Source organism: Borostomias antarcticus (genome assembly GCF_949987555.1).
Source record: "Borostomias antarcticus genome assembly, contig: scaffold_107, whole genome shotgun sequence".
Classification (NCBI taxonomy): Eukaryota; Metazoa; Chordata; class Actinopteri; order Stomiiformes; family Stomiidae; genus Borostomias; species Borostomias antarcticus.
The window spans coordinates 17,096-89,184 of NW_028175663.1; the positions used below are offsets into that span (position 1 = coordinate 17,096).

A 72,089-nucleotide genomic window follows, 5' to 3' on the forward strand; every position below is an offset into this window, starting at 1 on the left:
CAATCGGCTAGCCATCATCCAGCGCCTTGCCATAGCAGAGCCTTGGACGGTTTTTTTGAAGATAGTCTGCACACTTATCAATGGCCTCCAGTTTTTGAGGACCTCTCTTGCTCGCACTTTGCCGTATTCCCTAGGCCACCTTGTCAGACTCTCCCCAGAGTATCTTCAAGTACTGTTATGCCACCCAGATTTCAATAACCTCAACGTTTTGTGTGTAATCAGTGACCTGATTTCCACAGATATTCAAGTGTCAAGGTACTTAATGATAGCATCCAGAAGTAATCCTTCTACAGTTTTGGCGTTTTGATTAGCCATGTGTTCATTATGATTACTGATGACCATCTGACCTAAGCCTCCTTTGGTCTAAACTTACGACACCGTTTTCCCTCGAAGTAGAAGGTGCATCGTGGTTTAGAACAAAATTCAGTTTCAGAAAGGTATGAACCTTGTGGAATCATTTCAGCAATATAGCCAAAAACAACAATACAGTGCCCAGTTTTTCAAATGCCGGTGGCCGAATGAGTTTGAATGTCCTCTGGGTTGTTGTCGGAGTATTGCACCCTCAAAATCAGTAAGCTCTACCTGTGCAATCATTGCCGTCACCAGACATCATTGGCCAGTGACACCATTCTGGAAGCTAACACACTGCCATTTACCACTTGGTGTCTAGGTATGTTTTTAATGACTCAGACCAAGAATGGCATATCGGTCCTAGAGCTCTCTAGACAGCTGGGAATCTTTTATAATGCTACTTGGCGCTTAAAGCCAAGCTTATGCAGGTAATGAAAGAACGTGATGATAGCCATCCTCTGCAGAGACATGTTCAAATGGATGATTCCTACTTGGGGAGTGAAAAAAATAGAGACAAACGTGGAAGAAGTTCTGAAAACAAACACCCATTTGTTGCCGCCGTGCAAATCAACGAGGAAAACTACCCGCTGTATATGCGTTTCAGCATGGTCACCAGTTTCAGGAAAAAAGAACTGTAACTATGAGCGCAAAAGCATCTAGGTGATCATACCTACTGTGTTGTCAATGATGGCCTAGGTGCATTCACAGGAATAGCCGACGCCGGACACCAACAGACAACAGTGGTGACAGGAGGTGGTACGAATAGATGCCTAATGAGTCGTTTACGTGGATCAACACTATGATCTGGAACGTCAACATCCTATGAAAAGCAGTTACAACAATATTAACCAAAAGCATCTGCCAAAATACCTTACTAAATATTGCTATCGATTCAACCGGCGCTTTGATTTGAAAACAATGGTACCAAGGCTTGGTTATATGGCTTCACGAACTTGCCTCATGCCAGCAAGGCTCCTTAAGCTGACTGATGAACAGTGGTAATCAGATTATGATTTGGGGGTGGTCCCCTTGCTACCACGACCCCTTCATTAGTTCACCATGATTACTAAGGCGAGAGCATTCCTTATGAAAGTTCCAATACACCTGCCAATCTCCACTTGAATCAAGTAAGCGTAGCTTCAACACAGCCTCTACCCCTTACAAACTCCACTTTGCCACAGTTAGATCTATACGGTTATTGGTCAAATGGCGGCAAGCTCTATCAATGACTACACTGGATATATGATTGCCAGCATCCAGCTCCTTGTCGTAGCAGAGCCTTAGACGGTTGTTTTGAAGATAGTCTGCACACTTATCAATGGCCTCCAATTTTGTCAGACCTCTCTTGCTCGCACTTTGCCTGATTTCCCTAGCCACCTTGTCAGACTCTCCCATGAGTATCTTCATGGACCGTTCTACCACCAAGCTGTTAATAGCCTCATCCAACTTGTAGTGTAAGCAGTAACTGGCTTTCCCCAGATAACCAAGTATATGGATAAAGTCCATGATGGTTGTTCCCATCAATAACAATTACTCACTGCCGTTTCTGCTCCGGATCTCTCCTGAGCGCTTCCTCGAAAGCTTCTTCTATCACGGTTTCCTACTCTCTTTCTACACTGGGCCACACTCTATTATTCTTAGCTGGAGGACGTAATTTCACAACGTTATCGCTCTTCCGATCCATATCCATGACCGATTCTGCCGTTCGAGAATTGGGTTTTACCGTATAACCGGTGGCTACCTGTGCCATGCGTGTGCGATCTTTCTTCTCTCTTGGACTGAGCTTGGTTTGCAGCTTCTGCTGACTCTTTTGCGAGTTCTTCCGTGTCGCTTCCCACAACCTGTCCTAGCACATCACCAAGCACTTACCGTCAAACTGAGGATATGCAGGTCTTCTGTTTGCTCAATCACAACTTTGCGTTGTCCGTAAACAGTCTCAAAGGCTTGAACCGTATACGCTACAATTGCATAGCCTGTTGTTTTCCAACCACCCTGAGTAACTCTAGCCATGTCGTTTAATCGTACGATCATAAGAGCGACCCATCACATTGCTGACAAGTTTTTCCCTCATACCATCAGAGTACTGGTCAATATTGAAGTTTAACTGAGCATCCAGCGGAAGCACGCTGGATTGCTTCCACTGGCTGTAACTACGACAAAACCAAACAAGCTGGTCAGTTGTCGGGAGGTATTTCCCCTGACGTGATTTCTCTGCTCGCCGTCGCTACCTATTATTGACGATTGCTGCGGCTCATCATCGGCCTGCTTATCTAGATATCCATGGAGGAGAAGACCAACACTTCGTTGCCTTCAGTCTGGATATAACTCTCTATAATGTCATTCTCTTGGTGGAGAGTAGGTTCAAGGTACTAAATGATATCGTCCAAATGATCACGAGCTGATGAGAAGAAAGAATACTCGATGGTATGGGCATAGAATGCGTTCACAAGAGACGTGGTTATGTAATTCTTGGTTTGACGACGTTATATCGCTATAAAACTGTCTCTTTTTCGTTACCTGATATATCGAAAACCATGATGTTTTAACGGCTACATTGTCGTATCAAAAGAACCGCACCATTATGATTTCCATCCAATAATAATGTACGAAAGATCAAAAATTACAGGCTCATCCCATATTGGGAGAGACTATAGGTTGACAACCTATCGGCGGATCTCTACTATGCACCTCTTCGGTGGGTTGTAGCCGACGATGATAAGGCCCAGGTGGCGGAATTGGTAGACGCGCTAGCTTCAGGGGCTAGTGTCCGGAAGGGCGTGGAAGTTCGAGTCTTCTCTTGGGCACCAAATCAAATGAATTCAGTCTTAGCATTTAGGTAAGAAATATCTTCAACTAAACCTAGGTGACGGAATTGGTAGACGCGCTAGCTTCAGGGGCTGTGGTCCGGAAGAACGAGTAAGTTACAATCTTCTCTTGGACACCAATGCCCACAAAAAAGCCATACTATGTAGGCTGACTTGTGTGAGCGTGTAATTTTCTCCTCAACTTCCAATGCTTAATGATTTTAAGCTTTTATCAAGCAGTTATTAAAAATACTCTGTCATCTATGGCAAAATGTATCGCACGAACCATGATTTCCACCAGACTGCAAAGAGTACATAAAACACGAAAGTTCGATGGTAAAAGACAATGTAGCCCCAGCCACTTAGCTATCTTTCTGATACTTATCCAGAGATAACGCACTGGATGCTCCCGTGTCTGTGGTCAGTATATTCTGTGATATGGATAGTTTCTGCATAACATATGAATCACAATGACGTAGACAACTCTCGTGGCATTCAAAAAAGCCTTCGGTGATATCATGACCATCAGCGTCTATTCCCGTCAAAGTGCCTTTCGCAATTCCAAGCACTATTACCAGCGAATAGTCACACAACATAAATCAGACTATTTCCCTAACCTAGTATCCTACAATAACGTTGGTTCGACGCTCGGAAAGCCATTTGGTGCAACTCTTTTGATACGACAATGCAACCGCTAAAACATCATGGTTTTCGATATACCAAGTAACGAAAAAGAGACGGTTTTATGGTTATATAACCTCGTCAAACCATAACTACATAACACTGTCTCTTGTTAACGCATCCTACGCCAATACCATTGATTATTCATTCTTCTCACCAGCTAGTGATCATTTGTACGCCATCATTCAGCACCTTGAATACACTATCAAACAAGAGCATGGCACCATAGATAGCTATATCCGAACTGAAGGCAACTAAGTGTTATCCTTCTCTCCAATGGTATCTTGATAAACAGGCCAATGATGAGCCACAACAATCGTCAGTAGCAGGTAGCAACGGTGAGCAGATGAATCACGTTAGAAAAAGTACCTCCAGACAACTGACCAGCTTGTTTGGCTCTATCGTAATCAGGCGTCGCAGTTACAGCCAGCGGAAGCAATCCAGCGTGTTTACGCTGGATTTTCAGTTAAACCTAAATACTGACAAGTACTCTAATGGCATGAGAAAAAACCTTGTCACCGATGTGATGGATCACTCTTATGATCAAACGACATCGTGAGATGTGGCCAAAGTATGGTTGGAAACCTACAGACTATACAACTGGTAGCTTATACGGCTCAAGACTTTTAGGCTTTTTACAAACAGCGCAAGATTGTGATCAAGCTAACAGAAAACCTGCAGATCCTCAGTTTTGACGGTAATGGCTTGGTGATACGCTAAGAAAGGTTGAAGGAAGCAACCAAGAAGAACACACAAAAGAGTCAGCAGAAGCTGCAAACCCAGCTCAGTCCTAGAGGGAATAAAGATCGCAAACGCATGGCACAAGTAGCCACCGGTTATACCGTAAAACCAAATCCTCGAACGGCAGAATCGGTCGTGGATATGGATCGAAAGAGAAACAACGTTGTTAAATTCCGTCCTCCAGCCAAAAATAAAAGAGTGTGGGCAAGTGTAGAAAGAGAGGCAAAAGCCGTGAGAAAAGGAGCTTTCGAGGAAACTCTCAGGCTAGATACGGAGCCGAAACGGCAGTTGGCCATTGTTATTGATGGGCACCATCATCAGCGAAAACTGATTACCATGATTATGAAAAAGAAAGAAGTTAAGGAAACCATCATCATGGACTTTATCCGTGTACTTGAATGACGTTAGTTCTACGAAATAATCCCTTGCGCAACATAAGCTTCAGCCTTTTTGTACATATTCATGTTACAGAAAAGTAGTGCTTTGAGTACTTTATTGGCTGGCAAAGGCTCAGAAGGAGCCATTTGGCACTTTTCAAAAAACATCCTATGCCTCAAACCCTTAAAATCCAAGGGCTGTAGTCAAAATTGAAACGTCGAACTAACATTGAATATCTGTGGAAAGCTGGTCACTTCTTACACGACAATGGGTATGAGGCGATTGAAAGTTTGGTGGCAGAACGGTCCATTAATATACTCAAGGGAAAGTCTGATAAGGTGGCCTAGGGAATCAGCAAAGTGCGAGCAAGAGAAGTCTGAAAAAATTTAAGCCCATTGATAAGTGTCAGACTATCTTCAAAAAAACCGTCCTAGCCTCTGCTATGACAAGGCTTGTATGCTGGCTATCCGATTGCCAGTGGAGTCATTCAGTGAGCTTACCGCCATTTAATCAATGACCGTATGGATCTAACCGGAGCAAAGAGGAGTGTGCCATGGGCAGAGGTCGTGTTGAAGCTGCGCTCACTGGGTTCAAGTAAAGATTGGCAGGCGTATTGTAACTCCCATAAGAAATGCTCTCGCCTTCGTAATCATGGAGGACTAATGAATAGAGTGTCGTAGCAAGGGAACCGCATCCAATCAGTTCCTGCTGATGATGGAGTCCATCAATAATAATGACCCACGGCCCTTTCTGCTCCACATCTCGCCTGAGCGCTTCCTAGAAAGCTTTTCTATCACAGTTTCCACTTATCTTTCTACACTGTCCCACACTATCTTATTCTTACCGGGAGGACGGAATTTAACAACGTTTTCGCTCTTCCAATCTATATCAATGACAGATTCTGCCATCCTAGGATTTGGTTTGACCGTATAAACGGTGGCTACCTGTGCCATTCGTTTGAGATCTTTTCCCTCTCCTAGACTGAGCCGTGTTTGCAGCTTCTGCTGACCATTTTGCGCGTTCTTCCGTGTTGTTTCCTTCAACCTTTCCTGCGCGCCACCAAGCCCTTACCGTCAAAACTGAGGATCTGCAGGTATTCTGCTTGCTCAATCACAACCTTGCGCCGTTCGCAAAAAACGGTAGTTTAGACGCTTCAATTTTGGCTACAGCCACTGTATTTTACTGGATTGAGTCATAGTGATGTTTTTTAAAAAGTGCCAAATGGCTCATTCGTAGCCTTTGCAAGACAATAAAGTACTCAAATCACTATTTCCCCGTAGCATGACTATGTACAAAAAGGCTTAAGGCTATGTAGCACAAGGGATTAGCTCGTCAAACTCACGTTAAAAAGCCACAAAGTCTTGAGCCATATCCGCTACCAGTTGCATAGCCTGTAGTTGTCCAACCATACTTTGGCAACTCTCACGATGTTGTTTAGTCGTCCCATCATAAGAGCCATCAATCACATCGCTGACAATTTTTCCCCTTATGACATCAGAGTACTTGTCAGTATTGAGGTTTAACTGAGCAGCCAGCGGAAACACGCTGGATTGTTTCCGCTGGCTGTCACTGTGATGCCTGATTACGACAGAACCAAACAAGCTGATCAGTTGTCTGGAGGTATTTTACCTGACGTGATCTCTCTGCTAACCGTCGCTACCCGTTAACAACAATTCTGCGGCTCATCCTTTGCCTGCTTATCCAGATACCCTAGGAAGAAAAGGAGCAACACTTCGTTGCCTTCAACCTAGATATCACTTTCCATGGTACCATGCTCTTGTTGAAGAGTGGATTCAAGGTCATGAATGATAGCGTCCAAATGATCACTAGCTGATGATAAGAATAAATAATAGATGATATTAGTGCAGGATGCGTTCACAAAAGACGGTGTTATGTAATTATTGGTTTGACTACGTTATATCGCCATAAAAACGTCTCTTTTCCGTTATTGAATACATCAAAACCCCAAATGTTTTAGCGGCTACATTACCGTATCAAAAGAGCCGCACCCTTTGGAGATTCATACCAACCACCTACGCTTGGCAACTTCAGGCAGAGTCACAGGTACTACGCGGCCCGTACATATTGGCCGAAGTACGCAAGTCTGGGAGATCATTATCTAGGATGGGCAAGGTAGGCCTACCTGCATTTTCAGCATAACCATGACAACGGGAAAATTTTAACTACAAGCTCCTGAAGAACTGGAAAGCTCACTTGGGAATCCCAACTAGATCCAGCTCAAGTGATCTGGTGGGACGCTCAACAATACAACCAACCTACAAACCATTTTGCATCACAATAAACGTTGGGATTCGGCTAAATGCATATTGCACAGCCAAACCTTCCCCAGCCTTTTTATTTTTGTCAACAGCAATGTAGGTTACATTGATGTTCGGATTACCAATCTCTTCAATAATTCGAATAGAGCGAGGCGTTTCCAAGTGACAGTCATGGCACCATATAGCAATGATAGCAACGATGTCAGTTGGTATAGATAACTATCTAAGTGGTGCAACAATATCAGTATCTACCTGATAACTCTGATAGTACATGCGAAATTCTTTCTGCTCAGCAATCAGCTGATCTGGGTTTATTTTTCCTGTTGGAACCCCGGATTAATGCTCATTGTGGCAGGTGGAAGCTTCTTCCAGTACACCATGATGGGAATAGCAACATTCAGCCGAAACCTGCAGGCTTAACGAGGCTGCAACCAAAGAAAGAAATAGCTTCACCTTATTAAACATAAGCGTCAGACCATCAAGTCAGATTTGCCGATACGCCTGACTTGACAGTATATGTAACTCTTCCTCTATTAGCAGGATTCTTTTCAGTAGCAGCTTTAGCCCATAAGATGCTGTAAGGCATCAAACAATAGCTTCTCAAGCTTGATCTGGTCAGCAGTAAAGTTCCTGATACCCTCAGCCAGTTTTTCGGTAGCCATGGCATCTTCATTCATAGCCCAGCGAAACGAGGCTTCATCCAGTATCACTTTTTCATCACTGCAACTTGGGTAGCCAGCAAACAGCCTTTGAGCAAGGGGCTTCTGAGATAATGCCAGTTGATCCAGCAAATCCGGACCGATGGTCAGGCAGTCACAGCCAGCAAGCTCAATAATCTCACCGGTATTTCTGAAACTGGCTCCCATAACCACTGTTTTATAACCATGCTGCTTGTAATAGTTGTAGATACGAGTGACTGAGAGAACGCCGGGGTCTTCTGATGCGGAAAAATCCCGACCTTCTGCCTTTTTGTACCAGTCAAGAATCCGGCCAACAAATGGAGATATCAAATAAGCGCCTGCATCTGCACAGGCCTGAGCTTGGGCAAAACTGAACAGCAGCGTCAGATTACAACTAATACCTTCTTTTTCCAGAACCTCTGCAGCTCTAATTCCCTCCCAAGTAGAAGCAATTTTGATCAGCACCAGATCACTATCAGCCCCCTGTGCCTCATAAAGATCAATAAGCTGCCTCGCCTTACGAATAGTTGCGTCAGTATCAAAAGAGAGCCGTGCATCAACCTCGGTGGAAACGAATCCAGGCACAACCTGCTGAAGTTTTTTACCAATACCAACTGTTAGCCAATCACAGGCATTACGGATACTTTTTGTCTTTTCTTTTGAGCTTCCAGTTGAAGAACTCTGACCATAGGCAATAGCTTCATCAAACAACGCCTTATAAGCCGGCAATCCGGCTGCTTTCAAAATCAGCGACGGGTTCGTCGTTGCATCCACCGGCTGATATCTACGAATGGCTTCAATATCACCAGTATCGGCCACAACCTTGGTCATATTTTTTAATTGGTCGAGCTGATTTTGCATGATACACCTTTCCACAGCCAAATAAATAAGCTGGATTCATTTTGATGAGTTAACAATTAGTAGTCATAATTCCTAGAAACTCAGGAATTCCATTGTATCTACATTAGCTTTCCTGATTACCACTGTGCACCAGTCAGATTGAGTAGCCTTGCTGCCATTGGGCAAGTTTGCACAGTCATGTAACCCAGCCTTGATACCATTGCTTTCAAATCAAAGCGCCGGTTGAATCAATAACAATATTCAGCAAGATATCTTTGCAGATGCTTTGGGTTAGTATTGTGGTAACTGCCTTTCAGAGAATTTTTGACATCCCCGATCATGCTGTTGACCCAGATAAACAACTCATTAGCCATCGTTTCGTGATCACCCCCTGTGTCACCTCTGCTATATGTGTGGATACGGTGTCAGCTATTCCTGTGCATGCACCGAGGCCATCACTGACAACATCACAGGTATGATCCCCGAAATACTTTTGCGCCCAGAGTTCCAACTCCTTTTCCCGGACACTGGTGACCATGCTGAACCGCATATGAGTACGGCTCTTTTGATACTATAATACAGCAGTTAAAACATCATGGTTTTCGATATATCAGGTAACGAAAAAGAGACGGTTTTATGGTGATATAAAGTGTCAAACCAATAACTACATAACACCGTATCTTGTGAACGCATCCTACGCTAATACCATCGACTATTCATTATTCTCACCAACTAGTGATCATTTGGATGCTACCATGCAACACCTTGAATCCACTCTCCAACAAGAGTTTAGTACCATAGAAAGTGATATCTAGACTCAAGGCAACGAAGTGTTGCTCCTTCTCTTCCAAGGGTATCTGGATATACAGGCCAATGATGAGCCGCCGCAATCGTCGGTAACGAGTAGCGACGGTGAACAGGTAAATCACGTTAAAAAATACCTCCCAACAACTGACCAGTTTGTTTGGTTCTGCCGTAGTCAGGCGTCGCAGTTACAACAGCTGAAGCAATCAAGCATGTTCCCGCTGGATGCTCAGTTAAACCTCAATACTAACAAGTACTCTGATAGCATGAGGAACAAAATTGTCAGTGATGTGATGGATCACTCTTATGATCGAACGATTAAACGACATAGTGAGGTTGTCTAGGGATGGTTGGAAAACGACAGGCTATGTAACTGGTAGCGGATACGGCTCAAGACTTTGAAGATTTTTACGAACAACGCAAGGTTGGTATTGAACAACCAGAATACCTGCAGATCCTCAGTTTTCACGGTAAGGGCCTAGTGATGCGTCCGAAAAGGTTGAGGGGATCAACCAAGAAGAACGCGCAAAATAGTCCGCAGAAGTTGCAAACCAAACTAGGCTAGGGAGAAAAGAAAGATCGCAAACTCATGGCACAGGTAGTCACCGTTGATACGGTAAAATCCAATCCTCGAACAACAGAATCGGTCATGGATATGGATCGTAAGAGCTACAACATTATCAAATTACGTCCTCCAGCTAGGAATAAGAGAGTGTGGGCCAGTGTAGAAATAAATGCGGGATCCATGATACAAGAAGCTTTAAGGAAGCGCTCTGGCTTGATCCGGAGCAAAAACGGCAGTTGGTCATTATTATTGATGGACACCATCATTAGCGGGAACTGATTACCGGGATTATGAAAAAGAATGGAGTTAAGGCAACCATCATCATGGACATTAATCAATGTACTTGAATATCTGTGAAAAGCCGGTCACTACTTACCCTACAAGGGGATGAGGCTATTGAAAGCTGGGTGGCGGAACTGTCCCTGAAGATACTCAGGGAAGAGTCTGACAAGGTGGCCCGGGGAATCCGGCAAAGTGCTAGCAAGAGAGGTCTGACAACACTGGATACCATTGATAAGTGTGCAAACTATCTTCAAAACCACCGCCACTAGCTCTGCTATGACAAGGCGCTGGGTGCTGGCTATCCGCTTGCCAGCGGAGTCAGTGAGTGGACTCGCCACCATTTGATCAATGACCATATGGATCTAACCGTGGCAAAGTGGAGTTTGCAATAGCCGGAGGCTGTGTTGAAGCTACGCTCACTGGATTCAAGTGGAGATTGGCAGGCGTATTGGAACTTCCATAAGAAATGCTCTCGCCTTCGTAATCATGTGGAACTAATGAATGGGGCGTCATAGCAAGGGAACCACACCTCACTTAGATACTACCAAGGTCTATGAGATCACTGCCTCCCCTTGAAGATCAATTGCAAGATTGTGTGGAGAATTAGAATCTCCAAACCCCGCTTCTAGGGATGGCGGCTCGATGTGTTCTTGCACTATATGGCTATCCATCAATTTTAGAATGTCTTGTTTAGTACATCTAGGTTGATTACAGGAAACTTTTAAGTAATCTAAATAATTACGAATACCCCGCTTGAATGGATAAGTGTCATTCTGAACAACTGCATTAAAACAACGGATACATCTATCTTGCAGGTCTTTGAGAAAATCTTGTGACTGGTGAGAACACTCTCTGCATATTACATGAATGCATACATCGACTGTCCTTCCTTTATCATCAACTCTCCCACAATTATTGCAGTGCGAGGATGCAGCCTTTTTAAGACTAATTTAACTTGCGTAGATACATCACAAATTTGAAAGTTATTACCATCTCTTGATCTTATACTCAACGATATTCTAGGCATTAGTAGAATTCTCTGTTTGCAGAATGGCTCCGTATATATACTCTATTTTTGCTCTGCGTTTATACAAAACAACCTGTATGGTTCGTACGTTATCCACTGTGAGGCATTACACTTGGTACACCTTAACGGTGCACCTGTGTGCCAGTCCACACCTTGGCGACCACCCCAGAAGGTTCTGGTTATGATTTTCTCAGCAGGCTGAGTACTTCATTGAGTGTGTCTCTCATTTCACTGACTTCTTCCTCAACAATGGTCTACCTTATTTTAAGTTGGGGGCAGCTCTTTTTATGCGACGATGAATCAGCTAAAGCATCATGGTTTTCGATATATCAGGTAACGAAAAAGAGACGGTTCTATGATGACATAACATCGTCAAACCAATAACTACATGACCACGTCTCTTGTGAACGCATCATGCGCTAATTACCCTAGATTATTCATTCTTCTCACCAGCTCATGATCATTTGAACGCTATCATTCAGCACTTTGAATCCACTCTCCAGCAAGAGCATAGCACCCTAGAGAGCTATATCCAGACTAAAAGCAACGAAGTGTTGAACCTTTGCCTCCAAAGGTATCTGGATAAGCAGGCCAATGATGAGCCGCAGCAATCGTCGATATCGAGTAGCGACGGTGAGCAGAGAAATCACGTCAGGGAAAATACCTCCCGACAACTGGACTGCTTGTTTGGTCCTGTCGTAGCCAAGCGTCGCAGTTACAGCCAGCGGAAGCAATTCAGTATGTTTCCGCTGGATGCTCAGTTAAACCTCAATACTGACAAGTACTCTGATGGCATGAGGGAAAAAATTGTCAACGATATGGTGGATTGCTCTTATGATCGAACGATTAAACGACATCGTGAGAGTTGCCCAAATATGATTGGAAAACAACAGGCTACGCAACTGATAGCGGATACGGATCAAGACTTTAAAGTTTTTACGAACAGCGCAAGGTTAGGATTGAGCAAACAGAAGACCTGCAGATCCTCAGTTTTGACGATAATGGCCTGATGATGCGCTAGGAATGGTTGATATAAGCAGCTAGAAAGAACGCGCAAAAGAATCAGCAGAAGCTGCAAACTAGGCTCAATCCGGTAGAAAAGAAAGATCGCAAACAAATGCACAGGTAGTCACCGTTTATATGGTGAACCTCAATACTCGAACGACAGAATAGGTTATGTATATGAATCGGAAGAGCTACAACGTTGTAGGGTCTAGTTCCCTTGCTACAACGCCACATTCATTAGTCCTCCATGATTACGAAGGAGAGAGCGTTACTTATGGAAGTTCCAATACGCCTGCCAATTGGGCGGATCTTTTTATACGGTAATGCACCTCTCAAACATCATGGTTTTCGATATAGCCGGTAACAAAAAATAGACGCTTTTGTGGTGATATAACGTCGTCAACCCAATCACTCCGTAACACCGTGTCTTGTGAGCGCATCCTACGCCAATACCCCAGATTATTCATTCTTCTCACCAGCTCGTGATCATTTAGACACTATCATTAAGTACATTGCATCAACTCTCCAACAATAGCATTACACCATAGATAGCTATATCCGGACTGGAGGCAACGAAGTGTTTCACCTTCTCCTCCAAAGGCATCTTGATAAGCAGGATGAGCCGCAACAATAGTTGATAACAGGTAACAACGGGGAGCAGAGCAATCACGTTAGAAAAAATACCTCACGTCAACTGACCAGCTTGTTTGATTCTGTAATAGGCAGGTGTCGCAGTTACAGCCAAAGAAAGCAATCCAGCGTATTTCCGCTGAATGCTCAGTTAAACCTCAATACTGACAAGTCTCTAAATGGCATGAGGGGAAAAACTGTCAGCGATGTGATGGATAGCTCTCATGATCGAACGATTAAACGATTAAACGACATTATGAGACTGATCAAGTATGGTGGAAAAACGACAGGCTCTGCAACTGGTAGCGGATACGCTCAAGACTTGGAGGATTTTTACTAACAGCTAAAGATTGTGATTGAGCAAACAGAAGACCTGCAGATCCTCAGTTGTGACGGTAAGGACTAGGTGATGAGCCCGAAATGTTTGGGGGAAGCAATCAAGCAGAACGCGCAAAAAAGTCAGCATAAACTGCAAACTAGGCTCAGCCTAGGAGAGAATAAAAATCACAAACGAATAGCACAGGTAGTCACCATTCATATGGTAAAACCTAATCCTCGAACGGCAGAATCGGTCATGGACATGGATAGGAAGAGTGACAACGTTGTTAAATTCCGTCCTCCAGCCAGAAATAAGAGAGTGTTGGCCAATTATAGAAAGAAAAGCGTAAACCGTGATAGAAGAAGCTTGCGAGGAAGCGCTCAGGCGAGATCAGGAGCAGAAACGGCAGTTGGTCATTGTTATTGATGGGCACCAGCATCAGCGGAAACTGATTACCGGGATTATGAAAAAGAAGAGAGTTGTTAAGGCAACCATCATCATGAACTTTATCCATATACTTGAATCTCTGTGGAAAGCCGGTCACTGCTACAGGACAACGGGGATGGGGCTATTGAAAGCTGGGTGGAGGAGGCATAATGGTACCTGAAGATACTCAGGGGATAGTCTGACAAAGTGGCACGGGGAATCAGGCAAAGTGCGAGCAAGAGCAGTCTGACAAAACTGGAGGCCATTGATAAGTGTGCAGACTATCTTCAAAAAAACCATCCCATGCTCTGCTATGACAAGCCGCTGGATGCTGGCTATACGATTGCCAGTGGAGTCATTGAGGTAGCTTTCCACCCTTTGGTCAATAACCGTATGGATCTAACCTAGCAAAGATGAGTTTGCAAGTGGCAAAGGCTGTGTTGAAGCTCCGCTCACTGGATTCAAGTTGAGATTGCCAGGTGTATTGGAACTTCCATAAGGAATGCTCTCGCCTTCGTAATCAACGTGAGTTTTACGCTTCAATTTTGGCTAGATCCCTTTGATTTTAAGGGCTTTAGGCATATTAATGTTTTTTGAAAGCGCCCATAGGCTCCTTCGTAGCCTTTGCCAGCCAATAAAGTACTCAAATAACTCTTTCCTTGTAACATGAACATGTACAAAAAGGCTGAAGCCTATGCAGCGCAATGGATGATCTCGTCGAACTCACATTTATCATGAAAAACTAATGAATTTGGCGTCGTACCAAGGGAACCACACTAGACGTCTTCCTACACGCTGGATCATTTGACGGCAGATATCGCTCTAGGCTACGCCATATTACTTCTGGCATCGAGACGGCAATGATTGCCTAGTTTGCCTAGTTTGCCTAGTTTGCCTAGTTTGCCTAGTTTGCCTAGTTTGCTAGTTTGCTAGTTTGCTGGTTTGCTGGTTTGCTGGTTTGCTGGTTTGCTGGTTTGCTGGTTTGCTGGTTTGCTGGTTTGCTGGTTTGCTGGTTTGCTGGTTTGCTGGTTTGCTGGTTTGCTGGTTTGCTGGTTTGCTGGTTTGCTGGTTTGCTGGTTTGCTGGTTTGCTGGTTTGCTGGTTTGCTGGTTTGCTGGTTTGCTGGTTTGCTGGTTTGCTGGTTTGCTGGTTTGCTGGTTTGCTGGTTTGCTGGTTTGCTGGTTTGCTGGTTTGCTGGTTTGCTGGTTTGCTGGTTTGCTGGTTTGCTGGTTTGCTGGTTTGCTGGTTTGGCTGGTTTGGCTGGTTTGGCTGTGCGATGCTCTGCTATGAGCCATCTAAAGAGCACCTTGGTTTACCCAACCTATAAGATCTGAAACAGGGGTTGATGGCCTACAAAATAGCGACTAATGCCTGCATCAGGCCACCAAGGTACTCAGCTAATGGATGATGCACTTCCCCGGGCTCGTTTTGAGTTTCGGCAGGAAGACCAGTTTGACCTGACCCTTGAGCAGGCTACGGCAAAAGCTTGCCACGATGAAACCCTACCCCAAGACAGTGCCAAAGATGCAAGCTTCTGTTCAATGTGTTGGCCAAACTTTTGTCCGATACGCATGACTCACAATATGAGTGAGCTTGAAAGCATTTCCTGAATCTTGTCTATTGGGTGCTTGGTCTGAGTGATATCTCCCAGAATTATTCTCAGCCAATTGCGCCCACTCTGATCAGCTTGTGGCCTGACAAGATGCTATGGTTACGCAAATGCTGCTCAATAGCATCCTAGTTGTCAGGAAATGCCCAGATAAAATTGCCTCCGTTGGGCCAGTAAGGAATTTCCTGCTGGTCGAAGCACTGCTCAAACAGCGGTTTGGATTCCTCCATAACTTCCTTACCGTATTGCTGGATATACTATGGATAGTCTAGAGCTGTATCAATAGCGACAGCTACAAACTGATTGACATCATAAGGGCCGAGAATATTTCGCAATGCTTTTATGTTATCAGGATGGCTGATGACATACCACAGTCGTATTGATGGTAGACCCCATGTTTTTGAGAAGGTGCGCGTAACTAGGATATCTTGGTACTCCATAACCCTGCCAGCGCCGCTTGCCTGAGAGTATTCAAAGTAGCACTCGTCGACCAAGGGCAGTACCGGGAACGGCTCTGGCTATGGTCAGAATGTCCTCACAGTTGATTTTTGTGCTTCTGTGGTTATTCGGATTGGCTATCACAATCATCTTGGTTCTTGGTGTGATTGAGTTCAATATTTCATTGCCATGGAAGCCTTCTTTCAGCGTATAAGATGATCCTATAATTTTCAGCCTATCAATATTGGCGCACTGCTGGTACATTGCAAAAGTTGGTCCGGGGATGATAATTTCATAGTACTCAGTGCAGGTAGTACGAGTAATAATGTCGATACACTGATAATGTCCGTTGGTAACCATAACCTCTTATTCACTGACACCAGCATAACTGTCAATTTTTCTGGTCATGGCGCCATATGATGGGTACACTTGTAGCCGATCATCATTGATAAAGTCTATAAGCGCCTGCTTAACATGGTTACTGACGGATCATGCTCTTTCATTGAAGTCCAGTAGCAGATGTTTATGGGGATTCCTGCCTTCCAAGGTAGGGGTGTAGTCGCTCATCTTGGTGATGAGGGATTTGAGAATGCTCACCTGCTGTTTCCGTGATCCATCGGTTGTTTTCTATATTTAGAGAGTTTGCAGTATAGGCAGAGTCAATAAAGGAATCTATCAGTCTCCGGTTCTGGTTGACTGCTGGGGATTCGTACCTGCTCATGAACCGTGTGGTATTGCTTTTATATATTACATGTTGTTCGACTTTTTTAGAGCCTCTGAAAGTTTCAAATACATGACTTTTCAAGTGTTACAGAGCAAATAGTGTTCGTTAGCGCAACATAATTATGCTTAATCTGCCAGCTATCGACGTGTAAGTTTGGCGTTATTCTCAGTTTTACAGAGTTTGGTCGTATTGGCTAAAGCCCTTGAAAATAAGGGAATGTCCAACTTCTTGGAAAGTAAGAAAAGTAGAACATCTCGTTGTATATTGAATCTCTAAATGGCTATTCCCATCCGTTGACGTCATTCAAACACTGGCTCTTGGAAGTACAGTTTCCAGTTTTACTAGAAAAGAAAGTACTTGAGCGTAGTTCTTTTGATACGCCAATGCATCCACTAAAACAACATGATTTTCGATATATCCGGTAACAAAAAAGAGACGGTTTTATGGTTATATAACGTCGTTCAACCAATAACTAACGTGAGTCCAACGCTTCAGTTTTGGCTACAGCCCTTGAATTTTAATGGCTTTAGTCCTAGTGATGTTTTTTGAAAAGTGCTCAGTGACTCCTTCTAGCATTTGCCAGCCAATACAGTACTCAAATCACTCTTTCCCTGTAACATGAATAACGTGAGTTCGACGCTCAGAAAGCCATTGGTACACATTCTGTTAGTACCGGAACATCAATATGTTGCTTTCTTGGCTGCCGTGCATAGGCAATCAATCCTGCCATCAGGTTTACAGCAAAGTAAACCCTGATTACCACTGTTCATCAGTCAGCTTAAGGAGCCTTGCTGCCATGGGCAAGTTCGCGCAGCCATGTAACCAAACCTTGATACCATTGCTTGCAAATCAAAGCGCCAATTGAATCGACAACGATATTCAGCAAGGTATCCTTGCAGATGCTCTTGGTTAATATTGTGGGAACTGCCTTTCAGAGAATTTTTGACGTCCCAGATCATGGTGTTGACCTACATAAACAACTCATTAGCCATCGATTCGTGACCACCCCTGTCACCACTGCTATATGTGGGTGTCCGGCATCGGCTATTCCTGTGAATGCCCCGAGGCCATCACTGACCACACAGCAAGCATGATTACCTAGATACTTTTGCTCCCAAAGTTACAGCTCCTTTTTACGGAAACTGATGACCATGCTGAAACGCATATCCAGCTGGTAGTGTTTCTCGTTGGTTTGCACGGCGGCAACGAATGGGTGTTTGTTTTCAGAACCTCTTCCGCGTTTGCTCCATGTTTTTCACCACCACAGTAGGAATAATCCATCTGAACATGTACTGCAGAGGACGGCCGTCATCACATCCTGTCATTACCTGCATAAGCTTGTGCTTCAAGCGCCAAGCTGCATTATAAGAGATTCCCAGCGGTCTTGAAAGCTCTAGAGCCGATATGTCTTTCTTGGTATGAGCCATTAAAAACATGCCTAGAAACCAAGTAGTAAAAAGCAGTTTGCTAGCTTCCAGAATGGTGCCACTGGTCAATGATGTCTGGTGACGGCAGCAATTGCACGGGTAGAGCTCCTTGCCTTTTAGGACGCAATACTCCGACAACAACACAGAGGACATTCAAACCCATTCGGCCACCGACATTTGAAAAACTGGGCACGGCATTGTTGTTCCTAGTCATATTGCTGACAGAACTACACAAGGCTCATGCCTTTCTGAAGATGAATTTTGTTCTTGCACATGATGCACCTTCTACTTTGAGGAAGCATTGTGTCGTAAGTTGAGACAATGAGGAAACTTAGGCCAGATGGTAATCAGGCAGTTACATGATGACCGGTGTCGAGTATGTTCGATCTGCGAAATATTCTTCACCTGATCATTTACGTTTTCTATTACTGCCCGTTTCCTCAACATCACTTTATCAAAGGCCTTCAGCTCTTTTAACTTCATATTTCCCCTGACTAAAATTACCAAGGTCAGGCCTTTCTCCCGCAACCAAGCTACCAACTTCTCAGGGACATAGCCATTATCTCCATAAATCCGACCAGTTCACTCTTCTATGAGATCTGGGACTGGTTTACGGTCATCGGTGTTAGCCGTTGTCAGGCAAAATGATAGACTTTCTCCAAAATAATTGATGCTAAGGTGTAACTTAAACTCAAACTTCCAACCTGTAGACGTTTCCCCCCGTTTAGCCTCTTCACTGAAGACCTTGTGACTGTTGATCCTATGGTTGTCACAGACAACTATGGACGTCGAATCAATAAATGACAAGCCCGTTGGTTGCCCATGTACTGAGACTTTGGATAAACAGCCAGTGGTATCAAAGCCTGTTTCATGAGTTCTACAAAGCAATTGTAGAATACCAGATGCGGGGAATAGTCTGATTTATGTTGTGTGATCAGTCGCGGTACATAGTGTTTGAAATTGCGACAGACACTCTGATGGAAATAGATGATGATCATTATTTCACTGAGTGATTGCTTGGATATCACTGGAGACTTTTTTGAATGACAGATAAGTTGTCTATGCCATTGTGATTCACAATGTTATTCAAAAATAATCCACATCACAGAGTATACTGACAATAGACACGGTAGCCTCCAGTTCATTGCCTATGGTTTGGTATCCGCAAGATAGCTAAGTGGCTATGGCTCACCTGTCTTTCACCAGCGACCTCACGTTGATATAAGGTGTGCCAATGGCTTCTTGGGTGTCGAATTCACGTTTAATATGTACAAAAAGGCTTAAGCCTATGTAGCGCAAGGGATTATCTCGTCTAACCCACGTCACTTACTTTAGGGTAAACAAGGCGCGAGCCTCTATCACCGGTGATGGTCCAATCTGTCTATCGAGCTGCCTTTACTTTTTGTAAACGTGGTAACCGGCTTTGATACTGGGTCTGCATGGTTGGAGCGCATTGAAAAAGTGATGAGCTGGTTTTTGAACTTATCGTGACTGTCTGGCATGAGCGCATGATGAAAGTGATATTATTGCCAGCAACAACCGTTCCGAGCAGCTCGTACATATTTGTGGTTGCGCTCGCTCTTTGATGGGTCGGCAATACTGATGGTTTTGTATCGTCCCATGACCCCAGCACTAGATGCCAATGTACTGGGTTTTTAGCAGCGCATGGATAAATAAAGCAGCCGGTTAAGTTGGATATACGAGCTACAAGATATATTATTTGGGAGTGGTTCCCTTGCTACGACGCAACATACGTTAGTTCTCCATGATTACGAAGACGAGATCATTCCTTATGGAAGTTCCAATACACCTGCCAGTCTCCACTTGAATCCAATATGCGTAGCTTCAACACAACCTCTGCCCCTTACAAACTCCACTTGGCCACGGATAGACCCATACGGTCATTGATCAAATGGCGGCAAGCTCCCTCAATGACTCCACTGACATTCTGATAGCCAGCATCCAGCGCCTTGTCGTAGCAGGTCTGAGACGGTTTTTTTGAAGATAGTCTACACACTTATCAATGACCTCCCGTTTTGTCAGAATCTCCCTTGCTCCACTTTGCTGGATTCCCCTAGCCATCTTGTTAGACTCTCCCCTGAGTATCTTCATGGACCATTCTGCCACCCAACTTTCAATACCCTCATCCCCCTTATCGTGTAGCAGTGACCGGCTTCCCGCAGATATGCAAGTACATGGATAAAGTCCATTATGATGGTTGCCTTAACTCCCTTCTTTTGAATAATCTCAGTAATCAGTTTCCACTAATGAGGGTGCCCGTCAATAACAATGACCAACTGCCGTTTCTTCTCCTGATCTAGCCTGAGCGCTTCCTAAAAAGCTTCTTCTAACACGGCTTCCCCTCTATTTCTACACTAGCCCACACTCTCTTATTTTTGGCTAGAGGACGGAATTTAACAACGTTGTCACTCTTCCTATCCATGTCCATGACCGATTCTGCCGTTCGAGGATTAGGTTTTACCATATGAATGGTGACTACCTGTGCTATTCGTTTGTGATTTTTATTCTCCCCTAAACTGAGCCTAGTTTGCAGTTTATGCTGACTTTTTTGCGCGTTCTGCTTGATTGCTTCCCCCAATCATTCCGGGCTCATCACCTAGTCCTTACCGTCAAAACTGAGGATCTGCAGGTCTTCTGTTTGCTCAATCACAATCTTTAGCTGTTAGTAAAAATCCTCCAAGTCTTGAGCGTATCCGCTACCAGTTGCATAGCCTGTCGTTTTCCCACCATACTTGATCAGTCTCATAATGTCGTTTAATCGTTCGATCATGAGAGCTATCCATCACATCGCTGACAATTTTTCCCCTCATGCCATTTAGAGACTTGTCAGTATTGGGGTTTAACTGAGCATTCAGCGGAAATACGCTGGATTGCTTTCTTTGGCTGTAACTGCGACACCTGCCTATTACAGAATCAAACAAGCTGGTCAGTTGACGTGAGGTGTTTTTTCTAACGTGATTGCTCTGCTCCCCGTTGTTACCTGTTATCAACTATTGCTGCGGCTCATCCTGCTTATCAAGATGCCTTTGGAGGAGAAGGTGAAACACTTCGGTGCCTTCAGTCCGGATATAGCTATCTATGGTGTAATGCTATTATTGGAGAGTAGATGCAATGTACTTAATGATAGTGTCTAAATGATCACGAGCTGGTAAGAAGAATGAATAATCTGGGGTATTGGCGTAGGATGCGCTCACAAGATACGGTGTTACGGAGTGATTGGGTTGACGACGTTATATCACCACAAAAGCGTCTATTTTTTGTTACCGTCTATATCGAAAACCATGATGTTTGAGAGGTGCATTACCGTATAAAAAGATCCGCCCAATTGGCAGGCGTATTGGAACTTCCATAAGTAACGCTCTCTCCTTCGTAATCATGGAGGACTAATGAATGTGGCGTTGTAGCAAGGGAACTAGACCCTACAACGTTGTCGCTCTTCCGATCCATATACATAACCTATTCTGTCGTTCGAGTATTGAGGTTCACCATATAAACTGTGGCTACCTGTGCCATTCGTTTACGATCTTTCTTCTCTCCAAAACTAAGCTTGGATTACAACTTCTACTGACTCTTTTACGCGTTCTTCCTAGTTGCTTCCATCAACCCTTCCAAACACATCACTAGGTCCTTACCGTCAAAACTGTAGATATTCAGGTCTTCTGGTTGCTAAATACCAACCTTTAGCTATTCGTAAAAAGACTCAAAGTCTTGAGCCGTATCCGCTACCAGTTGCATAGCCTGTCGTTTCCCAACCATATTGGGTAACTATCACGATATCAGTTAATCGTTCGATCATAAGAGCGATCCATCACATCGTTGACAATTTTTGTCCTCATGCCATCAGAGTACTTGTCAGTATTGAAGTTTAACTGAACATCCAGCGAAAACACACTGGATTGCTTAGCTGACTGTAACTGCGACGCCTGATTACGACAGAACCAAACAAGCTGGTCAATTGTAGGGATATATGTTTCTAACGTGATTCCTCTGCTCACCGTCGCTACCGGTTACCGACGATTGCTGCGGCTCTCATTGTCCTGTTTATCCAGATACCCTTGGAGGAGGGAACACAACACTTCGTTGCCTTCAGTCCAGAGATAGCTCTCTATAATGCCATGCTCTTGTTGGATAGTTGGTTCAAGGTGCTGAATGATCACGTCCAAATGATCACAAGCAAGGGAGAAGAATGAATAATAGAAGGTACTGGCGTAGAATGCGTTCACAATAGACGGTGTTATGTAGTTATTGGTTTGGCGACGTTATATAATCATAAAACCGTCTCTTTTTCGTTACCGGATATATCAAAACCCTTGATGCTTTAGCGGGTGCATTGTCGTATCAAAAGCACCACTCAACCCATATTATTTATACTTGGCGTACCCCAAGATGCGGATAGACTTTCATCCTCTTGTTACCTCCTGTGCCATTCATTACTTTGGCTGTATCTCCCTGACAAAGCTTTATTGGCTCGCTATAAATGGAAAAAGTATTAGAGCTGCTGTCTGATGGCAGTTTTCACTCTGATAAAGTACTGGGTAGCGCTTTGGGCATTAGCCGTGCTGCGGTGTGGAAAAAACTGAAAATACTGAAAACGCTTGGCCTGCAGCTGGATTCAGTGAAAGGGAAAGGTTACAGGTTGCATCCTGGAGTTGAGCTGTTAGATCAGCAAAAAATTCTGGATGGCCTAGATCAAGCTGTCACAGAATCGATAGTTATCCAAACCTGCCTTAAAACTGCTTCAACCAATTATATGGTCAGGGATGTCCATGTTGATAGCCCTGCAATTAAGGCTGTATGTCTGGCGGAATACCAGACCAGTGGTCGTGGGCGCAGAGGCAGGGCCTGGAATAACCCGTTTGGCTCGACCATCAGTATGTCTGTCAGATGGCCTTATAGTGCTGGGATGGCTTCACTTGAAGGTCTTAGTCTTGCGATCGGCCTTTGTGTTGTCAAAGCGCTGGAGTCCTGTGGTGCGAGTAATCTGAAGCTAAAGTGGCCTAATGATGTGCTCTGGGAGTCTCTGGAAGGCTTTCAGAAGCTCAGTGGTATTTTACTGGAAGTTCATGGTGATCCTACAGGGGACTGTGAGGTTATCATTGGTATTGGTGTCAATATTGCTCTTAGTCAGGAGCAAATCAATAATATTAATCAGCCAGCTGTGGATATTCAGCGAGTCTGTGGGATGCCGGTCAGTCGGAACCGTGTAGCAAGCGCACTGATCAGTGAGTTGTACCAGACCATGAGTACTTTCAGCCAACATGGCTTTGACCATTTTAAAAAGCAGTGGGAGCAATACGATGCTTTTGCTGGTCAGAGTGTTGTTTTGAATGCATCGGGGAATAGTGTTTCTGGTGTGGCCTCTGGAGTTAACGCCCATGGTGGACTGTTATTGAAAACCAGTGAGGGTATTATGGTTTTCAATGGCAGCGAAGTTTCCTTGAAAGCTGCTAGCCTTGAAAAGAGCACGCAAAAATGAGAGTTTTGGAACTGGATGCTGGTAATAGCCGATTAAAATGGCGATTATTAAATGCCGACGGCATAGCTTCTCATGGCTATCTTGAAAACAGTGATAACTGGCATCAGGAGCTTCCCTTGTTAATGGCCCAAGTTGGGCAGATAGACTGTGCCAGAGCATCAATTGTTTCTGGTCTGGAGCGTTTTGAGTTGCTCAATGCTGCCATTGACTACCACTTCAATATTTCTCTTCAGCAGGCTTCGGTTAAATCCGAATGGAGGGGAGTTCGTGTTGCTGATACTGGCCTTGGGGTCGATCGCTGGCTGGCAATGCTAGCGGTTAACCACCAAGATAGGCAGACAGATAACATCGTTGTTAGCTGTGGTACGGCTATCACCCTTGATATATTAAACCGTGACGGGGAGCATCTAGGTGGCTATATTGTGCTCGGGATAGGGTTGATGAAAAAGATGTTGCACACCAGTACGGCTCAACTGCCCATGGTGGAAAGGGCAGCATCCAGTGTTAGGCTAGGCAAAAATAGCATGGATTGTATCAATAACGGTGTTCTCGCCATGACGGCAGCAATGGTGAATGAGCAACAGACTACTAATAAAGATAGTGTCGTATATCTGACCGGAGGTGACGGTGCACTACTTAAGCCTTACGTTAACGGAGAGTGTTTTTACCATCCTGAACTGGTAATGGATGGTCTGTCACTTGCTTTTGAAGAGGTGCAGCAGGGATAAGTGATGCGCCGGACAGTTATTGTGCTTGTATTTGTCAATCTCAGTTATTTTGCTTGGGCCTCCTATCACGAGTCCATGGGGGGGTACTGGCTACCAGAAGAAAGTGATGCTTATAAAAAAGAAGCGTCTGGAGAACTACTAATTTTGCTCGCAGAGATAAGCGTGGCACATTCATCATCTCTAGGTAATATGGCTGGAATAAAACCTTTGATGGATTCACCGACCCAGTCAAGACGTAAGCTTGTAAATGAATGCCTCGTTGTAGGGCCTTTTGCCAACGTGATTGAGGTGGATGAATTGCAGCAGCGTTTATTTACTGCTGGGGTTAGCAGTCATGAAAGGGTTGATGAAAATAGCCAACACCAAGATTACTGGGTTCATATACCGCCTTTGCCCAGTCGTGATGCTGCGATCCGTTTGTTGAGGGAGTTGCAGGCACAAAGAATTGATAGCTTTGTTATTACTCAGGGTGAGCTAGATAATGGTATATCACTTGGTCTTTTCTCACAGAGTAAATCTGCTAAAACAGTTAGTCGTCGTTTAACTAATGCTGGTTATGGTGTTGCGATCAAATCTCTGCCCCTCGTTCCTGAGCAATGGTGGCTGGAGATGGGTTCTGCTGTTGAAGGTAGGCTGAGCTCTTCGTTCTGGGATGAAACTGCAGCTAAGTTTCCTGAGCTGAAAAAGTTAAAAAAGAGTTGTAAAAGCATTGCAACTGATCAATAGTTTCTCTAGTATACGCCTCGCTGCTCATGGAGACAGTTATCCGGACCGGGAAATTTAAAGTGATCTGGAAGATAGAATCATCTGAAAGAGAAAGGTTAGGTTGACAACAAAAACTTCCTGAATAAAATAGCGCAGCATTTGTGGTGGGGTTCCCGAGTGGCCAAAGGGATCAGACTGTAAATCTGACGCGAAAGCTTCGCTGGTTCGAATCCAGCTCCCACCACCAGATTTCTTCTTCCTTGAATTGAAATTAAGCTTATAGCAGGTTTTCAAATCCTTGGAATTCATGCGAGGTTGATTTGCGTGGCCTCGATTTCCTTTGCGGGTATAGTTCAACGGTAGAACCTCAGCCTTCCAAGCTGATGATGCGGATTCGATTCCCGCTACCCGCTCCATTTTTATCTTGCCCCGTAGATAACAAGTGCTCTTATAGCTCAGTTGGTAGAGCACATCCTTGGTAAGGATGAGGTCACCGGTTCAACTCCGGTTAAGAGCTCCATTTGCGAGAGGTGGTTTTTACGTTCGATTAGCCTCAAGGTTTTCTAGGCCCGCTGATGGTTGCTATAATTCATTGGCTCTGTCATCCCGTAGTGCTAAGGATTTAGGCCAGTAGTTCAATAGGTAGAGCACCGGTCTCCAAAACCGGGGGTTGGGGGTTCGATTCCCTCCTGGCCTGCCATTTACGATGATCAAGCTCTTGCTTCTTGGGAAGCTTGCTCTATAGAAAAGTCTAGATAGAGAAAATCAAACAGATGAGTGGAAATTCTGAAATTGCTATCCTTGGTCGACTGGATGGTCTTAAATGGGGCCTTGTGGTGGCTCTAATCTCTGTTGGTGTTTACGGTAATTATTACTTTGCTGCTGAGTCGCTTCTTCTTATTAGGGTTGCCAGCTTGTTGGTGATCGCAGTTATGGCTGGGTTTGTTGCTCTGCAAACTGTGAAAGGTTGGGCCTTCTGGACGTTATTGAAGGATGCCAAGACTGAGATTCGCAAGGTTGTCTGGCCTACTCGTCATGAGACAGTGCAGACCACTTTGGTGGTGGTTGCTGTCGTATTAGTGATGGGCCTTATTTTGTGGGGACTCGATTCTCTGCTAGGCTGGATGATCAGCCGCCTGATTTGATAGGGACAGGACATGGCGAAACGTTGGTATGTGGTTCATGCCTACTCTGGATACGAGAAGAAGGTGTTACGCTCCTTGAAGGAGCGTATCAGGCGTCTTGGTATGGAAGAGTGTTTTGGCGAAATTATGGTGCCTACCGAGGAAGTGGTAGAGATTAAGAACGGACAGAAGCGTAAAAGTGAGAGAAAATTCTTCCCTGGCTATGTATTGGTCCAGATGGAGATGAACGAAGACTCGTGGCACCTAATTAAAGATACGCCACGGGTGATTGGTTTTATTGGTGGTACTGCGGATAAACCTGCACATATCACTGAAAAAGAAGCTGATGCAATTCTTAGTCGTGTGCATGAAGGTGCTGAGGCTCCAAGACCCAAGACTTTGTTCGAGCCAGGGGAGATGGTTCGAGTTACTGAAGGCCCATTTGCGGACTTTAATGGTGTGGTTGAATCGGTCAATTATGAGAAGAGTCGTCTGCAGGTTGCTGTAATGATTTTTGGTCGCTCAACGCCGGTAGAGCTTGGGTTTGGCCAAGTTGAGAAAGCTTAGCTTTTTAAGCTGGCTTCAAAACAGCCCCGTTTTGCCTTGTCAGGCTTCCGGGGTTTTATTTTGTTGAGCTACCTAGAGCTTAAGGTGATTGTGCTGTTTCTGGTTGTCTAAAGTGTTTTTGCGCTAGCAGTTCCGAAATGATTTATGTAGACTTCCGCGCTTTGTGAACGGGTAGCCGTGAGTTGAAATGCTTCTCCTCTGTGAACTTTGGTTTTTTGGAGAGGTGTTTGATGAGGCTGTGACCCATGTAGAGGTTAAAAATGGCCAAGAAAGTACAAGCTTATATTAAGCTTCAGGTGCCTGCTGGGCAGGCAAACCCATCTCCACCTGTTGGCCCTGCCTTGGGTCAGCACGGGGTGAACATCATGGAATTCTGTAAGGCATTCAACGCCAGCACCCAGAAAATGGATGCTGGTATGCCAATTCCTGTTGTGATTACTGTATACAGCGATCGCAGTTTCACTTTTGAGACCAAGACTCCACCTGCTTCTGTTCTGCTGCTGAAGACTCTGAAACTGAAGAAAGGTTCTGGTCGTCCAAATATTGAAAAAGTTGGGACTGTGACTCGTGATCAGCTGCTTGAAGTTGCTAGGACCAAAGAGCCTGATCTGACAGCTGCTGATGAAGATGCTGCGATGCGTACCATTGCTGGTTCAGCTCGCTCCATGGGCCTAGTCGTGGAGTCTGTTAAGTAATGGCTAAATTGTCAAAGCGTGCAAAGCTAATTGCTGAAAAGATTGACTCTACCAAAGAGTACAGCTTTGAAGAGGCGGCAAGTCTGCTGAAAGATATTTCCAGTGTAAAGTTCAATGAAACTATCGAAGTTTCCGTAAATCTGGGTGTTGATCCTCGTAAGTCTGACCAAGTTGTTCGTGGCTCTACTATTTTGCCTAACGGAACTGGTAAAGACGTCCGTGTAGCGGTGTTTACTCATGGGGCCAATGCTGAAGCCGCCAAAGACGCTGGCGCAGAAATCGTTGGCATGGATGACCTTGCTGAACGCGTTAAGGCTGGAGAGATGGACTTCGACGTGGTTATCGCTTCTCCTGATGCGATGCGTGTTGTTGGTCAGCTTGGTCAGATTCTTGGGCCGCGCGGCCTGATGCCTAACCCTAAGGTTGGTACTGTAACACCTAACGTTGCTGAAGCAGTTCGCAACGCTAAGGCTGGCCAGATACGGTTCCGTACTGATAAGAGCGGCATCATTCATGCTGGTGTTGGCAAGATCGATTTTGCAGCCGCTGCTCTCAAACAGAACGTTGAAGCTCTACTGGTTGATCTGAAGCGGCTGAAGCCTTCTTCCAGCAAGGGTATTTACATGAAGAAAGTGTCTCTGTCCTCAACTATGGGGCCAAGTCTGACCATCGACATGTCTTCTCTGACGGTTTAAGAATTATGTGGCCTGAAGTTTCTCGGGTTTCTGGCTGGTTTTATACTGGCCGCAAAAGACTTTGGGGTCCCTGCTTAGGCGTGGGTCATCAAAGATCACAGGTGTTGGATGCTGTTCCTGCTTGCGAGGCCCGCTTTTATAAGCGGGCAAAAAGCAAAGGGCTTAATTCCCTGTGTAGACGGTGAAAATGCTATGACTCAATAGTAGTAGTGTATGGACCCTTCACCGCGTTGTAAGCTCTCGGTGATTTGTCAGTGATAAACCATCAAGTGAAACTTCATAAGTTTGGAGTAAAGCCCATGGCGTTAGGACTAGAAGACAAGAAGGCAATTGTTGCCGAAGTCAGCGAAGCTGCACAAAGCGCTCTGTCGGCTGTAATCGCGGACTACCGTGGTCTTACTGTTGGTCAAATGACCGCTCTGCGCAAGCAGGCTCGTGATGGTGGCGTCTACCTGAAGGTGGTTCGTAACACACTGGCTAAACGCGCGGTTGAAGGCACTGAACTTCAGTGTCTGCAGGAAGTGCTGGTAGGCCCTACTGTGCTTGCTTTCTCAATGGAAGACCCAGGATCCGCAGCGCGCGTGATGCAGGCATTTGCCAAAGAGAATAAAGAGTTGGAGATTAAGGCTCTGTCTGTTTCTGGACAGTTGCTGGGTGCAGAGCAGATTGACATTCTGTCCAAACTGCCAACTATGGATCAGGCTCGCGCAATGCTAATGAACGTAATAATCGCACCGGTAACCAAACTGGCAAGAACTCTGAACGAGTTCCCATCAAAAGTTATCCGTGTCATGTCAGCTGTTGCTGACGAGAAAAAGAAAGCAGCTAATTCTCGTTGAATTGATTGTCTTGATTTTTTGCTTAAACAAATCCTGGGGTTTTCTTGTAAATCGTTGCCCTAAAGAAAGTTTTTGGAGATATAGATATGGCTCTGTCCAAAGAAGATATCCTGAACGCTATTGCTGCAATGTCTGTAATGGACGTTGTTGAACTGGTTTCCGCTATGGAAGAGAAGTTCGGTGTTTCTGCTACTGCTGCTGTTGCTGCTGCGCCAGTTGCTGCTACTGCAGTTGTTGTAGAAGAGCAGACTGAATTCGACGTAATATTGGCTGAAACTGGTGACAAGAAAGTTAACGTCATCAAGATAGTGCGTGCTGCTACTGGCTTGGGCCTGAAAGAAGCTAAAGCTGTTGTAGACGGTGCCCCATCTCCTCTGAAGGAAGGAGCTTCCAAGGAAGAAGCTGAAGAACTGAAGAAGCAGCTGGAAGAAGTTGGCGCTAGAGTAGAAATCAAGTAATTCCTACAAAAACATTGCATAATCACGAGTCTGTTGCATAATAGGTTCAGGTGGCTGGTGCCTGCGAGGGTGCCGGCCTTTTTCCCGTTGTATGAGCTATATCTGCTAAGTGATTCTATTTGTACATAAAACTTCTACCAAGTCATAGCGTATCTGCCTATGCGGTCTGCCGGGAGCGGTCTTGTGCAGCTGTGTTATGAAATGTTTTCGGTACAGAAGGGATATTTGCTTAATGAGGTTGTCGAAAAGCTTGGTGCTTCCTCTGTAGTGTCATGTTTCAGGCGTTGTGCTTTTCAAAATTACAAAATTGCCCTCGGCGGTGAGTGGTTCGTTGCTTGAGCTTTTTCGATAGATTAGTACCACTTCACCTTAAGCTGTGAGACGATAACAGATTGCTGTAGAAAATTCAGAATCTACCAGATCTGATCAAAGCTAAAATACATAGCGTTGCTTGATAAATGTGAGCACCATAAAAAATGCCACTTTCATTGCTTGGTGTAATGTAAGCGGTGTTGCCATGAAAGCATGACAGTAAATCTGAACGTAGTATCAGATAACTTTCTACCCAAGCGCTAAAGCTCATACAACAGTCTCAGTGTCTACGGCGGCACTAAGTAATCGAATTAGTAGAAAATTTATTGGTTTTGACAGGGAGCCACCCGCTCTCGAACTAACCTACTCTGGCAAGACGATGCCGTCTGAGGCCAGAAAACAGGTAACCAAGCTGGGAAACACTGATGGCATACTCGTATACTGAGAAAAAACGCATCCGTAAGGACTTCGGAAAACTGCCAAGTGTCATGAATGTGCCGTATCTACTGGCGATTCAGATTGACTCATATCGCAAGCTGTTGCAGCCAGATAAAGAGCCGGCAGCAAGAGTAGACATCGGGCTTCACGCAGCCTTTAAATCCGTCTTCCCAATCGTAAGCTATTCCGGCAATGCGGCGCTCGAATATGTTAGCTACAGACTGGGTGCTCCTGCGTTTGATGTCAAGGAATGCCAGATGAGAGGCGTAACTTACGCAGTACCTCTGCGTGTTAAGGTGCGCCTGATTATCTACGATAAAGACTCAGCTAACAAGGCAATCAAAGATATCAAGGAGCAGGAAGTGTACATGGGCGAAATTCCGCTCATGACCGATAACGGTACCTTTGTTATTAATGGTACAGAACGGGTTATCGTATCCCAGCTGCACCGCTCCCCTGGCGTATTCTTTGATAATGACCGGGGTAAGACTCACTCTTCCGGTAAACTGCTCTATTCTGCCCGTGTAATTCCTTACCGTGGCTCATGGCTGGACTTTGAGTTTGATCCAAAAGATCTGCTTTTTGTTCGTATCGACCGCCGTCGTAAATTGCCAGCAACTATCTTGTTGAGAGCCATTGGTCTATCTAATGAAGAAATTCTTGCAAATTTCTTTGATTTTGTTGAATTCAAAATTGGCGCTGAGAATGTCAGCACTGAATTTGTTGCCGATCGTTTGAGGGGCGAGGCCGCCAGCTTTGATATCTATGACAATGATGGCAATGTCATTGTAGAACAAGGTCGTCGTGTAACTGCACGTCATATCCGTGATCTACAAAAAGCCAATATCAAGAGCCTTAATGCGCCTGTTGAATACATCTACGGCCGGGTGCTTGCCAAAACAGTTATTCATAAGTCTACCGGTGAAATCATTGTTGAGTGCAACACTGAAGTCATGCCTGAAGTTTATGAGAAGTTGCTGTCTGCAGGTATCAAGTCTGTGGAAACACTTTACATCAATGAGCTTGATTGTGGTCCGTTTATTTCTGACACACTTCGTGCAGACACAACAACCAACCGTCAGGAAGCACTCGTTGAAATTTACCGCATGATGCGTCCCGGTGAACCACCAACGCAAGATGCTGCTGAAGCGCTGTTCCAGAACCTGTTCTTCTCAACTGAACGTTATGACCTGTCCGCGGTAGGTCGTATGAAGTTCAACCGTCGCTTAGGTCGTGATGAAGATACTGGTTCCGGTGTTCTGAATAATTCCGACATCATTGATGTACTGAAAATCCTAGTTGACATTCGTAATGGTAAAGGTATCTGTGACGATATCGATCACTTGGGCAACCGTCGTGTCCGTTCTGTTGGTGAAATGGCTGAGAACCAGTTCCGTGTAGGTCTGGTGCGTGTTGAGCGTGCTGTTAAAGAACGTCTGAGTTTGGCTGAGTCTGAAGGCCTGATGCCTCAGGATCTGATCAATGCCAAGCCAGTTGCTGCTGCTATTAAGGAGTTCTTTGGTTCCAGCCAGCTGTCCCAGTTTATGGACCAGAACAACCCACTGTCCGAGATTACTCACAAGCGCCGTGTATCTGCTTTGGGTCCAGGTGGCCTGACCCGTGAGCGTGCTGGTTTCGAGGTTCGAGATGTACACTCAACTCACTACGGTCGTGTGTGTCCAATTGAGACACCTGAAGGACCAAACATCGGCCTGATTAACTCCTTGGCAACCTATGCCCGTACCAACGACTATGGCTTCTTGGAAGCACCGTATCGGCGTGTAGTTGATAGCAAAGTAGCCGATGACGTTGATTACCTCTCTGCTATCGAAGAGGGCGAATACGTTATCGCTCAGGCATCCGCAGCAATGGATGAAAACAAGCAGTTGACTGATGAACTGGTTGTTGTGCGTTACCGTGGTGAAGCAACTCTGATGAGCCCGGATAAAGTTCAGTATATGGACGTATCCACCAAACAGATGGTGTCTGTGGCGGCTTCCCTGATTCCATTCCTTGAGCACGATGACGCGAACCGTGCCTTGATGGGATCGAACATGCAACGTCAGGCTGTTCCAACACTGAAAGCAGAGAAGCCTCTGGTCGGTACTGGTATGGAGCGTAATGTAGCTTCTGACTCCGGTGTGTGTGTGGTTGCTCGCCGAGGAGGTGTGGTTGATACCGTTGACGCAGCCCGTATTGTTGTCCGTGTTAATGATGATGAAGTGCAACTAGGCGAAGCCGGTGTAGACATTTATAACCTGACCAAATACACACGTTCCAACCAGAATACCTGTATCAATCAACGTTCTTTGGTTAAAACGAATGAAAGGATTGGCCGCGGTGACATCATGGCTGACGGTCCTTCCGTTGACATGGGAGAACTGGCGCTGGGTCAGAATATGCGTGTCGCGTTCATGCCATGGAACGGATACAACTTCGAGGACTCTATCCTCATTTCTGAGCGTGTGGTTCAGGAAGACCGCTTTACTACCATCCATATTCAGGAACTCACCTGTGTGGCTCGTGACACCAAACTTGGCTCGGAAGAAATTACGTGTGATATTCCAAACGTTGGTGAATCTGCCCTGAACAAGCTGGATGAAGCAGGTATTGTATATGTGGGTGCTGAAGTCAGCGCTGGTGACATTCTGGTGGGTAAGGTTACACCGAAGGGTGAAACCCAGCTGACTCCGGAAGAAAAACTGCTGCGTGCCATCTTCGGGGAAAAGGCTTCTGACGTCAAGGATACGTCTCTGCGTGTTCCAACCAGTGTGAAGGGTACCGTTATTGATGTTCAGGTCTTTACCCGTGATGGCGTAGAGAAAGACGTTCGTGCCCTTTCCATTGAAAAGGTGCAACTGGATGAATATCGTAAGGATCTTAACGAAGAGTTCCGTGTTATAGAAAACGACACATTTGCCCGTCTGCTTAGTGCTCTTCGTAATCAGTCTGTTATTCGTGCTCCCGCACTGGCCAAGGGTGACCTGATCAGTGATAGCTACCTGAATGGCTTGGAGCATGAACAGTGGTTTAAACTTTCCATGGCTGATGAAGCACTCAATGAGATGCTTGACCTGTCCAGAGAGCAGTTGAAAGAGCGTCGTGCCCAACTGGATGAGCGCTTCGAAGACAAGAAGAAGAAGCTCCAGACTGGTGATGACATGGCTCCCGGGGTGTTGAAAATCGTCAAGGTTTACCTAGCGATCAAACGTCGCATCCAGCCTGGTGACAAGATGGCTGGTCGTCACGGTAACAAGGGTGTTATCTCTATTATCATGCCGGTAGAAGATATGCCACACGATGAAGAAGGTAATCCGGTTGATATCGTACTGAACCCTCTGGGTGTACCTTCCCGAATGAACGTTGGTCAGGTGCTGGAAACTCACCTTGGTGCTGCAGCCAAAGGACTGGGGGTCAAGATCAATCGCATGCTGGAAGCTCAGAAGAACATTACTGAACTGCGCAAGTTCCTAGATGAAATATACAACAGTATTCCTGGCTCCAGTCCTGTACAGATTGATTCGTTCAGCGATGCCGAAGTGCTTGAGCTAGCCCATAACCTGCGCGACGGTGTGCCGATGGCAACTGCGGTATTTGATGGGGCCAAGGAAACTGAAATCAAGCGCCTGCTACGTATGGCGGACATGGATGACAGTGGCCAAATTAAACTATTTGACGGTCGTACCGGCGAGTCCTTTGAGCGTATGGTCACCGTTGGCTATATGTACATGTTGAAACTGAACCACTTGGTAGACGACAAAATGCACGCTCGCTCTACTGGCTCTTACTCTCTGGTTACCCAGCAGCCTCTGGGTGGTAAGGCACAATTCGGTGGGCAGCGTTTCGGGGAGATGGAGGTATGGGCACTGGAAGCGTACGGTGCTGCCTACACTCTGCAGGAAATGCTTACTGTGAAGTCCGATGACGTCGCTGGCCGTACCAAGATGTACAAAAACATCGTGGATGGCGATCACAGAATGGAAGCCGGTATGCCTGAATCCTTCAACGTATTGTTGAAGGAAATCCGCTCCCTAGGCATCGACATCGAACTAGCAACCGAATAACGAACGTGTGGCTATGGTGCTCTGATTCTTGTAAAGAGAATGAATGGCGCCTTGCACCGCGAGGAGATACGATCTTGAAAGACTTGTTGAATCTGCTCAAGACACAGGGCCAGACGGACGAATTCGACGCTATTCGGATTTCTCTAGCTTCACCGGATATGATCAGGTCATGGTCATACGGCGAAGTAAAAAAGCCGGAAACCATTAACTACCGTACGTTCAAGCCAGAGAGGGACGGTCTGTTCTGTGCCAAAATTTTTGGCCCAGTCAAGGATTACGAATGCTTGTGTGGTAAGTACAAACGACTGAAGCACCGTGGTGTTATCTGTGAGAAGTGTGGCGTTGAGGTTGCTCTGGCTAAAGTGCGTCGTGAGCGCATGGGTCATATAGAGCTGGCCAGCCCGGTTGCTCACATCTGGTTTTTGAAGTCCCTGCCATCCCGTATTGGTCTGTTGCTTGACATGACCCTGCGTGATATTGAGAGGGTACTCTATTTCGAATCTTACGTTGTTGTTGACCCTGGAATGACGACGCTGGAGAAAAACCAGCTGCTGTCTGATGAGCAATACTACGAAGCTCTGGAAGAGTTTGGTGATGACTTTGACGCCCGCATGGGAGCAGAAGCCATCAAAGGTCTGCTGGCTGATATCGACATCGAAGACGAAGTTAATACGCTGCGTGAAGAGATTCCACAGACCAACTCTGAAACCAAACTGAAGAAGCTGAGCAAGCGTCTGAAGCTACTGGAAGCTTTTCATAACTCAGGCAACAACCCTGAGTGGATGATTCTGACCGTTCTGCCAGTTCTGCCACCTGACCTACGTCCCTTGGTTCCACTGGATGGTGGTCGTTTTGCAACTTCTGATCTGAACGATCTGTATCGACGGGTTATTAACCGTAACAACCGTCTGAAGCGTCTGCTGGACCTGAACGCCCCTGACATCATTGTTCGTAACGAAAAGCGTATGTTGCAGGAATCTGTTGATGCCCTGCTGGACAACGGTCGTCGTGGTCGTGCCATTACCGGTTCTAACAAACGTCCTCTGAAATCCTTGGCCGACATGATCAAGGGTAAACAGGGTCGTTTCCGACAAAACCTTCTGGGTAAGCGTGTAGATTACTCCGGTCGTTCGGTTATCACCGTAGGTCCTACTTTACGCCTACATCAGTGCGGTCTGCCTAAGAAAATGGCTCTAGAACTGTTCAAGCCATTTATTTTCGGCAAGCTAGAAGCCAAAGGTCTGGCAACAACTATTAAAGCTGCAAAGAAGATGGTAGAGCGTGAAACCCCAGAGGTTTGGGACGTTCTGGCAGATGTTATCCGCGAACATCCGGTTATGCTGAACCGTGCGCCGACTCTTCACCGTCTTGGCATTCAGGCATTTGAACCAGTGCTGATCGAAGGTAAGGCAATTCAGCTGCACCCGCTGGTGTGTGCGGCCTATAACGCTGACTTCGACGGTGACCAGATGGCGGTTCACGTACCACTTACTCTGGAAGCCCAGCTAGAAGCACGCGCCCTGATGATGTCCACCAACAACATCCTAGCACCAGCAAACGGTGAGCCAATCATTGTTCCTTCTCAGGACGTTGTACTGGGTCTGTACTACATCACACGTGATCGTATTAATGCAAAGGGAGAGGGCATGGCCTTCGTTGATATCGACGAAGTTATGCGTGCTTACCGTACTAAGGCTGTTGATCTGCATGCACGTATTAAAGTACGTGTGCATGAGAAGTACAAAGACGGGGAAGGCAATGAGTACGACAACAAGTTCTTGGCGGATACTACTGTTGGTCGAATGATCCTGTGGGATATCGTACCTGAAGGTCTTCCTTTCGCCTTGGTTAACCAAGCAATGAAGAAGAAGGCAATCTCTGGTCTGTTGAATGCCTGCTACCGTAACGTTGGTCTGAAAGAAACCGTTATCTTTGCTGACCAGATGATGTATCTGGGCTTCCAGTATGCAACGATTTCCGGTACGTCCATTGGTGTTAACGACTTCGTTATTCCTCCTGAGAAGGCTCGCATCATCGATGACGCCAACGAAGAGGTTAAGGAAATTGAGAACCAGTTTGCTTCCGGCCTAGTAACTGCTGGGGAGAAGTACAACAAGGTAATCGATATCTGGTCCCGTGCGAACGAAATGTTGGCCAAACGGATGATGGATAACCTGAAATCAGACACTGTTATTAATAAGCAGGGTCAGGAAGAAGAGCAGGAATCCTTTAACAGCGTTTACATGATGGCTGACTCCGGTGCGCGTGGTAGTGCAGCACAAATTCGTCAGCTGGCTGGTATGCGAGGTCTGATGGCCAAGCCAGACGGCTCCATCATTGAAACGCCAATTACTGCTAACTTCCGTGAAGGTCTGAACGTACTGCAGTACTTCATCTCTACTCATGGTGCTCGTAAGGGGCTTGCAGATACCGCTCTGAAAACGGCTAATTCCGGTTACCTGACCCGTCGTCTGGTAGATGTTGCCCAAGATCTGGTCGTTACTGAAGATGACTGTGGTACCAGCGAAGGCCTGCTGATGACACCGCACATTGAAGGCGGTGACGTTGTTGAACCGTTGGGGGAGCGTATTCTTGGTCGTGTTGTGGCTGAAGATGTGCTCAAGCCAGGCAGCAACAGCGAAATAGCAGTACCTGCTGGAACACTCATTGATGAAATGTGGGTCAAGCGTCTCGAAACCATGAATGTGGACGAGATGCGTGTACGCTCTCCAATTAGCTGTGAAACTAGGCATGGTATCTGTTCCAAGTGTTATGGCCGTGACCTTGGCCGTGGTCACTTGGTTAACAAGGGCGAGGCTGTCGGTGTAATAGCTGCTCAGTCCATCGGCGAGCCAGGTACACAGCTAACGATGCGTACCTTCCACATCGGTGGTGCGGCATCTAGAAACGCGGCAGCAGACAGTGTAACTGTTAAGAACAAAGGTTCTGTTCGTCTGTTGAATCTGAAGTTTGTTGAGCGTAAAGATGGCACTCTAGTAGCTGTAAGCCGTTCCGGTCATCTGGCGGTTGCTGATGAGTTTGGTCGTGAGCGTGAGCGTTACAAGCTACCTTACGGTGCCATGATTTCAGTGAAAGACGGTGATCAGATTGAAGCTGGTCAGACCGTAGCCAAGTGGGATCCACACACTCACCCGATCATCACTGAAACTGCCGGTATTATTGAATTTCAAGGCATGGATGAAAATATTACCGTTAAGACTCAGACGGATGAACTGACCGGACTGTCCAATATTGAGATAATGGATCCTAAGGATCGTACATCTGCAGGTAAGGATATTCGGCCTGCCATGCAGCTGAAAGATGCCAATGGCAACGAACTGAAGCTGCCAAGCACAGACGTTCCTGCCAAGTACTTCCTGCCAGCTAACGCGTTGGTGAACTTGGTGGATGGCGCCACGGTTGAGGTGGGTGCGGTTCTTGCCCGTATTCCTCAACAGTCTTCCGGTAACCGGGACATCACCGGTGGTCTGCCACGAGTTGCTGACCTCTTTGAAGCGCGTAAACCAAAAGAGCACTCAATTCTGGCAGAAATTTCCGGAACCATCGGTTTTGGTAAAGAAACCAAGGGTAAGAAGCGTCTGGTAATCACACCGACTGACGGTACTAATCCGTATGAAGAGTTGATCCCAAAGTGGCGTCACCTCAACGTGTTTGAAGGTGAGCAGGTCACTCAAGGTGAAGTTATCTCTGACGGCCCTACTAACCCTCATGATGTATTGCGTCTTCTTGGCGTCAGTGAGCTGGCTCGCTATATCGTTAACGAAATCCAGGATGTATACCGTCTGCAGGGTGTAAAAATTAACGATAAGCACATTGAGACCATTCTTCGCCAGATGCTGCGTAAGATAGAAATTACCGATACCGGTGATTCCTCCTTTATCCGTGGTGATCAGCTTGAGTACACCCGTCTACTGGAAGAGAATGACCGTGTTAGCCGTGAGAACGGTTTCCCGGCTAAATTCGAGCGAGTACTGCTGGGTATTACCAAGGCATCTCTGGCTACAGAGTCATTCATCTCTGCGGCTTCCTTCCAAGAAACCACCCGTGTTCTGACTGAAGCAGCAGTACACGGCAAGCTTGACTACCTGCGAGGACTGAAGGAGAACGTGGTTGTTGGTCGTTTGATTCCGGCCGGTACCGGCCTGACTTACCATGCTGAGCGTCGTAAAGGGCGTGGAGAAGTTGAGTTTGAAACACCAGCAAAGGTATCTGCTTACGCAGTTGAGCAGGCTTTGTCCGATGCTTTGAACTTTGGCGAAGTTTAATCCCTTATTAAAGAGAGGTCCTCTTGGCCCAAGTTCGCGCAACCATGTAACCTAGCCTTGATACCATTGCTTTCAAATCAAAGCTCCGGTGGAATCGATACAATATTCAGCAAGGTATCTTGGCAGATGCTTCTGGTTAGTATTGTGGTAACTGCCTTTCAGAGAATTTTTGACGTTCCCGATCATGGTATTGACCAACATAAACAACCAGTTAGCCATTGATTCGTGACCACCACCTGTAGTCACTGCTGTGTGTTAGTGTCCGGCGTCTGCTATTCCTACGAATGCACAGAGGCCATCACTGACAACACAGCAGGTATGATCACAGAGATGCTTTTGCGCCAAGAGTTACAGATCCTTTGTCCAGCAACCGGCGGCCATGCTGAAACGCATATACAGCTGATAGCTTCCCTCGTTGGTTTGCACGGTGGCAACAAATTGGTGTTTGTTTTCAGAATCTATTCCCAGTAGGAATCATCCATTCTTACATGCCCCTACAGGGGATGGCTATCATCCCGTTCTTTCATTACCGGCATAAGCTTGTGCTTCAAGCGATATTATAAGAGATTCCCAGCTGTCTCGAGAGCTCTATGGCCAATATGCCATTCTTGGTCTTAGTCATTAAAAACATGCCTAGAAACCAAGTGGTAAAGGGCAGTTTGCTAGCTTACAGAATGATGCCACTGGTCAATGATCTCTGCCTGCGACAGTGGTTGCACTGGTATAGCTCATGGGTTTTTAGAGTATCACACTCTAGGCAACAACACAGAGGGCATTCAAACCAATTCGGCTATCGCTATTTGAACAACCGGTCCCACCATTGTTGTTCATAGCCATATTGCTGCAATAACTCCACAAGGCTCACGCCTTTCTGAAACTGAATTTTGTTCTTGCCCATAACGCACCTCCTACTACGAGGAAAACCGGTTCGTAAGTTTAGACGAGAAGATGGCTTATGTTAGATGGTAATCAACGTGAGTTCGATGGTGAAAGACAGGTGAACCATAGGCACTTAGCTATCTTTCGGATACCAAACCACAGATAACGAACTGTAGGCTCCAGTGTCTATTGTCAGTGTATTCTGTGATAAGGATGATTTCTGTATAACATTTGAACCACAAGGGCATAGACAACTCATCTGCCATTCAAAAAAGCCTCCAGTAATATCCTAAGCTATCGATCAGTGAAACACTGACCATTATAGCCTATTGCCATCAGAGTGCCTTTCGCAATTTCAAGCACTATTACCAGCGACTGATCACACAACATAAATCATACTATTCCCTGGACATGGTATCCTACAATCGCTTTCTAGAACCCATGAAACAAGCTTTGATACCACTGACGGTTTATCTAAAGTCTCAGTTCATGGGGCAACCAACTGGCCTGTCATTCATCGAAGTGACGCCCATCGTTGTCTGTCACAGACCATAGTATCAACAGCCACAAGGTCTTCAGTGAAGAGACTAACCGTGGGGAAACGTTTACAACGTTAGAGGTTTGGTTTTAAGTTACACCTTATCATTAACCATTTTTGGGAAATTCTATCATTTTGACGGGCACGGCTTACACCTATGGCCGCACACCAATACCAGGTCTCATATAAAAGTTACCTATTGGAATTTATGAATATAAGGCTATGTCTCTGAGAGAGTTGTTAGCCAAGTTAAAGTAGGAAGGCCTGAACCTAGTAACTAAAGTCAGGAAAAATATGAAGCCAAAATAACTGAAGGCCTTTGATATAGTGGTGTTTAGGAAACCAGCAGTAATAGAAAACATAAATTATCAGCTGAAGAATATTCCGCAGATAGGACATACTCGACACCGTTCACCATTTAACTTTGCTGTAAACCTGATGCCAGGATTGATTGCCTATGAACGCCAGTCCAGAAAGCCACATATTGATATTCCGGTACTAACAGAAAGTATACCAATGGCTTTCTGAGCGTCTAACTCATATTAACTTAGCATCCAGCGGAAACACACTGGATTGCTTCCGCTGGCTGTAACTGCGACAGAACCAAACAAGCTGGTCAGTTGTCATTAGGTATTTTTTCTGACATGATTCCTCTGCTCACCGTCGCTACCAATTGCCGACTATTGCTGCGGCTCATCATTGGCCTGCTCATCCAGATACCATTAGAGTAGAACGCACAACACTGCGGTGCCTTCAGCCTAGATATAGCTATCTAGCGTGAGCTCGACGAGATAATCCCTTGAGCTACATAGGCTTTCGCCTTTTTGAACATATTCATGTTACAGGAAAAGAGTAATTTGAGTACTTTATTGGCTGGCAAAGGCTCCGAAGGAACTATTGGGCACTTTTCAAAAAACATCACTATTCCTCAAGCCCTTAAAATCCAAAACTGTAACCAAAATGAAAGCATCTAACTCACGTTAATCAACGTATAATTTCCATTCTTGGCCTGAGAAATGAAGCATTTATCACGCTAGAAGTATTAGCTGTTTGTATAACTATGGAACTTTGACTTCTTGTTGTGCATCTAAATCAAGAATTTTCTTATTCCAATGTGAATTGAGTTCCCGCAACAGTTCTTTAATTACCTCAGGTTAAAATTATGACTGATCCAACATTACGACAAACAATAACTCCATATACCAGAGAATTAGATATGACAGCTGCTGATAAAGAAAAAAAAGCCAGTTTTGGGTTTAGAGAGGTTGCTCAGACTTGTATAGATGCTTGTTTTAAAACCGCTGCCGGTAAAACAGGAGTGGTGGCTTCAAGCGGTTTGGCTACCTACTATTTGAGTAATTATTACCTTTGGCCGTTTACCATCGCTGTTGTTGGTATTGGTTGTTATCTAGTGCATATAACTACACCTAAGGTTGAAGATGTTGAGAAGGCTAATAGAATTAGAGGAAATAGTGAGGTAATTTCAAGAGAGGCTTTGCTCCAATCACTCAGTTCAATGGAATCGTTGAAGAAAGAAAATCCATGGCTGCATCACATTGACCAATCGCTGTGTCAGAATTTGCAAGCTCGCATAGAAAGGCGCCATTTTAAAACTGTGACTGATATTGAGGTAGCTGTTGAAAAACAAGTTACTGATAATGATAGGGCTAATTCGGTGAGAATGCTAGATGTAGCTAGACTGGTTAGAACAAGACAAAATTTTACAGCCAAGTTGCAGACGGTTTATCTAACTCATGCTGAAACTAGTCAAGAAAGATTTTCCCAAACTATCTGTACTCGCAAGAGTGATGGATTCAAGAAAGATTGCCATGAAGTGTTAAATGAGTTTATTGCATCTCATGATGAGGTGGTAACTAACGCTAAGACTAAGGATCAGCATAGTCCAAAATCATGAGCCCATGATTTATGATCTTTCGTGCATGATTACTGGCTGAAAATCATAATAAAACGCTATGTCCGACTTTTCTTACTTTCCCAAAAAGTCTAACGCCCCATAATTTCCAAAGACTTCAACCAATACGACCATGTGACCAAACTATGAAAACCCGAGAACAACGCCCAACTTACACATAGATAGCCGGCAGATTAAGCATAATTAACGTGGGTTCGATGAGAACATCACTTACGCTACATAGCCTTAAGCATCTTTGTACATATTAATGTTACAGACAAAGAGTGATTTTAGTACTTTATTGGCTGGCAAAGGCTCAGAAGGAGCCATTGGGCACTTTTCAAAAAACATCCCGATGCCTTAAGCTCTTAAAATCCAATGGCTGTAGTCAAAATTGAAGCGCCGAACTCACGTTAATTGCGTTGCGCAAACGTGCACTATTTGCGCTGTAACTCTTGGTAAGTCAGGGATTTAAAACTTGCATAGCCTCTAAAAAAGTCAAATATCGAGTAATAAACACACAGCTCATCAAAACGCTCAAACAGATAGATGGACTACTTCAAACAACGCCTAATATCGAGCCCGTCTGGTAATCAAAAGATGAGTGTTGTCAATGGCTTGAGACAACCTTAAGACATTCCCGATACCTCAATCTGAGCAATCCTGAGAAAGGGATAATCAGGCAATATTTAACCGTTGCTTCAGGCTATTCCAGAGCCCAGATTACCAGCTTTATCAAGGAGTACCTTGACCAAGGCTGACTGAAGCGTAAACAGCGTACGGTCAATTGATTTGGGTGTGGTTCCATTGCTACGAAACCCCATTCATTAGTTCTCCATGATTGCTAAGGCTAGAGCATGCCTTATGGAGTTCTAATATGCCTACCAATCTCCACTTGAATCCAGTGAGCGTAGCTTCAACACATCCTCTGCTCCTTACAAACTACACTTTGCCTAGGCTAGATCCATACCGTCATTAATCAAATACCGGCAAGCTCACTCAATGCCTCCACTGGCAATCTGATAACCAGCACCCAGTGCCTTGTAATAGCAGAGCCTTGAATGGTTTTTTGAAGATAATCTGCACACTTAGCAATGCCTCCCGTTTTGTCAGTCCTCTCTTACTAGCACTTTTCCTGATTCCTCGGGCCACCTTGTCAGACTCTCCCCTGAATATCTTCAGGCACTGTTCTGCCACCCAGCTTTCAATCGCCTTATCACCCTTGTCGTGCAAGCAGTGACCGGCTTGCCACAGATATTCAAGTCATGGATAAAGTCCATGATGATGGTTGCCTTAACTACCTTCTTTTTCATAATCTAGGTAATCAGTTTACGCTGATGATGGTGCCCATCACTAACAATGGGACTGCCGTTTCTGCTCCTGATCTCGCCTGAGAGCTTCCTTAAAAGCTTCTTCTATCATAGCTTCCGCCTATCTTTCTACACTGGCACACACTCTCTTATTACTAGCTTGAGGACGGAATTTAACAACGTTGTCGTTCTTACGATCCATATTCATGACCGATTCTGCCGTTCGAGGATTGGGTTTTACCGTATAACCGGTGACTACCTGTGCCATTCGTTTGCGATCTTTTGTCTCTCCCGGACTTAGCCTAGGTTGCAGCTTCTGCTGACTCTTTTGCACGTCCTCCCTAGTTGCATCCCTAAACTATTCCAGCCGCACCACCAAGCCATTACCGCCAAAACTGAGGATCTTCAGGGCTTCTGTTTGCTCAATCCCAACCTTGAGCTCTTCGTAAAAAACCTCAAAACCTTTTAGTATGGTTCCATTGCTACGACGCCCCATTCATTAGTTCCCAATGATTACGAAGGCGAGGGCATTCCTTATGGAAATTCCACTACTCCTGCCAATCTCCACTTGAATCCAATGAGCTAGCTTCAACACAGCCTATGCCCCTTGCAAACTCCACTTTGCCAAGGTTAGATCCATACGGTCATTAATCAAATAACTGCAAGCTCCCTCAATGACTCCACGGGTAATCTTATAGCCAACATCCAGCACCTTGTCATAGCAGAGCTTGAGACTGGTTTTTGAAGATAGTCGGCACACTTATCAATGACCACACGTTTTGTCAGACCTAGCTTGCTCGCACTTTGCCGGATTCCCTAGGCCACCTTGTCAGACTCTACCATGAGTATCTTCGGGACCATTCTGTCACCCAGCTTTCAATAGTCTCATCACCATTGCCGTGTAAGCAGTGACCGGCTTTCCACAGATATTCAAGTACATGGATAAAGTCCATGATGATGGGTGCCTTCACTCCCTTCCTTTTCATAATCACGGTAATCAGTGTCCGCTGATGATGGTGCCCATAAATAACAATTCCCCACTGCCGTTTCTGCTCCGGATCTCGCCTGAGCGCTTCCTCTAAAGCTTCTTCTATCACGGCTTCCGCCTCTCTTTCTACACTGGCCCACACTCTCTTATTCCTAGCGTGAGTACGGACTTTAATAACGTTGTCGTTCTTCCAATACATACCCATGCCCAATTCTGTCGTTCGAAGATTTGGTTTTACCGTATAAACGGTGGCTACCTGTGCCATTCGTTTGAGATCTTTTCCCTCTCCTAGACTGAGCTAGTTTGCAGCTTCTGCTTACTCTTTTTCGCCTTCTTCCGTGTTGCTGCCCTCAACCCTTCCTGCCACATCACTAGGCCCTGACCGTTAAAACTGAGGATCTGCAGGTTCCTGTTTGCTCAATCCCACCTTGAGTTGTTAGTAAAAAGCTCCAAAGTATTGAGCCGTATCAGCTACCAGTTACACAACCTGTCGTTTTCCAACCATACCTTGCCAACTATTACGATGTCGTCTAAGCGTTCGATCAAAAGAGCCGCACCAAATATCGAAGAGTGCATCGCCCTAACCTGCCATACGCGATTCCGGAGAAGTGATGGACTGGTCATCAGACCATCTCTGTGGCCATATTCTGGATAAACACTCAACCGGTGATGTCGGTGATAAGGTCAGTTTGATGCTTGCCCATATAATTGCTGCCTATGTCGTTGATCTCTGGGCGCGGCCTGTGGCATACCGTGGTGGCACACTGGATAAGCTGGACAGCATCCCAAATTATACCTCTATGGCACCGGAATCGCTGTCCCTCAAAGTGGTCATTGTTGGTCAGACCAGTGAATCGGCACCGGCAGATAAGAGCATTTACGGTGTCCTAGATGTGATCGCTACGGTTGAGTCCATTGCCATGATTACGGCATACATATTGTCGAAAAAACTGGCTGAAGGTTTGGGTACATTGGTGATGGATGTAAAAGTAGGTAGCGGTGCTTTTATGCCAATCTTTGATCAATCCGTGAGTTGGCCCAGAGAATTGTGCAGATGGCTAATGGTACAGGCGTTAAAACCACCAAGTTGCTCACAGGGATTAACCTTGCATCATCAGCAGGTAATGCACTTGAGGTGCGTGAAACGGTTCAGCTCCTTACCGGTATACCGGAATGAACGCCTGCTGGAAATTACCATGGCTCAATCTGCTGAGTTACTGGTATCTGGTGATTTGTCAGCCAATACATACCAAATCAGGAAAATGCTTCAGTCGGTACTGAACAATGGACAGGCTGCTGAGATTTGCAGCCGGATGGTTCATGGATTGGGAGGACCAGCAGCCTTTACTGAGCATTATGACCATTATATTCCAAGTGCATCAATTATTAAGCCTGTTCACATGAAAGGCGATAGTTTTCTCTAGACAATAAATACCCGTGGAATTGGTATGACTGTGGTGCAGTCAGGCGGATGTCGAAAAGTGGCTTCTGATACAATTGATTATGGAGTAGGCTTCACGGAAATTTGCCGGTTGGGTGACAGCATGGATTCATCACAACCGATTGCCATGCTTCATAACAGCCCAGAAGCGTCATGGAACTAGACTGCGGATATACTTCGTGGTGCATTTACCTCGTCAGAACAAGCACCACAACCTAATTAACTGACATACACGAAACTGTCATGATGATGACAGTCTAGGAGTAGCGAATGAAACGTGCCATTATACTTGTGATGGATTCATTAGGCATTGGAGCCACTGATGACGCTGAAAACTTTGGCAATGCTGGTTCCAATACAATTGGACATATTGCCCAAGCTTGTGCTGATGGCAAAGCCGATATTGGCCGAAAAGGTCCATTAAACCTCCCGGAACTTTCCAGTCTTGGTCTGGCTCATGCTGCCAGAGATTCCTGTGGCGAATTCCCAAAAAGTATGACCAATGATATGCCAATCATTGGTGCCTATGGTTATGCTCAAGAACTTTCCACCGGTAAAGATACGCCAAGTGGTCATTGGGAAATGGCCGGGGTCCCGGTACTGTTTGACTGGGGGTATTTTCGTGACGAGAAAAACAGCTTTCCCCATGAACTGCTGGATAAGCTGATTGAACAAGCAAAACTACCAGGTGTTCTGGGTAACTGCCATTCTTCCGGAACAACGATTCTTGAAAAATTGGGAGAAGAGCATATGAAAACGGGCAAGCCGATCGTCTACACTTCAGCAGACAGCGTATTTCAGATTGCCTGCCACGAGGAAACCTTCGGTCTGAATCGTCTGATTGAAGTTTGTCAGATTGCTAGGGAGATTCTTGAACCGTACAACATTGGTCGTGTTATTGCCCGCCCATTTACTGGTGATGACGCAGTGGACTTCCAGCGTACTAGTAACCGTCGTGATTTTTCTGTTCTGCCTCCGGCTCCAACCGTACTGGATAAGCTGGTAGCCAGTGGTGGGCAGGTGGTCAGCATAGGCAAGATTGCAGATATCTTTGCTCATCAAGGTATTACCAAAAAGGTAAAAGCCACAGGTATTCCTGCCTTGTTTGAAGCAACCAGAGAAGATCTCCAACAGGCTGGTGATCGCACCATTATCTTTACCAACTTCGTCGACTTCGATTCGTCCTTTGGTCATCGACGTGATGTTGCCGGCTATGCACTGGCTCTGGAGCAGCTTGATGCGATGCTACCTAACTTGTTTTACTCCATGGGTGATGAGGATCTGCTGATCATCACTGCAGATCATGGTTGTGACCCAACTTGGCCAGGAACCGATCATACCCGTGAGCATATTCCAGTGCTTGTCTTCAGCAAGAAGTTGATCCCCTGTGCCTTGGGCAAGAGAGAAACATTTGCTGATATCGGACAAACGCTGGCCAGCTTCTTTAACTTGGAGCCTATGGACTACGGCACATCGTTTTTGCCAGAAATATTTGAACAAGGGTAACTTTCGACCATGACCAGTTTTTAGATAGAGGAACGAAAGATCATATCGCTACTCTCATCTGTTTTAATTTGTGTATCGAGAACGAGGATATAATCGTGACACCTCATATTAATGCCAAACCAAGAGCTTTCGCTGATGTCTGCCTGATGCCGGGAGACCCTCTGCGCGCCAAACACATTGCAGAAACCTTTCTGGAAGGTGCTGAGCAGGTGACGGATGTACGGAACATGCTGGGCTTCACCGGTAACTATCACGGGGTCAGAGTTTCTGTGATGGGCTCTGGTATTGGCATCCCATCTGCTTCTATTTATTGCAAGGAGCTGATAACCAAGTACGGTGTTAAAAGCCTGATTCGTGTTGGGTCCTGTGGGGCAATCTCCCAAGACGTACAGGTGCGTGACATCGTTATCGGTATGGGAGCCTGCACTGATTCAAAAGTTAACCGTATGCGCTTTAAAGACCATGACTTCGCTGCTATTGCCGATTATGGGCTTTTGGAAAAGACAGTAAACTCTGCCAGAGTAATGAAACTGCCAGTTAAAGTTGGCAACCTGTTCTCTGCTGACCTTTTCTATAATCCAGATCCATCTATATTCGACACTATGGAAAAATACGGTGTATTGGGTGTTGAGATGGAGGCTGCAGGTCTGTATGGCGTTTGCGCTGAGTTTGGTGCTCAGGGTCTTGCAATCTGTACAGTGAGTGACCATATCCGCACGGGTGAAGCTCTGTCTCCAGAAGATAGGCAGTCGACGTTTAATGAGATGGTTGAAGTGACTCTGAACTCTTTATTGTAATTATATCTTCGCTGAGATCTGTCCATTTATTCAGGACAGCCACCATGTTCAATAGCTCACTAACTATTTGTTTTCGCATCGGTTAGTAGCTGCAGTTTCACCTCAAAAATTTCATTGATATACCTTTCAAGGCTTCTGAGCCCTGGATCATTATCCTGAAGAATGAACGCTTCTATTTTGCTCTTTTCAAAATCTGACAATGAGAAGCTTCTCATGTCTTCACCGGTTGATCTGTAGCTTTCTTCAAGCTGTGGAATCATTGATTTAAAGGCAATATCTTTTTTGGCATCTACAGAAAAGCCTTCGAAAAAGACTTTATCCAGACGCGAAGCCATTGCTTCCAGCTGTGGAATTTTTGTACTCAGTTCATGAATATCTGAATTTCCTGCCAGTATAACAGTATCTGGTAAACGAATATTGGTTTTCAGATAAGGACTATAGAATGATCTGTGCGCAGGGTCGAGCAATTTTAAGAGAAAGCCGATTACCTCCTCAGCTTGTTTATCACTTTTTAATAAAAGCATGTCAAATTCATCAACAAATAGCACCTGATTGCTATGGTTAATATCTTTACTTGAAATAGTATTGGCAATAATGGCATCGACTATACGGCCAGCTTTGCCATCGAAGCTTTCAAAAGGTGTTCCAGTCATATCATCAATGGTTGCACCGTCAAGGGTTATAACAGCAAGGTTGGTTCCCATGGCTTGTGCCAACTGTTTAGCTGCATAGCTTTTCCCTGTCCCTGGCGCACCATGGAAATAGACCGGATAGTGCCCTTGTGGATGGACATCCATTTTCTGGAATATGATCTCTGCCAAGGCAAAACGATTTAAGCGATCAATAAGTTCATTGGGAAAGTGTTTCAGTGCGTCGGTGATTTTTGTTTTATTGTAAACCAGTGATTTTGTATAGAAAGGTAGTCTTAATGCTTTATCAAGAATTTTATGTAATCTGGTAATACCTTCGCTACTAGGGCTTTGCCAGAAAGTATAAAACAGTTCGTCTTCAATGTAACGTTGAGTGGCTATATCTAGCAGGTTTTTCTTAGATCCATAAGTATGAATCAGATCTTCTTCAGGAATGGAGGTGGGTATAGCTCCGTAGTAGAGCTGAGAACCAACGGTAGATATGGGGTCTACAATAAGTACTACATGAACTGCTGAGAATACCGTAAGTATCATTTTTAATTCAGGACTAATTGCTTGGAGCAATTGCAGTAAATACTGTCTTTTCCATAAAAGTAATGTTATTGGAATCGAGTAAGCCATCATATGTTGCTGGATTGTATAAAGTGGATACTCTCTTTGAATCCACCATAAGATCTCAGTTGATGCAAGCTGTCCTTGTCTAATTTTGCTAAGAATATTCGCTCTTTTGAAGCTTTCCTCATTTACAAGAAATTCTAACCGGTCAAAGATCCTGCTAGTTGCCATATAGTCTCGTATATAGTTAAGCTGCTGCTGATCATTCCCGAGGCTACCGGAAATACTTTGATAAGCGATGCCTGCTGTAGTTATTAACACAAGACTCAAAAATAAAACATTGGGTAGCCGTAATTTCATGGAAACTCGTTTTTATTAAGTTTATATTACTAATAACTGTCTTTCACCACCCCTATCAGGAATATACCAACTCGTAAAAAACACCTGGAATTTGGATGATCGTACATTGTCTTTCCTTCAAGCCAACCACATCTCGCTCTTGATTATCGATCGTTCACTCATTAATTACCTAGAAACAGAATAATACCCATCTGGAGTAGCGGTTCTGGCAAGGCTTTTTCTTCTCTTTGGACAAAATATGCTTTGTCTGCTCAGCTCATGTCTTATTTTGTGCTGTAAAACAGCATAGACCATCAGACAGAGCGTCATTACCATAAGCAGCGCCTCAATGCGTTCAGGCTTTTTAAGGTAAAGGTACGACACTAGGAAATCCTAGCTCTTCAAAAATCGACATCCTCTTCCAACATGTTGCTGCTACTTACAGGTAGACGCCAATGTGGCTGCATTCAGATCGTCCTGATTCAGGTACTTCGTGCCCAGAATAAAGCAACACAGTGAAGCCTGTGCATCCTCATACTTCTCAAATGCTACAAAGCAGGCTGCTTGTACATAGTATTCCATATGGTCAGGCTCACTATCCATCGATGGACTGCCTTTTTCCCCATAGCATGACTTGCTGATAATCTGTAGATCTTGGCCTTATAATAGTATGCACATTACTTTTGCCCGATAGAAAATACCTTCAAAACATCATCCCGGCAGCGAAATGCCTTGTTGCTAAATTTTTCCAGATTACCGACCTCCTTCAGTGACTTTTCCTGTACCATTTTGGGCAGCGCTTTCTGGTCACTGAACCTGCGATTATCGTTCTGGAACAGAACCCAACGTTGCTCAACCTTTTCATAACAGGAAGATACTGTAGCGGAGTAATAATCCTAATGACTGGCAACAGCCTGCAATAACATCGGAGACGTTTTTTTAACTAACGTGAGTTTTACGCTTAGAAAGCCATTAGTACACCTTCTGTTAGTACTGAAACATCAATATGTGGCTTTATGGGCTGACGTGCATAGGAAAGCAATCCTGCATCAGATTTACAGCAAAGTTAAATAGTAAACGGTGTCTGTATGTTCAATCGGATAAATATTCTTCACCTGATCATCTATGCTTTCTATTACTGCCAGTTTCCACAATACCACTTTATCAAAAACCTTCAGTTCTTTTGGCTTCATATTTTTCCTGACTTTCGTTACCAAGTTCAGGCCTTTCTTATGCAACCAAGCTACCAACTCCTCAAGGACATAGTACTTATCTCCATAAATCCAACCAGTTAACCATTCAATGGGATATGGTTATCGATGTTAGCCGTTGTCAAGCAAAATGATATAATTTCTCCAAAATGGTTAATTATCAATTGTAACTTAACACCAAACTTTCAGCCTGTAGACGTTTCCCACGGTAGCCTCTTCACTGAAGACCTTGTGGCTGTTGATCCTATGGTTGTCACAGACAACGATGGGCATCGAATCAATGAATGACAGGTTAGTAGGTTGCCCATGCACTGATACTTTAACGTGAGTTGACGCTTCAATTTTGGCTACAGGCATTGGCTTTTAATGGCTTGAGGTATTGTAATGTTTTGTGAAAAGTGTCCAAAGGCTCATTCGTAGCCTTCCCCATCCAATAAAGTACTCAAAGCACTCTTTTTCTGTAACATGAATATGTACAAAAAAGCTGAAGCCTATGTAGCGCAAGGATTATCTCGTCGAACTCACGTTACTTTAGATAACCCGTCAGTGGTCTCAAAGTCTGTTCCATGAGTTCTACAAAGCTAAAGCTATTGTAGAATACCAAGTTCTGGAAATAGTCTGATTTATGTTGTGTGATCAGTCGCTGATAATAGTGTTTGAAATTGCGAAAGGCACTCTTATGGGAATAGATGATGATTGCCATTATTCCATTGAGCGATATTCTAGATATCACTTGAGGCTTTTGTGAATACAGATGAATTATCTATGACATTGTGATTCACAATGTTATGCAGAAATCATCCACATCACAGAATACACTGACAATAGACACGTAAGCCTATAGTTCGTTATCTCTGGTTTGGTATCAGAAAGATAGATAAGTAACTGGGGCTCCCATGTCTTTCACCATCGAACTCACATTAACTAACTCCTTTGCCTACTTTATATTCAAGGGAATCAACGAGGTAAACAGCTGTTTTTACTGATAGAGAGACTGAATGGTTTTAGCAACATACAGTGCCTCATCAGCTACCATATAGCGATTATTCAAAGCCTATTTGAAGCAGGCCAAGTGTTTTATAGTGATCTCATTAAAGCAATCTTTGTCGTTTATATTGCCGCTGCATGGAGCCATGAATATAGGAATATCAACCTGATTCTCTGTCATTAACTGCAAGACCACCTGATTCAAGTCAGACGGTAATCACGACTATAGCATGGCAGATATGTATACAGATCAAGTCATCCGGGGTTTTATCTCTGTTGTAATCACCATTCACATGCAGACTAGTAACGTCCAGATTCAATGCCCTGCAGGGCAGTTTCAGATGATTGACGACCTTGATGCCAAGGCTCAGATACAATTCGCTGACGCCAGCATCGTACCAAGTAATCAAGAGACCGTACAAGAATCATATCGTTTAAATGTTCTGGCTGAATGCCTTTGAGTGTGGTTCCCTTGCTACGATGCCACATTCATTAGCTCTCCATGATTACAAAGGCGAGAGCATTCCTGATGGAAGTTCCAATACGCCTGCCAAACTCCACTTGAATCCGATGAGCGTAGCTTCAACACAACCTATGCCAATTTTGTAAATTCCACTTTGCCTAGGCTAGATACATACGGTCATTCATCAAATGGCGGCAAGCTACCTCAATGACTCTACTGGCAATCGGATAGCCAGCACCTTGACATAGCGTAGCTTGGACCGGTTTTTTTGAAGATAGCCTGCACACTTATCAATGACCTCACGTTTTGTCAGACCTCTCTTGCTCGCACTTTGCCGGATTACCATGACCACCTTGTCAAACTCTCCCCTGAGTATCTTAAGGGACCGTTCTGCCACCCAGCTTTCAATAACCTCATCCACCTTACCGTGTAAGCAGTGACCGGCTTCCCACAAATATTCAAACACATGAATAAAGTCCATAATATTGGTTGTTTTAACTCCCTTTTTCCAAAATCTCAATAATCAGTTTACTCTGTTTAAGGTACCTATCAATAACAATGACCCACTGACGTTTCTGCTCAGAATCTAGACTAGCGCTTCCTCAAAAGCTTCTTCTATCACGGCTTCCGCCTCTCTTTCTACACTGACCCACACTATCTTATTCTTGGAGGGAGAACGGAATTTAACAACGTTGTCGCTCTTTCAATCCAGATCCATGATCGATTCTGCCGTTAGAAATTTGGGTTTTACCATATAAACAGTGGCTACCTGTACCATTCGTTTGTGATCTTTCTTCTCTCCCTGACTGAACCTAGTTTGCAACTTCTGCTAACTCTTTTGCGCGTTTTCCCTAGTTGTTTCCCTCAACCTTTCTTGGCTCATCACTAGGCCATCCCCGTCAAAACTGAGGATCTCAGGTCTTCTGTTTGCTAAATCCCAACCTTGCTCTATTCGTAAAAAACCTCAAAGTCTTGAGCCGTATCCGCTACCAGTTGCATCGCCTGTCGTTTTCCAACCATACTTAGGCAACTCTCATGATGTCGTTTAATCGTTAGATCATAAGAGCGATCCATCACATCACTACAATTTTTCCCCTCATGCCATTATGGTACTTGTCAGTATTGAGATTTAACTGAGCATCCAGCGTAAACACTCTTGATTGCTTCCGCTGGCTGTAACTGCAACGCCTTACTACGACAGAACCAAACAAACTAGTCAATTGTTGGAAAGTATTTTCCTAACGTGATTCCTCTGTTCACCGTCGCTCCTCGTTACCAACAATTGCTGCGGCTCATCATCGGCCTGTTTATCTAGGTACCATTGGAGGAGAAGGCGCAACACTTCGTTGCCTTCAGTCCGTATATAGCTCTCTATGGTACCATGCTCTTGTTGTATAGTGGATTCAAGGTGTTGAATGATAGCGTCCAAATAATCACGAGCTGGTGATAAGAATGAATAATCGATGGTATTGGCGTAAGATGCGTTAACAATAGACAGGGTTATGTAATTATTGGTTTAATGACAGTATATCATCATAAAATCGTCTCTTTTTCGTTACCTGATATATCGAGAACCATGATGTTTTAGCGACTGCATTGTCGTATCAAAAGAGCAGCACCAGATTGGGTTTTACCGTATACACGGTGGCTGCCTGTGCCATTCTTTTGCAATCCTTCTTCTCCCCAGGACTGAGCTTGATTTACAGCTACTGCTGACTCTTTCTCGCGTTCTTCCGTGTTGCTTCCCTCAACCCTTCCGGGCGCATCACCAGCCATTACCGTCAACTGAGGATCGGTAGGTCTTCTGTTTGCTCAATCAGAACCTTGTGCTGTTCGTAACAATACTCAAAGTCTTGAGCCATATCCACTACCAGTTGCGTGCCTGTCGTTTTCCAACCATACCGTAGCAACTATCACGATGCCGTTTAATCGTTAGAGCGATCCATCACATCACTGACAATTTTCCCCCTCATGCCATCATAGTACTTGTTGTATTGAGGTTTAACTGAGCATACAGCGGAAACACGCTGGATTGCTTCCACTGGCTGTAACTACGACGCCTGACTACGACAGAACCAATAAAGCTGCTCAGTTGTCGGGAGGTATTTCCCCTGACGTAATTCCTCTGCTCACGGTCGCTACCCGTTACCGGCTATTGCTGCAGTTCACCATTGGTCTACTTATTCAAATACCCTTAGAGGAGAAGAAGGCGCAACACTTCGTTGCCTACAGTCTGGATATCACCTCTATGGTGCCATGCTCTTGTTGGAACGTGGATGCAAGGTGCTGAATGATAGCCTCAAAATAATCACGAGCCGGTAAGAAGAATGAATAATCTAACGTGAGTTCAACGTTCAATTTTGGCTACAGCCCTAGATTTTAATGGTTTGAGTCATAGTAATGTTTTTTGAAAAGTGCCCAATGGCTCCTTCGTAGCCTTTACCAGCCAATAAAGTACTCACATCACTCCTTTTCTGCAACATGAATGTATACAAAAAGGCTAAAGCCTATGTAGCCCAAGGTATTATCCCGTCGAACTAACATTGAATATCATGTTATGCCGTCCACCAATACAGTTTGAAACTTAATGACTGCCGCTTAAAAAACAGTAAAGAAGCTAGAGTCTACTTTTGGGTGACTATAGCAGGCTTACGATCGTTCAATAAAAAATGACTGATCAATAAACTAAGTACAACTTTTTTGCGTTACGCTTAAGACAGAACTGACTCATCATGCGGACTGCCAGACGATGAAAGAGGCAAAATAGGTGTTTTTTGAATATATCGAAGTGTTTTATAATCGACATAGAAAGCACTTGACTAATGGCTACCCAGCACCGTTCGTTTACGAACAGAAACTTGCTATGGCAGCGTAAAAAAGTGTCCGGAAAATCCTTGCCATATCACCATGTGAAGACTCGATCTTATTCTTGCGGCACATGGAAAAGTTTCTTCTCGAAGTCCAGCCCAACGTTTCATCAGTGAAGACAAAGTAAAAGTACGAGCATCGAATGACTGGGAGATAGGGGCCAAAACCAGTCAGAAATTTCCCAGTTATATAGATATAGAGATTTGTCAGGATGACTAAGATCAATTTGCCTAGCGTGGGAGAATGAAGTTTTCCTAAGCTTTGGAGTATACGTGGTTATCCTTGACTGGCGCAGTTGTAATTGATGTTAGTCAGTCTACAGACAACTTTACCGACTGTGCTTTAAAAGCTGTGACATCCAAAATAGTGGGGATAGAAGTTGGGCATGATCAGCTGGTTGCATCTCTTCAAAATGATCCTCGTGTTATTTGTCTTAAAGGTATGAATGCCTTGGCACTGCCTGTGAGGTTGATGGAATATTCAGATCCAAGGCAGAGGTTTGATGTTGCAGTAATGGATGTGTCGTTTATTTCTCAGGCCAAGATACTTTCTTCGCTGGTACCGCTGTTAAAGACAGATGGTCAGCTCCTCAATCTAGTCAAGCCTCAGTGTGAAGTGGGGCCTTCCGGATTGAGCAAAGTCTGGATTGTCAAATATGAAAGTCTATATACAGAAGTTAAAAAATCTATTATCAAAGCCTTCTGTTTAGAGTTGGCTTAAAAGTTCATGGGCATTTCGATAGCAGCCTAATGGAGGAGATGGAAACCGAGAGTTTTTTGTCTGGGCTCAGCGCCCATGACAAGCATGTTCACTTTATAACCATAGCTTTATAGAAATGAAATAATGTTAATGACAGTTTGCAGACATTGGCAGTGGGTATGGTCTTCTGTGGTTTTGAGAACCAGCACAATGACCGCTTCTTTTCCGGCGAGCATGCTGTAGTTCAGTGACCGGCCGACTGTCTCCGACCATTTTCCGGCAAACTCAATTCCAAGCACGTGGCAGTTTGTTAAACAACTGTATTTCACCACCAATATCAGGAATATACCGACTCGTAAAAAGCACCTAAAATTTAGATGTCGTACATTGTCGTTGGGTGCGGCTCTTTTGATGCGACAATGCAGCCTCTAAAATATCATTGCTTTCGATATATCCAGTAACCAAAAAGAGCCGGTTTTATGGTGACCTAGCGTCGTCAAACCAATAACTCCATAACACCGTCTCTTCTGAACGCATCCTACGCCAATACCCTTGATTATTAATTCTTCTCACCAGCTCGTGATCATTTGTACACTGTCATTCAGCACCTTTAATCCACTCTCCAACAAGAGTGTGGAACCATATATAGCTATATCTATACTGAAGGCAACGAAGTGTTTCACCTTATCCTCCACGGGTATCTGGATAAGCAAGGCAGTGATGAGCCGCAGCAATCGTCAATAACTGGTATCTACGGTGAGCAGATAAATCACGTGAGGAAAATACCTCACGACACCTGGCCAGCTTGTTTGATTCTGTCGCAGTTACAGGCAGCGGCAGCAATCCAGCGTATTCCCGCTGGATACCTAGTTAAACCTCGATACTGACAAGTACTCTGATAGCATGATTGGAAAGATTGTCAGCGATGTGATGGATCGCTCTTGTGATATAACAATTAAACAACAGCGTGAGAGTTGCCTAGGGATGGTTGAAAAACGACAGGCTATGCAACTGGTAACGATACGGCTGAAGACTTTGTGTGCAGCCCTTTTGATACGCCAATGCAACCTCTAAAACATCATGGTTTTCGATACATCAGGTAACGAAAAAGAGACGGTTTAATGGTTATATAACGTCGTCACACCAATAACTACATAACACTGTCTATTGTGAACACAATATACGCCAATACCATCGATTATGCATTCTCCACACCAGCTCGTGATCATTTGGACGCTATCATTAAGCACCTTGAATCCACTCTCCAACAAGAGCATGCACCATAGAGGGCTATATCAGAACTGAAGGCAATGCAATGTTGCGCTTTCTCCTACAAGGGTATCTGAATAAACAGGCCAATGATGAGCCACAACACTCGTCTGTAACGAGTAACGACGGTGAGCAGAGAAATCACGTTAGAAAACATACCTCACGACACCTGAACGGACCAGCTTGTTTGGTTCTATCCTAGTCAGGCGTCGCAGTTACAGCCAGCTAAAAAAATCAAGTGTGCTCCCGCTGGATGTTTAGTTAAACCTCAATACTTACAAGTACTCTGATGGCATAAGGGGAAAAATTGTCAGCACTGTGATATTTCGCTCTTATGATCGAACAATTAAACAACATCGTAGAAGTTGCTCAAGTATGGCTGGAAAACGACAGGCTATGCAACTGGTAGCAATACGGCTAAAACCTTTGAGACTTTTTACGCGCAGCGCAAGATTGTGATTGAACAAACAGAAGACCTAGAGATCCTCAGTTTTGACGGTAAAGGCTTGGTGATGCATCAGGAATGGTTTAGGGAAGCAACACGGAATAGCGCGCAAAAGAGTAAGCAGAAGCTGCAAACCAGACTCAATCATGAAGAGAAGAAAGATCGCAAACGAATGACACAGGTAGCTACCGTTTATACGGTAAACCCCAATGCTCGAACGGCATAATAGCTCATGGATATTAATCGGAAGAGCAACAACGTTGTTAAATTCCGTCTTCCAGTCAAGAATAAGAGAGTGTAGGCCAGTGTATAAAGAGAGGCGGAACCAGTGATAGAAGAAGCTTTCGAGGAAGCGCTCAGGCTAGATCCTGAGCAGAAATAGCAGTGGGTCATTGTTATTTATGGGCGTCCTAATCAGCGAAAACTGATTACCTAGATTATGAAAAAGAAGGAAGTTAAGGCAACCATAATCATGGACTTTATCCATGTACTTGAATATCTGTGAAAAGCCAGTCACTGCTTACACGACAAGGTGGATGAGGCTATTGAAAGCTGGGTGGCAGAACCGTCCCTGAAGATACTCAGGAGAGAGTATGACAAGGTGGTCAGGGGAATCCAACAAAGTGCGAACAATATGGTCTGACAAAACTGGAGGCCATTGATAAGTGTGCAGACTATCTTCAAAAAAAAACGCCCATGACTCTACTATGACAAGGCGCTGGATGCTGGCTATCTGATTGCCAGTAGAGGCATTGATGAAACTTGCCGCCATTTGATCAATGACCGTATGGATCTAACCTAGGCAAAGTGCAGTTTGCAATGGCCAGAAACTGTGTTAAAGCTACACTCACTGGATTCAAGTAGAGATTGGCAGGCGTATTGGAACTTCCATCAGGAATGCTTTCGCCTTCGTAATCATGGAAAACTAATGAATGTGGCGTCGTAACAAGGGAACCACACCATTCGATATTCATCCCCTGAAAGTACACTACCATGGCTAAAGCACCGATCTGACCTTCCGACACAAAGTAATCCATAACACCAATAATGAAATCGCAAATCTCCTGTTCGCTAAGAACATAGCCTTCCCGCTTACAACGAATAACCACTTGTGAAAGAAACATATCAGTATCCTTCTTTGCTGGCTTCACCTTGCTCCAGGCCAAGAGCAATCAACAGATTACCCAACAAGCTGCTGGCTCCAAACCGGTAATGACGCCGGTCCACCCATCTCAGCCCCATGATTTCGTAAGCCAGATCAAGATGCAGAGCGGCATCTTCAGCAGTTTTGATGCCACCCGCAGGCTTGAAGCCTACTTGGGTATTACCGCTGTCACGAATAGCTTCCAGCATGATGCGCGCAGATTCTGGCGTCGCATTGACAGGTACTTTACCAGTTGATGTTTTAATGAAATCAGCACCATCAGAAATGGAAATTTCGCTGGCTCTACGAATCAAGTAGGCATCCTTCAGCTCTCCGGTTTCAATGATGACCTTCAACAGTGCATCAGACCCACAGGCTTCTTTACAGTGGCGAACCAGTTCAGCGCCAACTTCCTCATTACCGGCCATCAGCGCACGATAAGGAAATACGACATCAACTTCATCAGCACCATAGGCGACGGCAGCTTTAGTTTCCGTTACAGCAATCTCAATATCATCACCACCGTCCGGGAAATTGGTGACGGTCGCGATAGTAACGTCGTTCAGGCCAAGAGATTTCAGCGTCTTTCTGGCAATAGGAATAAATTGTGGGTAGATACAGACAGCAGCGGTATTCCCAGCTTCTGTATGAGCCTGATGACAAAGCTCTATAATTTTCTCTGGCGTATCGTCATCATTCAAGGATGTAAGATCAATCAATCGTAGAGCCAGACGGCTACGGGCATTAAGATCGGCCATGAGGCAATCCCTCTGGATGAATTGGCGGCCAGCCAGTGACTGGTAATTGAGAACAGCCATGAACCAAAAGCATCAAGTTCATAAGCCAGTGGAACCTGTTTCAATAGTATACCAATCAACAACTCAAGCCCTGTACGAATCCTATTCCCGTAGAGTTGGTTCTCTTGCTACGACGCCACATTAATTAGTTCTCCATGATTACGAAAGCGAGAGCATTTCTTATGGACGTTCCAATACGCTGCCAATCTCCACTTGAATCCAGTGAGCGTAGCTTCAACACAGCCTTTGCCATTGCAAACTCTACTTTGCCCAGGTTAGGTCCATACGGTCATTGATCAAATAACGGCAAGCTCCCTCAATGACTCCACTGGCAATCGGATAGCCAGCATTCAACGCCTTGTCATAACAGAGCTCTGGACGTTTTTTTTGAAGATAGTTTGCACACTTAACAATGGCCTCACGTTTTGTCAGACCTAGCTTGATCGCACTTTGCTGGATTCCCCTGACCACCTTGTCATACTCTCCCCTGAGTATCTTCAGGAACCGCTCTGCCGCCCAGTTTTCAATAGCCTCATCCACATTGTCGTGTTAGTAGTAATCAGCTTTCCACAGATATTCAAGTACATGGATAAAGTCCGTGATGATGGTTGCCTTAACTCCCTTCTTTTTCATAATCCTAGTAATCAGTTTCCATTGATGATGGTGCCCATCAATAACAATGACCCACTGACGTTTCTGCTCCGGATCTAGCCTGAGCGCTTCCTCGAAAGTTTCTTCGATCACCGCTTCCCCCTCTCTTTCTACACTGGCCCACACTATCTTATTCTTGGCAGGAGGACGTAATTTAACAACGTTGTAGCTCTTCCAATCCATATACATGCCTGATCCTGCCGTCCTAGGATTGGATTTTACCGTATAAAAGGTGGCTACCTGTGCCATTCGTTGGCGATCTTTCTTCTCTACCAGAATGAGCCTAGTTGGCAGCTTCGGCTGACTCTTTTGCGCGTTCTTCCTGGCTGCTTTCTCAACCCTTCCTAGTTGCTTCCTCAACCATTCCTAGCGTATCACTAGGCACTTACCGTCAAAACTGAGAATCTGAAGGTCTACTGTTTGCTCAATCACAACCTTAAGATGTTCGTAAAAAGCCTCAACGTCTTGAGCCGTATCCGCTACCAGTTGCATAACCTGTCGTTTTTCAACCATGCCTAGGCAACTCTCACGATATCGTTTAATCGTTCGGTCATAAGAGCGATCCACCACATCTCTTACAATTTTTCCCCTCATGCCATCAGAGTACTTATCAGTATTGAGGTTTAACTGAACATCCAGCGGAAACACGCTTGATTGCTTCCACTGGCCGTAACTGCGAAGCCTGACTACGGCAGAACCAAACAAGCTGATCAGTTGTCTGGAGGTATTTCCCCTAACTTAATTTCTCTGCTCACCATCACTACTCGTTACCACGATTGCTGCAGTTCATAGTTGACCTGTTGATCCAGATACCCTTGGAGGAGAAGGCGCAACACTTCGTTGCCTTCAGTACGGATATAGCTCTCTATTGTGTCATGCTCTTGTTGGATAGTGAATTCAAGGTGCTGAATGATAGCGTCCAAATGATCCCGAGCTGGTGAGAAAAATGAATAATCATGGTATTGACGTAGGATGCGTTCACATATAGATGGTTTTATGTAATTATTGGTTTGACCACGTTACATCACTATAAAACCGTCTCTTTTTCGTTACCAGATATATCGAAAACTATGATGTTGTAGAGGCTGCATTGACGTATCAAAAAAACCACCCTCATTTTTGTATAGGAAGCATCAAACAAAATAATCATTCGTTAGGTTCTGTTAACATAAGTTTGCAGGTTCAGTGCCCCGTGGCTCACATTAGAGCACCAGTGTTGTCGTTGCAAGAACTTGAAAAACATTGGGTGTGATTCCCTTGCTACAACGCCCCAGTCATTAGTTCTCCATGATTACGAAGGCAAGAGCATTCCTTATGGGAGTTCCGATATGCCTGCCAATCTTCACTTGAATCTAGGGAGAGTAGCTTCAACACAGGCTGCGCCCCTTGCAAACTACACTCTGCCCCGGTTAGATCCATACGGTTATTGATCAAATGGCGTCAAACTACCTCAATGACTCCACTGACAATCGGATAGCCAGCATACAGCGCCTTGTCATAGCAGAGATTGGTACGGTTTTTTAACGATAATCTGCTCACTTATCAATAGCCTACAGCTTTGTCAGGCCTATTGCTTGCACTTTGCCTGATTCCCCTAGTCACCTTGTCAGACTCTCCCTTGAGTATCTTCAGGCTCCGTTCTGCCACCCAGTTTTCAATAGCCTCATGCCCCTTGTCGTGCAAGCAGTGCCCGCCTTTCCACAGACATTCAAGTACATGAATAAAGTCCATGATGCTGGGTTCCTTAACTTCCTTCTTTTTCATCACCCAAGTAATCAGTTTCCGCTGATGAGAGTGCCCATCAATAACAATGACAACTGCCATTTCTGCTCCTGATCTCGCCTGAGCTCTTCCTCAAAAGCTTATTCTATCCCGGCTTCCGCCTCTCTTTCTACACTGGTCCACACTCTCTTATTCTTGGTTAAAGGATGGGATTTAACAACGTTATCGCTCTTCCGATCCATATCCATGACCGATTCTGCCGATCGAGCATTGGGTTTGAGCGTATAAACGGAGGCTCCCTGTACCATCCGTTTGCGATCTTTCTTCTCTCCCGGACTGTGCCTAGTTTGCAGCTTCTACTGACTATTGTGCGCGTTCTTCCTTCTTGCTCCCCTCAACCATTCCTAGCGCATCACTAGGCATTACCGTCAAAACTGAGGAGCTGAGGTCTTCTGTTTGCTCAATCCCAACCTTGCGCTGTTCGTAAAAAACCTCAAAGTCTTGAGCCGTATCAGCTACCAGTTCCACAGCCCGTCGTTTCCCAACCATTTCGAGGCAACTCTCACAATGTCGCTTAATCGTTCTATAATCTAGAGCGATCCATCATATCGCTGACAATTTTCCCCTCATGCCCTCATAGTACTTGTCAATATTGAGGTTTAACTTAGCATCCAGCGGAAACACGCTGGATTGCTCCCACTAGCTGTAACTGCAACGCCTGACTAAGACAGAACCAGACAAGCTAGCCAAGTGTCGTGAGGTATTTTTTGACGTGATTCCTCTACTTACCGTAGCTACCAGTTACCAACGATTGCGGCGGCCCATCATTGGTCTGCTTATCCGAATACCATTGGAGTAGAAGGTACAACACTTCATTGCCTTCAGTTCAGATATAACTCTCTATGATGCCATTCTCTTGTTGAATAGTGGATTCAAGGTGCTGAATGATAGCGCCCAATGATCACGAACTGGAGAGAAGAATGAATAATCGATGGTATTGGCATAGAATGCGTTCACAATAGACGGTTTTATGTAATTATTGGTTTGACAACGTCATATCACCATAAAACCGTCTCTTTTTCGTTCCCAGATATATCGAAAACCATGACATTTTATTGGCTGCATTATTGTATCAAAAAAGCCGCACACATTGTTATGGATGGGCGCCCTCATAAGCGAAACTGATTACCTAGATTATGAAACAGAAAGGAGTTAAGGCAACCGTCATCATGGACTTTATCCGTGCACTTAAATATCTGTGGAAAGCCGGTCACTGCTTACACAACAAGGAGGAATGGGGCTATTGTAAAGCTGGGAGGCAGAACGGTCCATGAAGATACTCAGGGGAGAGTCTGACAAGGTGCCCAGGGGAATCCGGCAAAGTGCGAGAAAGATAGGCCTTACAAAACGAAAGGTCATTGATCAGTCTACAGACTATCTTCAAAAAACCCTCCCTAGGCTCTGCTACGACAAGGATCTGGATGCTGGCTATACGATTGCCAGTGGAGTCATTGAAGAAGCTGGCCGCCATTTGATCAATGACCGTATGGATCTAACCTGAGCAAAGTTGAGTTTGTAAGGAGCAGGAGCGGTGTTGAAGCTACGCTCACTTGATTCAGGTGAAGACTGGCAAGTGTATTGGAACTTCCATAAAGAATGCTCTCGCCTTCATAATCATGGAGAACTAATCAATGGGGCATCGTAGCAAGGGAACCACATCCATTGAGGTTTTACTGAGCATCCAGCGGCAACACGCTGGATTACTTCCGCTGGTAGTAACTGCGCCGCCTGACTACGACAGAACCAGACAAGCTGGTCAAGTGCCAAGAAGTATTTCCACTGACGTAATTCCTATGTTCTCCGTCGTTACCAGTCACAGACGATTACTGCGGCTCATCATTTGCATGTTTATTCAGATACCCTTGTAGGAGAAGGCGCAACACTTCATTCCCTTCAGTCCGGATATAATCTCTATGGTGCCATGCTCTTGTCGGATAGTGGATTCAAGGTACTGAATGATAGCGTCCAAATAATTAAGAGGTGGTTCTTTTGATACGACAATGCAGCCGCTAAAACATCATGGTTTTCGATATATCCGGTAACGAAAAAGAGACGGTTTTATAATAATATAACATCGTCAAACCAATAACTAACATGAGTTAAACGCTTCAGTTTTGTCTACCGCCCTTGGATTTTAATGACTTGAGGCATAGTGATGTTTGTTAAAAAGTGCCCAATAGCTCCTTCTGAGCCTTTGACAGACAATAAAGTACTCAAATCACTCTTTCCCTATACCATGAATATGTACAAAAAGGCTGAATCCTATGTAGTGCAAGGAATTAGCTCGTCGAACTACATTAAACCCGTATATTTTTTGTTACCTATATATCGAAAATCCTGATGTTTTAGCTGCTTCGTTGTCGTATCAAAAGAACCACTCACAAATGATTACGAGCTGGTGATAAGAATGCATAATCGATGGTATTAGCGTATGATGAGTTCATCATAGACGGTGTTACATCATCATAAAACCGTCTCTTTTTCGTTACCGGATATATCGAAAACCATGATGTTTTAGTAGCTACATTGTCGTATCAAAAGAGCCGCACCCATAAACATTTGCTGAGGTTAGAGTAAAACCTACCGGAATGCCTCGAGCCTCAACGACCAAGTGGCAATGAAACCCGTAGAAATGATTTCCCTTGGACGCTCAGTAACCGTGATCAGCTGCGCCCTTGAATTATTGTGCTTTTATCCGCTCGTGTCTGGACAGCAACATCAATAGAGAAACCATCAACTAGGTAGATATCAGCATTATTTGCATGCCTTAGCTGAACCAGCCGTTTTTGAAGGCACTGTTTTGCATGCCATAAATTGGCACTTTGTTTTATAAATGGACCTGGATTGAAAATTAGGCCCCAAGTGTCGCCAGTGTTGAGCAAAGTATTTCCAGATATGTTTGTCTTTATGATGCTAAAGCCACTCGCCAACCACCTCCATTGTGATAGTCCCACTGCCCGATAGTTTTGGTGGTAAGCCACGGCTGCGCCAGGCTACCGGGAAGAGTTCTTTAGGCAAATAATCAATCAACCAGTACACCGTGGTGATAAAATTTTCACTTGGTATGCCTGAAACCATCTTTATTTTGGACTGTTTTTAATCGCAGGAAGTGGTTCAGTCATGCCTTATTAGATCGATAGGAAAGTCGAACATCGCATACTAATATAAATAGTTATGCAGGCTCTGTTGGAACGAGCCTGCTTTAAATTAATCTGGTCCAACCCGCATAATGTACTCTCAGCTAAAAATAGAGCTTGTTAGTACTTGGATCAGGTTATTAAAATAATATTTTTTAATTAAACTGTGTTTTTTTAGTTTAAAAAATTGTTACTGCTCTGAGAAAATACTCTGAAACCATTGAATTCATGATGTTCATGGAAAGCTTGCATTTTAAATGGTGTTGTGTTTTGGAAAAATAAACGCTTGCCGCAAAAAATTCACTGTCATAACCTAGCAGCTGAGCTGCCTGACAGAGGCGCTTGTAGTGGTCCCATTCACGCAGAAGAGATCTAACGGTTAAAGAGGAACTATCTATCATGCTGGAGGGTTGCCAAACGGCCAAAGAACGGTGGGGAGGCGTATCAAAGATTGTTGATCGCTGGCTCAACGAACGTCAGGAGCTGATCGTCCTTTACTGCTCCATCAATGGAATGGATCAATTTGATGATGACAAGCGCCCGGTGGCAAGTAAATTGAAAGAGTTGTGCCAGATTTTAGTGGACTACGCTTCGGCTGGTCATTTTGAAGTCTATGAGCAATTGCTTCAGGAAGCCCTTGAATTTAATGATGGGGGAATTGAATTGGCTCATACTATGCTGCCAAAACTTGAAGGAAATACTTCAAGGTGCCTAAAATTTAATGATCACTGTGAATCAATATGTTCTCTTCAAAAGTTGCATGAAGCTGTCTCTGAATTAGGAGAAACTCTGGAAGATCGTTTTAGTTTGGAAGATAAAATGATTGAAATCCTGCATGAGTCCCATAGAGAAAAGCTGACTGGCCATGATGTTTGAATTATGAGATGACAGACTGCATGATTGTCCATGTTGTAGTCTGTCATCTTGTCATGGTTAGCTACTTTTACTCACAGTCTTAAGCTCTACTTTGAAAATAATCGCTTCCTTAGGACAGATTATTCTAGGGAATGTCACTTAAGCCATAGGCCATTGTTGGTGGAGTAAACAACTCCCATGTTGAGCCCTCTGGCGTTTTCTGTATTCCTTTTGTCCAACCAGTGATAACGCGGTTTAACTGTGAAATTGCTGGTTGACTTATAAGTATACAAACTCTCGAATGAGGTACCATCAATTAACCTGATTTCGTAGTGGCTGTGATCGGTAATTGATGGGTTGACACCGCTACCTTTGGTAAGGACCAGATATTGAAGGCACTTGCCAACACGACTATTCCCTGATTTTTACTGTTCGCAGCCAGCAAAACCTGGCTTTTACCTAGCTCTCTTGTGCTTCTATTTGCCGCTAGCCATGCAGTTGTTCCTCCATTTTTTTCTGAACTATCTCAATGAAGTGCGAGATTTCATCCTGTGACAGCTGTAAGGTATAACTACCAATATTATCCTGTATCCCCTAGGGAACAGCGTTGACATTGATACTTTCAAATTGCTTAAGCTGCTATGCCAGATACACGCCGAAGCTATAGCTTAATTTATCGTTTCCTGTCTCCAAAACAGCAAATGAACATAGGGAGTAAGATAACATGGTAACACCAGTCAGCATTTTCAATCTCATATAAACACTCCTTCTGATGATTTTTCATGCTATTCCCCAGTACGGTAGGCTATGCGTCCTAGCATTTAGTAAACCTTTGTTTCTTGGCAACCACAATTTAACGTTATGGAATGAAAAAATGCATTGGTTAAAGTGATTTAATGGAAAATAAACGTCCCATTGTTTATATATATGAAGATGAAGGTAAATAAATCATCAAAAAAAAACAGATTAAAAGCTAAAAAAAGTTGCAGATGACACATAAGCACTCTATGTTGGAATTAAAACTGGATATAAATTATTTAGTTTTAATTCCGATGTACTAACTACTAGTAGATTGGTTAAATTAAAAACGAGGAACGACAATATGCCTGCAACAAGGAAGACTGCAGTCAAAAAAAGTGCTAATAAGGCACCTGATAAAAATGCTCATGCTAAGAAAACTTATGCCAAGAAGACTGTTAAAAAGGTCGACATGGTGAAAAAGTTGGAGAAAGAAATTGACGTGCTGAAAAAAAAACTTGAGAAAGCCAAGGAAGCATTGAAAAAAGTCAAGGCCAGTGTAAATAAGGATGCAGCAAAGACAACTATTGCCAAGAAAAAGGTAGCTGCTAAGAAAAATGATGCTGCAAAGAAAACTACCGCCAAAAAGACGACAGCTAAGAAAAAGACAGTAACTAAAAAGAAAGTTACAGATAAAAAAAATGACCCTGTAAAGAAAGCCGTTGCTAAAAAGAAGCCTGCAGCTAAGAAGAAGGCACCAGCAAGACAAGCAGTTGCCAAGAAAAAGCCAGCAGATAAAAATAAAGTAGCGGCTAAGAAAGCTCCTGCCAGAAAGGCTGCTACAAAAAAGAAAGCCACAGCAGGAAAAGGCACTGCCAGAAAGGCTGTAGCTAAAAAAAGAGCGCCAGCCAGAAAAGCATCAGCAGAAAAGGCTCCAGCTAAAAAGAAGTAAGTCAGCGGTAATTAACATCTGACAAACCCCCGGCTATGCCGGGGTGACTCGCATGGGTTTTACCATGGCGACGGTAGCTAATCTTCATGTTTCGACCAAAAAAACAGGAAGAAAACCGAATGCTAGATTACAAGAGTTTGGCCAAAACGTGATGGATTGTAAGTATACCTTGTCTTTATTCCGAAGAGACAACATAAGGTAAACGTGGGTTAGACACTTTCATTTTGGCTATAGCCTTGTATTTTCAAGGCTTGAGTCATAGGGATGTTTTTTTTGACAAGTGCCCAATAGCTCCTCCTGATCCATTGCCAGCCAATAAAGTACTCAAATCACTCTTTCCCTGTAACATTAATATGTACAAAAAGGCTGAAGCCTATGTAGCGCAATGGATTATCTCGTCGAACTCACGTTAAGGTTATTTACGGAATGCTCCGGAAGTATCTTGGAGCAATTTCCCATGAACTTGCCAGAAGACAAGGGTGCAAGATTTTGGGGTAGCATTTAATGCCAGATCATGTACATATGCGCATTAGTACCCATCCGAAATATCCAGTTTCACAAGTGGTTAGGTACCTGAAGGGAAAGTGCGCAATTGAGATTGCTAAGCATTTTAAAAGGTAAGCAAAGAAACTTCAATGGTGAGCACTGCTGGGAAAGAGACTACGTTGTCGCTACAGTCTGGCTTGATGCAGAAGTTGTGAGAGCATATATACGAGATCACGAAAAGAATTACTTCAATATAGATCAGCATCATATTTATTGGTGGGAGCACCCTTTGGCGCAATCAAAACCCTTAGATGGCATAATCAGATAAGCCTCAGGCTATGCCATAGGTCAGTTAACTTGATGTTTTAAAGTGGTAATTCTATTCCACCTTATTATTTCCTGATTACCATAAATATTTACCAATCCTAAAATGAGCCTGCAAATAGCGTAGCCAGTGATTTCAGGACTTTAGTTCAAAATTTGTTTTAAATAGCGCTCCTCTGGCGGACTGACGTTTTCAGCCTCCTCATTATCGCTCATTGATTCAGCCTTTAACTCAATGACATGCGCCATAGTTCCTTCCTTCAAATATTGTTGCCAATCTGGCATTGATTTCAGATTTCCATATGGCGTTATCATATTTTCATAATGGTACTTTCCCCTCTCTTTTCCTTTTACATCAATAATTATTTCAGGAAAAAAGCAGGGCCTGTGAAAGTTGATGTAAGGTGCCAGATAGTTTTTATTAAACTAGTTAACTTTCCCAGCATGATGTTGCAGTATATAGGCGTAGCCTAACATCTTCTTGGTAATTGCACTATTTTTTGATTCAATCAGTGCATTGGATGTGGCTCTGTTGATACGACAATGCAGCCATTGTCATTTGTCTTGCGTTATCTTTATTTTGTGAACTTTATGTGAATACTGTCCAATAAATCAGCTACACGATAATTGATGTACTCAGACCCATTGTCTGATTGGAAACCCTGTAATTTGAAAAGAAAAGCCGGCAGCAACTATTCAAGTACAGGTATCAGAAAAACTTCAATGATTTCTTCTACTGAACAGACCGCTTGGAACTTAGTTACCTCATCCACTACATTGATATGGTACAACCCTTTGACCTTATCCTGATCCCACTGATGAACAATACCAATCCTGATCACACTTGGCTGTCCATCAGGCCGTAGTTTCCGTCGAGTTCCGATGGCACGCTTTACAGCACGAGTAACGTTTTTATGCTGCTGAACTGTTTGATATGTCTTTGACTGGTGCAAGTTGTATAGATATGAAACTGGTATGTTAGACAGTCGCTCATAACGATTTCTACTCACTGATAAGCACGCTCACAGATCTTCTTTAACGCCCGTCCATTCAGATAATTATGGAGCCTATCCATCTCCGCCCGCAGCCGAATACCGCCTTGGTTATATCGAGATTTAAATCCATTAGGTTAGGCTCTTTTTATTTGTACCACAATGCAACCGCTAAAACATCATGGTTTTCAATATATCAGGTAACGAAAAAGAAACGGTTTTATAATTATATAACGTCGCCAAACCAATAACTACATAACACCATCTATTGTGAACGCATCCTGCGCCAATACCATCGATTATTCATTCTTCTCTCCAGCTCGTAATCATTTGGACGCTACCATTTTAGTACCTTGAATCCACTCCCCAACAAGAGCATGGCACCATAGAGAGCAATATCCAGACTGAAGCAACGAAGTGTTGCGCTTTCTCCTCCAATAGTATCTGGATAAACAGACCAATGATAAGCCGCAGCAATCGTCAGTACTTGGTAGCAACGGTGCACAGAGAAATTACGTCAGAAAAAATACCTACCGACAACTGACCAGCTTGTTTGGTTCTGTCGCAGTCAGGCGTCGCAATTACAGCCAGCAGAAACAATCAAGTGTTTTCCCCGCTGGAGCTCAGTTAAACCTCAATACTGACCAGTACTCTTAGGGTATTAGGAACAAAATTGTCAGCGATGTGGTGGACCGCTCTTATGATCGAACGATGAAACGACATCGAGAGAGTTGCTAAGGTATGGCTGGGAAACGACAGGCTGTGTAACTGGTAGCGATACGGCTCAAAACTTTGAGGATTTTTACGAACAGCGCAAAGTTGTGATTGAGCAAACAGAAGACCTGCAGATCCTCAGGATTGACGGTAATGGCCTAGTGATGCACCCTGAAGAGTTGATGGCAGCAACATGAAAGAACGCGCGAAAGAGTCAGCAGGAGCTGCAAACCAAGCTCAGTCAGGGAGAGAAGAAGGACCTCAAAAATAGCACAGGTAGCCACAGCTTATACGGTCAAACCTAATCCTCGAACGGCAGAATCGGTCATGGATATAGATCGGAAGAGCGACAACATTGTTAAATTACGTCCTCCAACCAAGAATAAGAGAGTGTGTGCCAGTGTAGAAAGAGAGGCGTAACCCGTGATAAAAGAAGCTCCAGAGGAAGCTCCTTAGGCAAGATCAGGAGCAGAAACGACAGTAAGTCATTGTTATTGATGGCTCACTCATCAGCGGAAACTAAATACCTAGATTATGAAAAATAAGGGAGTTAAGGCAACCCCCATCATGGACTTTATCCATGTACTTGAATATCTGTGGAAAGCCGGTCACTGCTTACACGACAGGGGTGATGAAGCTATTGAAAGCTAGGTGGCAGAACGATCCCTAGAAATACTCAGTGGAGAGTCTGACAAGGTAGCCCGGGAATTCATCAAAGTGCAAGCAATAGATGTCTGACAAAACTTGAGGCCATTGCGATAAGTGTGCATACTGTTTCTAAAAAAAATCGACCTTGCCTCTGCTATGATAATCCGCTGGATGCTGGCTATCTGATTGCCAGTAGAGTCATTGCGAGAGCTTACCGGCACTTGATCAATAACCGTATGGATCTAACCTAGACAAGTGGAGTTTGTACGGGGCAGAGCCTGTGTTGAAGCTTCGCTCACTGGATTCAAATGGCAATTGCCGGCGTCTTGGAACTTTCATAAGGAATGCTCTCGCCTTCATAATCATGGAAAACTAATGAATGTGGCGTCTTAGCAAGGGAGCCAAAGACAAAGCCGATTCTTTCCAAATCAAAAGAAAAAGCCACGCTAGAACCACACCTCCAGATGGGTATTATTCTGTTTCTAGGTAATTAATGAGTTAACGATCAATAATCAAGAGCGACATATGGTTTACTTTAAGGAAAGACAATAGACGATAATTCGCGCTTGAGGTGTTTTTTACGCGTAGGGATATCCTTAATAAGGGTTGTGAAATACGTATATCACCATAAAACCGTCTATTGTTCGTTACCAGAGATATAGAAAACCATGATATTTTAGCGACTACATTGACGTGTCAAAAGAACCGCACCCACATCCATTGACCGTCCGCTGTTTGCGCTTTAGGCAACCTTGGTCAAGGTACTCTACTTGATCAAACTGGTAATATGGGCTCTGGAATAGCCTGAAGCAACGGTTAAATATTGCCTGATTATCACCTTCTCAGGCTTTCTCAGATTGGGGTATCTGGGATGTCTTAGTGTGGCCTCAATCAATTGATAACACTCATCTTTTTATTCCAATCTGGGTTCTATGTTCGTCGTTGTTTGAAGTAGTTCCTCTACCTGTTTAGCATTTTGATGAGACGTGTGGTTATTATGATTTTCACCCAGTAATCATGAACGAAAGATCAAAAATAACAACCTCATTTCATGTTGGAAATAAAGCTTTCATTCAGGCTCATTCCATATTGGAAGAGACTACATATAACCTAAGCCTCCTTCTCGTCTAAACTTACGACACTGGTTATCCTAGAAGTAGGAGGTGCGTCATGGTCAAGAACAAAATGTAGTTTCATAAAGGCATGAGCCTTGTGGGATTCTTTCAGCAATCATGGTCAGGAACAACAATGCCGTGACCAGTTTTTCAAATGCCGGTGGCCGAATGGGTTTGAATGTCCATTGTGTTATTGCTTGGAGTATTGCACCATAAAACCAGTAAGCTCCACCAGTGCAACCGCTACCAGACATCATTGACCAGTGGCACCACTCTGGGAGCTAACAAACTGCCCTTTACTACTTGGTTTATAGGCATGTTTTTAATTATTCAAACCGATAATGGCATATTACCTCTCGAAACAACTGGAAATCTCTTATAATGCTGCTTGGCGCTTGAAGAACAAGCTTATGCAGGTAATGAAAGAACGAGATGACAGCCGTCCCCTGCAAGCATGTGCAGATGGATGATTCCTGCTGT

General features: G+C 44.4%; 2 protein-coding genes across 2 annotated transcripts; one reads left to right on the forward strand and one right to left on the reverse strand.

Annotated features, from left to right (window-relative positions):
- Nucleotides 1–7,794: 7,794 nt before the first annotated feature.
- On the reverse strand, nt 7,795–8,775 carry LOC311329374 (transaldolase-like; the record flags this gene model as incomplete). The annotated part of the gene is made up of 1 exon (XM_084463230.1): nt 7,795–8,775. One exon carries the CDS (start codon nt 8,773–8,775, stop codon nt 7,795–7,797), a length of 981 nt encoding a protein of 326 aa, XP_084319356.1.
- Nucleotides 8,776–28,319: 19,544 nt separating this feature from the next.
- LOC311329375 (large ribosomal subunit protein uL10-like) lies at nt 28,320–28,859 on the forward strand (the record flags this gene model as incomplete). The annotated part of the gene is made up of 1 exon (XM_084463231.1): nt 28,320–28,859. The coding sequence occupies one exon, from the start codon at nt 28,320–28,322 to the stop codon at nt 28,857–28,859; it is 540 nt and encodes a 179-aa protein (XP_084319357.1).
- Nucleotides 28,860–72,089: the final 43,230 nt, after the last annotated feature.